At 42.1% G+C, this 62,072-nt stretch overlaps 2 protein-coding genes and 1 pseudogene across 4 annotated transcripts; 1 reads left to right on the top strand and 2 right to left on the bottom strand.

Moving 5' to 3' along the window:
• Positions 1–1,450: 1,450 nt before the first annotated feature.
• On the bottom strand, positions 1,451–2,358 carry POLD4 (polymerase delta 4). The gene is made up of 2 exons (XM_088965468.1): positions 2,105–2,358; positions 1,451–1,794 (listed from the first exon to the last, which is right to left on the bottom strand). Exons 1-2 carry the CDS (start codon positions 2,277–2,279, stop codon positions 1,595–1,597), a joined length of 375 nt encoding a protein of 124 aa, XP_088821594.1. The 5' UTR covers positions 2,280–2,358; the 3' UTR covers positions 1,451–1,594.
• Positions 2,359–15,831: 13,473 nt separating this feature from the next.
• LOC148873618 (RNA polymerase sigma factor sigA-like) lies at positions 15,832–24,526 on the bottom strand. 3 transcript variants are annotated; one of them, XM_088978941.1, is made up of 12 exons: positions 24,211–24,495; positions 23,565–24,102; positions 22,744–22,797; positions 21,111–21,953; positions 19,121–19,319; positions 18,911–19,003; positions 18,051–18,179; positions 17,810–17,863; positions 17,636–17,713; positions 17,472–17,534; positions 16,575–16,687; positions 15,832–16,199 (listed from the first exon to the last, which is right to left on the bottom strand). In XM_088978941.1, the coding sequence occupies exons 4-12, from the start codon at positions 21,821–21,823 to the stop codon at positions 16,091–16,093; spliced, it is 1,551 nt and encodes a 516-aa protein (XP_088835067.1). In that variant the 5' UTR covers positions 21,824–21,953; positions 22,744–22,797; positions 23,565–24,102; positions 24,211–24,495; the 3' UTR covers positions 15,832–16,090. The 3 variants fall into 3 exon arrangements, with proteins under 3 accessions (XP_088835067.1, XP_088834985.1, XP_088834899.1); XM_088978859.1 differs by lacking the exon at positions 23,565–24,102 and having other exon boundaries at positions 22,744–22,869; positions 24,211–24,489; XM_088978773.1 differs by lacking the exons at positions 22,744–22,797; positions 23,565–24,102 and having other exon boundaries at positions 24,211–24,526.
• A 34,203-nt stretch (positions 24,527–58,729) lies between these two features.
• LOC148873617 (granule-bound starch synthase 2, chloroplastic/amyloplastic pseudogene) lies at positions 58,730–59,755 on the top strand (annotated as a pseudogene).
• Positions 59,756–62,072: the final 2,317 nt, after the last annotated feature.

The raw sequence follows: 62,072 nt of genomic DNA, 5'->3' as shown, positions 1-62,072 counted from the left end.
GAATCAATCAGAACTTTACACAAGATAGTGGAAATTTATATGGTGGAAAGATCTAGGGATGAATATGATTAAAATCAATTTTGATGACTTTGATACAACAATGGTGGATGTACAATTGGCTTAAAGAAATGAAGAGAAACATATTTTGAAACCCAGGCTCTGTTTAGTTCTGTGGATGCTTATTGGAAAAACATCACCACATCAGTGCCACTTAGGCATTCACATTTATTGTGCATGAAACCACTGTTTGGTTTCAACGTTTATCAAATAAACATTAAAATACAGAAATGCTTGGATTAGCATAAGGCATTGGGAGAAATTTCAAATGTTTAAAGTAACGATTTTCAATTAAACGTTTATCTGAGAAACACCACATCTATAAGCGCCGACAGAACTGAACACATATTAAGAAGACATCAATTGGCATAACCACCATCAACATAGCAGGGAATTGAGCTGCTTTATCGGAAAAAAAAATGGCAACAAATCCAAAGATAAAGAAAAGATAACCGAAGGTGTCTCAAGATTGATTCTAATACCATTTTAAACATGGCTAATCCATTACAGTGGTCAAGTATCAGCTGGACAGTCTGAAAAAGTGACTATGCCAACACTATACATGTACAAGCAGATTATACATATGCATCTCAAGTACCAAAATACAAGAGGTTATTATGAATCTCATAGTGCATTTTGTCACATTTGGCTTCCAAAAAAAAAAAAAACAAGAAAAAGATTAAAAAAACCACAGAGTGCTGTCACCTTATCTTTCCTGTACAACATTCTCATATTGGACCATCCAACAACACCAACATGTGGCTTGTATATATTTAGAGAAATCAAAATTTCACTAGAATTCTATCATTACAAATTTATTTTGCTCGTAGAAGCAATTTTACATAATTTTTAAATACTTGAAAACTTTAAACTTGAGACATTAACCTCATTAATCTAGCTCCTCTATGGGTCAATAAAAAAAAGTAAAGCAGAACATAGCAATTAAGGCTCAAATAGTCTTAGGTCTTACCATATGGACATTTGTTGCAGCCATTCCAGTGCCATGCATCATAATTGAGGCTACAAATACTCAAGCTACACAAGATTCATCCTCAACGAAAGAACAAAAATGTTGAATAGTATCCTTGTCATAGATTCTTCTTGAACCCTTATGTGACAAGATGCCAATCAAAGAGCACAAAACACAGTACCAGGCAACAAAAAAAAGCCATCATGAGCCATCGTCTTATGCATCTACATGACTTGCATCAAAATAGCCAAATTGCAAAGTTTCCCTTAAGAAATCCACAACATTAGAAGGTTGTTTGCTTTAGCACTTTAAATTAATCCGGTTGTGTCTCTATTCATAAATCCATATTGAAACCCATGATCACATAATGCAAGAAAAAATAAATAAAATCGACCATAGCTACATAATCGTCAATCAAGAATCTACAACAGAAAACAATTCCGTATTCTATATATAGATGAAATACTTCAAAGTAGCCCACAAAATATTATTTCACGGAGTACAAAAGAGTACAGCCAGTGGCTGTACATTTCCACTAGAACCATGTTCAATACAAGTTCTGATTTACTAAACTCGGCCATCCCACAGACAATCCACCCCGGTTTTACCTCCTCTCAGGAGACTCTCCACCTCTTTGGGTGGATTCAGACCTAGACTATTAGCACGCTCCCATCGATCCAATCTACTCATCCCAAGGCACGGTCCATACGCCATGTTCAGGTCGAATTGCCTCAGAACCTCCTCATCTTCACCAAACTCATCTAAAACTAAAAAAGACCAACACCAAGAAATACAAGTCAGCATTCGTCATGTCATATATCAATCCTGGAACCCTCCAGAACAATTAGATAACCTTACTGTTCAGAAAAAAAGTAACATATAAATGGGAGGACTAATTCATGGGTTTTATTTCCAAATCCCCAATCTTACAAAGGATGAAGAGTGACCAAAACCCTAATTTATTTTTCTCTTTCACCTTCATCAATCATTTGATTATAAACCCAAAATACAGGTGCAGATAGTAACAAATATAGAGGCATAGAGAGAAAGAGATAGAGAAAACAGAGAAAAGAAGACCTTTGAGATCGGGTGAACCATGAGCGATGAGGACTGTAGGTTGGGCAAGATCAGAACCCAAGCTGGAAGAAATGGCGGGTGATTTGTTGGTGGGTTTGGATTTGGGCTTCGAGGGAGATTTTCCGATGCCGCTCTTCTTCTGCTTGTAGTAGTTTTTCATGCTTCCCGTTGCCATTCTATCCTTTCTTCTTCTTCTTCTTCCGCTTCCGCTGCTGCTGAGAGATTTCAAATTTTGAAATTGCTGGGTGAGGAGAGGGGTGTCCCTACCTCTTTATATATGTGTCCTCTCCATCAGTTCGGAACTTCGGGTTATGTGTCCGGTGTTTTCTTCCACGTTTTACCCCTCTAAGTTTCTATATTCCTTGTTATGTCCTCGTAAATTTAACAGATGGGTATGCAGATGGTGTATTTTGGGCGGGCCCAATTCAAGCCCGATCCGACCCAATCCACAATTTTACACAGGCTGGGCTTATCAGTCCTCGGGCCGGACCTGGACCCAAAATTTCAGGCTATTAAATCTTTTGGGCTGGGCTCGGGCCTAGCCCTTACAAGCCAAGCCCAGAAGATTTTTCTACATAAATATCCATACATACATATACGATATCAATTTTTGGTGTGGGTTAATTAATCAATCCAAGCCCAACTCAAGTGCATCAAGTTTTAGTGCCGATTGGGGTAGGGCTGAATAATTCAGGCTTGACCTTGAGGCTCAGGCCGGATTTGGGCTTTAGGCCCAATTTTTAAGGTTGGGCTTGGGTTGAATTAAAACCCGGCTCAGTCTGCCCGACTTGCACCCCTAGTGGGACATACAGAGAAATTCAGACCCATAAATGGTGGGACTTCTGCTTCAAAGTTCAAATAGAAGTAGAACTGTTGTTTGCTGATATTATTCACAAATTTAAAAAGCAGAAAGGAAAGCGAAGAGGGGATGCTTTAAAACTGGACATGGCCAAGGCTTTTGATCTTATGAGGTGAAAGTTTATAGTAGAAGTAAATTAGGAAAAGAATGGGTTCCCGGATCAGTGGTTTGTTTTTTATTGAACGAGGTCTTAGACAAGGAGGCCCTTTCTCTCCTTTTCTTCTTATAATTGGCATGCAACTTCTCTTGGCTCTAATTGAAGAAGAGGAGATTCAAGGACATGTTGAAGGCATCAAATTCACAATTAAAAAACAGTAAGCATGTTACTCATCTCCTTTTTGCTAATGACTGTCTAGGTTTTTTCTAAATTAGATACCAATTCTCTCTTGAAGTTTGAACTTCTCTCAGGCCAACAGATAAACTACCACAAAATCTGGTGTCGTATTTAGTAAAAATACCCACAGAGTGCACCAAAAATTGCTTTGTAGCTAGGCTTCTAAATATGAAAATCATGAATTGCCATTTCAAATACTTGGGCTGATAAAAATGTAAGAGTACTTCTTACAAAGAGTTGATTGAGGAGGTAGAGCATAGACTGGACACTTGGCAAGCCAAAACCTTCTCACCAAGTTAGGAGAACGACTTTCATCAAGGTTGTTGCTTAAAGATTCCCAAACTACATTGTGATGACAAATTTGCGACCCAAGCAAGTTCTTTCTCATTTGGACTGCAACTTCTCGTGGAAAGGATGTTAATGGCAGACGCGATGAATATAATTAATAAATCACTAGATCTTTGCAAAGCAAATTTTGAAACTTCTCAAAGGGATAGATTAGATTTCGACTCAACAACTACAGGCTAAATATTTAAAAAAAAAAAAGTTGTAAGTTGAAATCCACAGATATATTCTTGGTGGTGAATGAAAATTGATTCTGATCGAAGCTGAAAAATGATGTAGAGGGTTGGCTGTTGGTGTTGGAAGCAGGTGGGTTGCGGCACTAGAATTGATGCTCTCCACGATCCATGGAAACCATGGACGACAAACAATCGACCCTCTCTCTCAACAATCAACACTACTGTTGATGCCCGGTTTGACCGAGGGCAATTAAGTAATTTCACTCCCAAGCTTTGAAGGAAAGTCGAATGCTTTGAGGTTCCAGAGGAGATGAGCCAAGGCCGAGGGTTGAAGGCCGAGGTGAATCGTTCCTTCGAATGCTATAGAAGTCGAGGGCTAGTACTGAGAAGGGTGATCGAGGGAGGACAAGATATTGTTCCCACAATAGTGAATCTACAAGGGAGAAGGTGTCAGAGGCCTCGGGTGATAACCCGAGGCTAGGACTCCGACGATCAAGTTAGTATGTGCACGAGGTAAGTAATGAGTCTGGAACCGAGGGGTCCAGACAAGGTCTCAGATAGGGCTAAGTCCTTAGAGGAGAGAGCACTAGAGATCACAAAGGTTCCGAATCCTTTACCTTGTGGGGGGTGCCTTGCATTTATAGTAGGAGCTGCCAAGGGGTAGTTGGGCTCGGATGGTCCTGATGCGAGCCATATGAGGGTCTGGCAAGATGTTCTGCCAGAGCCACACAACACCCTGTGACTGGGTCCGCCTGGTCTGCATCAGGTAACCATGAGTGTCCTCATGGTAAGCCTATGTGGGCGTCCTCCATTCGACACATATCAGCCTTGAACAGGCCAGCCAAATGTGCCTACATCACTTGCCCTCTGCTCCCGAGGTCGAGGTGGGGGTTCGGAAAGGGCCTTGGCTTCAACCGAAGGGAGTGTCAATGTTGGTAGGTGCCATCTAGCTTGTTTAGCGAGGTGTACCCTATAGTGGCGTCGCCTTCGTCTTGCTTCTGCTTCGGTCTGATTTCAAATCGTGGAAGAGAGGTGAACTTATGGATGCCTCGGCTTTGGGTAGGGAGACCGAGGTGGAGGGGGTCTGGCTAAGCCGAGCATGTGCCTTATATTCACGCGGTGACAATTTGGGGTTGTGCATGGTAGATGATTCACTGGCTAGCGCACCGAAGTCGTGCACGATATGGGTCCGGCATGAGGAGAGCCTTCCGTAGGGGGGACGGGCGCTCTGGGTAAACCAGTCTATGCGTCCATCAAGTCTGTGCACTCGAACCGGTGGGTTGTGGTGAACGGACCCGTCAGTTCGCTTGGCATCGTTTCGACTTCCCGAGGTTGAGCGCCGGTTCACTAGGCGTCGTCTCGTTTCCCCGAGGCTAGGCATGCGCTGGTTTATTAGGCGTTGTTTTGTTTCCCCGAGGCTGGGTTTTGAGTGTCACACCGCAGATGGTCAGTGGAGGCGAAGGCCTCACGATCATTGGATCCAGCGAGATCTAAGCTGTTCATTTTTCTATAAATAGGGACTTGGCAATTTTTCTCCGTCATTTGTCTCTAGGCGCCCTTGCTATCGAGTGAACTCTACTCCCAAACCTTCAATCCTTTGACACACCTTGTCTTCACTCTTCTCTCCTTCATTTTTTAGGTAACTCTCAAACCATGTCTTTCTTAGATTCTGGCCCTGAGTGCTATGAACTTCTGGATTGTTCGGAAGGGATCTCTCTTCGGACTCCTTCCCCCCTATCTCCCTTAGGTCCATTGGCCGTCATCCCCCTTCAGCGAGAGGTGATGGTGCTGAGGGAGAGGGTAGCCTTTGGGGGTGTCGAGGTGATGACCCTCCCTGTGAGAGTACCACATCCATGACACCAAGGGAGGCAGAGGGGTCCCCCAAGCCGAGGGGGAGCAGATCCCAGAAACCGTCCAAAGCGCTGCCCGAAGGGTGGTGATGGCAGATATCCCACATTTGGAGTTCGACAGCACTCTAGACATGAACCAAGTGTAGGCCCTAGCTAGGAGGTTTCACATACCTCGGTCTTACCAGCTTAGGGTTCCTGACCTCGGTGGCCGGCTATGGACCCCTATGGATGGGGAAATTTGTATATACCAACATTTTTTAGAGTTCGGCCTTAGGTTCCCTCTTCACCTTTTGATCTCCGAGCTACTAGAGTGCTATGGCATCACAATCAGCCAACTCATCCCCAATTTCGTTAGGACCCTCGTAGCCATGCTAGTGTGGGTTCGGCTTCGGGACATGGAGTTGACCCCAAAGATATTATGTGCCATGTATTTGTTGAGGAAGCATTCTTCCGAACCTAACATGTACTACCTACAGCCACGGAGGGGGAGACCGATTGATAACCCCACGTCTTTCCACAACTAGATGGGCAAAATTTTCTTCATCTCCTACCCTAAAGGTTAGTCGTTCAGGTCGAAGTGGGGAGTGGCCTGTACAACGATTAAGAAGTGTCCACCTTTGCTTCAAGACAAGGAGGCCACTGTTGTAGTGCACCTGATCATGTTGGGGACGGTCAAGGCCAAGCCCTTGGTGGAGGAGGAGATCCCCCTAGTGTTTGCAGGGCTCAACCTTGCCCCCCTCGATAAGAGAGTTTTTGTAGCTTTTTACATGTTCCCCTTGTCTTCGTATAGTGTACTAACTCATGGTCTTTCTTTTGTAGGGGTACCAATGGATGCCAAAAAGTTGCTACTTGAGAGTGCCCGCACTAAGCAAAAGGCCTAGGCGGGGAAGAAGACAAGAGGGTAGACGTCGAGGAGGCCTGCCGAGAATGAGCTCGTGAGGGACGAGCGGGCATCAGCCCCCACCAAGGGGGTTACTCAGCAACAAATCCTTGCTAAGGGGGAAACTCAACAAGTCCCTACCAAGGGGAAGAGGTTGGTAGGTGGCTGATAACTCTGTATTTTGATGCCTTAAGGGCATCATTTCAGGGGTATTTTAAGCCTTAGAATAGTCAAAATGTGCCCTTTTCCCAGTTAAATTCAATATTGTGATCTCTGAGGGTCCCTGTGCAAATCTTGGGGAAAACTGGGGAAGTTTCAGGGCTAAAATGCAGTTTTTGGGAAGCTAGTGTGAATTCTGGCTAAGAGATGGGGTGTTTCTGTGAAAAACTGAGCACAGGAGGGCGCCTCCTATCTGCCAAACCAAGATAGGTGCCCCTCCTACTGTATTATCATACTCCCCTCTCCTTAGCAAACCCTAGGGCGCCTCCCCACACATATTTCACCTTTAACAAACCCTAGTCGCCTTAGGCTATCAAATCTCCACCCTCCACTCTCTCCTAACCTCTAATCTCAACCATCCAAGCCTTAGCAACCCTTCATACCCTTAGATCTCTCCCTCTACAACATCCTAGCCTTACACCTCACTCCTTAAACCTCAACCAATCACCTTAGGGCGCCACATCACACCAACCAATCGCATTTCTTCATTTTGGACGCCCAAATCTTAGCCCTACATAATATTGGATGCCCTCTGCTTCTCTTCTCAGCCTTAGGATCAGCTTAGAACAATCCTAACCCTCCATTCTCAACCCTAGGGCACCCATATCTCTGCAAAGACCTAGTTGCCGCCCCTCTCATTCTCTCTAATCCCAGTTTTGTCCACCCTTCTCTATAAAAAGGACCCCAAGGGCCCTAGAGAAGGGGTTGGTCAATTCACCCATTTCACAAGGCTAAAGTTTCTTGAGGAGTTCAAGAGTTGTAGAAGGGAAGGACGCCTAGATTTTGTCAGGAGGGGTTCCTACAAGTAGTCCAGCCAAACTGCAACTACTGCCACTGGATTTGATCAACCATCCCTTTCGTTTTCTTTATTTTCTTTTATATTATTTTTATTCTAGCAATCTTTTAGATTTAATTTCGATTGGATTCTGCCCCCAAGTTAGACAGAAGGCTGTTCTTGAGAAGTTCAAGGATAGAGGAAGAGGAAAATGCCCATGCAAGAGGAGGGATTCCTGCTTGCAGTTCATCTAGCCACTACTGTCGCCTCTGGATCCGGATCCCAACTAGTTTCCCATAGTTTTAGATTTACTTTTTACTCGTATTTTTATTTTCCGTTCTTTAATTTCTAATTTTTATTTTATTTATGCAATTTATTATCAAATTTAATTTTTGTCTTCCTTTCTGCAGATCTGAAATTCAGCTAGGTAAGATGGAAGGCCCAGCTCAAGGAGTTCGAGGGTCAAAGGATAGATCCAAAGACTGTTACCTCTGACTGAGTTGCAGATTTTTCATTTAGTTTTTTTATTTCTATTATTTGTTTATTTTTCTGCAATTTTTACTTTCATCATTGTTAGAATTTTATTTTAATGGATTCTAGTTCAGTTAATTAAATTTTGTGTTGATATAATATCAAATATTGTTATTTTGTCTGGATTGAAGTACATAACAATTTTTCCCTTGCTTCCTTGTGGATACGACCCTTTTCTCACCACTAACTGCGTTTTGTAGTTATTTTGAGAATCAAAAAATTTATAAATATTGAAACTGGTGTTTCAAAGTGGTTAACAACACGCTTCCAGACACACCAGTGGCCCTTGCATTTTTGAGGCCGAAGGGCATCACTTTGTAATAGTAAGTTCCATGCTCGGTGATGAATGAGGTCTTCTCCTCGTCTTTTGGGTGCATCTTTATTTGGTTGTATCTGGAGAAGGCATCCATGAATCTGAGTAGCTTGTACCCTACAGTGGCATCGACGATGTGGTCTATCATCGACAAAGGAAAACTGTCCTTAGGACAGGCTCGGTTAAGGTCTGTGAAGTCGATACAGATCCACCATTTCCTATTAGCTTTCTTTACCAAAACCACATTTGACAACCAATTAGGGTAGTATACCGCTCGGATGAAGCCGACGTCGAGTAGCTTGCCAACTTCCTCTCCTATGGCCTTCTAACGCTCTGGTGCAAAGTTCCTCTTCTTTTGCTGAACTAGCCTAGGGCTTGGGTCCACGCTCAGCTTTGAGTGATGATTGAGGGGTCAATTCCGGGCATGTCAGTGGTGGACCAAGCAAAGACGTCGGCATTGGTTTTGAGGAAACTTACCAGTTCGGATAGGCTCGCTGGTTCCTCTTTGAGGTTGAAGCCCTCTAGAGGTAGTGCTTCCTCGTTCTTGCCCTTTAGTGCTACCACATAGCACTGGCGGGCTGCTTGTTGGTCCCCACGAACAACTCCGATGCCATGCTCGATGGGAAACTTGAGGGCGAGGTGATATGAGGAGGTGGCTACCCTGAGTGCGTAAAGGGTTGGTTTCCCCATGATTGCATTGTAGGGTGAGTCGATCCTTACGACCAGGAACTCATTCATCCTCATCACCTACTAAGGCCCGGTCCCTACCATGACAGGTAGGGTAATTTTTCCTTCCGGAATAACCACGTTACCGGAGAAGCTGACCAGTGGGATGTTGGTTGGTTGGAGGCGCTCAGGCACGATCTTCATCTTCTAGAAGGATTCGTAGAAGAGGATGTCATTTGAGGAGCTAGTGTTGATGAGGATTCTCTTAACTACGAAGTTTGCAATGATGGCCGAGATCACCAAAGCGTCATCATGGGGGACTCTGACCCCCTTCAAGTCCTTGTCCATGAAGGAGAGGGTTTCCTGCTGCTTTGATTTCTTGGGGGCAGGCATGTGGATGCTCAACTACTTGGCGTAGGCCTTATGGGATGAGGCCGAGGCGCCATCCGAGGCCGTGCCCCCAGCGATGACGTCAATGACGCCAACTATCTATTGGTGCTATTGCTGGGAGGATAAGGCACCGGGTTCGCCACCCACGAACTACTTAAGGTGCCCTTGTTGGATGAGGGACTCTATCTCATTCTTTAGATCATAATAGTCCTCTGTGTCGTGGCCGGTGCCGTGGTGGTACTTGCAATATTTTTTGGGATTTCCCCTTTTGGGGTTCCTCTTCATCTTCTTAGGCCACTTCATGAACTTCTTTTCCCCGATCTGCATCAGTATCTGCCTCCAAGTGGAGTTGAGTGGCATGCATTGTTGTAGGATGGGGCTGAGGCTGGTGGTTTCTTGTGGTCCTTTTTGTTGTTGTTGTGATGGTGGTTGCCTCCGCCCTTCCTCTTCTTCTTAGGGGGCCCATTGTGGCGCTCGGCCTCCCTCTCTTGGTGGTCCTCGTCCTAAGCCTCTTCGGCCGCAATGTATTATTGGGCCTTTTTAAGGAATTCTAGCTTCGTCTTCGGCGATGTCTTGGCGACCGAGCACTTTAGGGCCAAATTAGGAAGGAGGCCATTGATGGCAGCATGCATGGAGACCATCGGGTCAAGGTCATGGACCTCAAGCTCTTCCTTCTTGAAGCGGTCGATGTAGGACCACAAACTCTCTTCCTGCTTCTGCTTGATAGACATTAGCGAGATGACACTCTTCTAGCATCGCTGTCAGCTGATGAAGTAAGCAAGGAATAGGTTGGCGAACTGCTCCCACAAGCTGATTGACCAAGGTGGGAGGCTTGAAAACCAATGACGAGCGGCTCCCTTGAAAGTGGCCTGGAAAGTCCGGCACGTCTAGGCATCGAAATACCCATAAAGTATCATGAGCGCTCTAAAACTCTCCAGGTGGCCGTCGGGGTCCGAGCTCCTGTCATACATCTCCAGTGTGGGATCTTTGAAGTGTTGGGGGAGAGGCTCGGATATGATGTCCGGGGTGAAGGCATCCATCCTCCCTATCAGATTACTCTGGTCAGCCGAGGAGTTAGCTCGACTCTTTCGAACTTGGCGGAGCTCATCTTTAATGGCTCTGAGCTCGACTTGGAGTTTCATAATCCGAGGGCCAGCTAGGGCTTTCCACTCGTGTCTATCCTCACAGACATGGTGAGGGTCGACACGAACTCCGGAATGCTTTGAGGCAGGACCGTGCGCCTCCCATTTGGCACGACGATTGTTTAGGATGCCACGAAGGTCTGAGACCGGCGCAGGAGAGGCGTGGTGTCAGCCCTTGGCCCTTGAGTGGGCGCTACGACGGCCAAGGTGCCCTCCCTCGTCTCGAGGGTTCTTCCTCCAGTGGAAGTGGTGTTGCTCAGAAGGTTGGCGGCTGTCTTCGGACTGCATCAGCTCCTCCTCCCTTCGGCTGGGAGGTCTCTCATTCCTACATGGTGGGCTGGCGAGTCGGATACTGCTAGACTCGGTGGGCTTGATCCATTGGGGGTCGGCTAGGCCGAGTGCTGTGGGCGACGTGCTCACGTCAGCCCTGGTGATCTGATACCCCGATGGGGCGGTCACCTCGGGAGGGACCTCCTGCCTGGGGGTAGGCTTGTTCCATGCATTGCATGAGGTATTCCAGGCGGTTGAGGACGGCTTGAAACTGTTCATTCGTGACCAGGTTCTAGGGGTTCCTGGCTCTTTGTACCATGGTGTTTGAAGCTTTAGGAGAACTTGAGTTTGTAGTATTTTGGGGGATCATCTTAGCAAGGTTTCCCATAGACGGTGCCAATTGTTGATTCCCGGTTTGATCGAGGGTAACAAAGTAATTTCACTCCCAAGCTTCAAAGGAAGGCCGAAGGCTTTGAGGATCCAGAGGAGATGAGTCGAGGCCAAGGACTAGAGGCCGAGGCGAATCGTTCCTTCGGATACTGTAGAAGCCGAGGGCTAATACTAAGAAGGGTGTCCGAGGGAGGACGAGATGTTGTTCCCACAGTAGTGAATCTGCAAGGGAGAAGGTGTCAGAGGCCTCGGGTGATAACCCGAGGTGAGGACCCCGACAATCATGTTAGTATGTGCACGAGGTAAGTAATGAGTCTGGAACCAAGGGGTCCAGACGAGGTCTCAGATAGCACTAAGTCCTTAGAGGAGAGAGCATTAGAGAACACAAAGGTTTTGAATCCCTTACCTTGTGAGGGGGTGCCTTGAATTTATACCCGGAGCTGCCAAGGGGTAGTTGGGCTCAGATGGTCCAGATTTGAGCCATACGAGGACCTGACAAGATGTTTTGCTAGAGCCACACAACACCCTGTGACTGGGTCCGCCTGGTCCGCATTAGGTAACCCTGAGCATTCTCATGGTAAGCCTATGTGGGCGTCCTCCATTCGACATGTGTCAGCCTTGTACAGGCCAGCCGAATGCGCCTACATCAACTACTTTTTCCTATCATGCTCAGGCTTCCAACTTATTGGTATGTGGTCTTATGCTTCAAAATGGGTGTTGGACTTGTGACCAAAGAAACCAAGTGTCTATTTTTGAAAGTTGGACATGCTTCCAACTTTTTCCTATCATGATGAAAGAAATGCAATGGTATCAAAGAAACCAAGAGTGCAAACATATCAAGATCTACTTACTACTTACAAGGATCCTTGCTATCCTATCAAGTATATTGGATGAACGAAATGCAGTTATATTTCGGGGTGCATGGTTCGATTCAGTGCGATTTAGAGAAAATCTCAGACCAAATTAGTAAATTACGGTTTGAAAAATTCTCAAAGCAAATCAAACCATTTTGACATAGAAATCAACCCGTTTTATTACTGTTTGGTGTGGTTTCTAACAAAGTTGGGCTTAACCCAAATAGAAAGTCCAAATTACACCCTTAAAAATTAAAAATTTAAATATTTTATTTTTTATTTTATTATAAAATAAAAAGTTTGTAATATATTTATAATTTTATACATTCGGCTTATATATATACATTATTTACTTATAAAACCAAACGGAACCGCAAGCCACAATTTAAGAAAATATGAAACCAAACCAAACTAAACCACAAATTCGGTTTGGTTCTTTCAATTTGCGGTTTGAACCAAACAATGAATACCCCTCATTATATTTAAAGGAAACTCTTGACATTTTTGTTAGAGACGACCAACAGAAAGCATTTGAGTAACCAACAGAAAATTCAGTTGGAAAGATGATCAACAGTGTGGATAACCTCCTATATATTATTTATTTGGATCCTTCTTGTATTAGGGGGTGTATGATGTATCCTTGATGTTTTAGGGGTTCCACCTCTTGAAAAAACAAAAAAAAAGAAACAAAAATTATGAAATCATTTCTTTCTCACTTGTGCTTTGAAAGAACATTTGGGTCTTTTTTTTTCACAAAAATGCATAGGGTGCAAAACAAGTTGACACATGAAATTTATTTTGTTACACATGATAAAACAATATGGCAAATCCAAACACTTATGTATGCTCTTAATCTCAAAAGCTTGTTTAAAAAACAATATCTACCAAACTACAAAATCACATAGTAAAAGCACGAAACATACTTCATGCTTTTGTACTCTGAAAACACAAAAACAGAAGCTTATCTCAAGCATAACCATAGTTTCTGTGATTGACTATCAAGTATCTTATTGTCTAATTAAATATATGGAATATAACTAAGAAAATAATACTAATTGCTTGAAATGATTGCTAGCGGAAAATCTTAATATTCCATTAGAACTTGAGAGTCTTCACCTAAAAAAAAAAAAAAATTAGGCCTTAGGAGATACAAGATTTCAAGTTGAGGCGTTGGAATTAGGATTAGGATTTAGGAATGAACTTTTCTTCTCTTTTTACCAATTCTTTTGCTTGGAAACTACTTTAAAAACCATATATATGTTTGAAAAATATGGGGGTAAATACCAAACCCCTCCCCCACAAATAATTTGGGGTGTCTAGTATTTTTTTATACATAAGGTGTATCTCTATATGTCTTTTAAATTTGTCTTTTTGATACATTTAGCATTGCCAATACTTTGAACCTTGTTTTCTAACAGTTACTTCTGATTATTATTAACTGCTAACACTTACAACCATTATGATTATACATTGTTCATTTGTTTTTAGCTACAAGCTATCGTACAACAATGATTTGATCCCATTGATCATCAAACCTTAATTTTGTTGCATTTTGTATTGAATCTTCAAGAAAGCTGAGCTTCAGATTTGAGAAAGATTTTAAGATTGTTCCAAACTAGATGTTTTAAGCTATACCCAATTCACCCGCTTCTTAGACCATCAATCCCAACCGGTGAAGCATTAACTGCTTTGAGAGAGAAAGGAGCTAGTGGGCAGAGATTTAGAGCAGAGTGTGAGTGTAAGAGCAAGAGTTTGAGTGTGTATAGTTGCCTTTAAGGGAGCATTCTTTTTTTGGATTTTGAGAGGGGGGAAAGTTGGTCAATGGGATTTTGGTTCCCATTGACCAAGAATCCCATGTTCTTTTTTCAGATTTATGTGGGGACTAGGGAAAGTTTATTTTCCTGGTACCACTTATCCAGGTAAGTGATACCCATCCCCTAGGGGGAAGTTGCCAACACTTGAATGGGACAAAAATGCCCTTTTTAATTATGGATTTTTATGGCTAAAATGGTCATTGCCTTATTTTCATGATAAATAAAAGAACATGGGTAAATGCACTTACCCGGGTAAGTATTTCCTAGGAAAAATTTAGCTAATTAACTACATTTACCCGGATAAATAACTTACCGAAAAGCAAACGAAGTCTAAATAGATTACAGAGTCAGTTAAAAGCGCATCTGAAATATTCGAAGGTAACAAGCCTCAATCACCCAATACTTGGGGGGTATTCCCGCACAATCATCACATTGACCCTTATCCCGTTCCCCAAGAAACGGGAGGAACCAGGCTTACCATTGCTAGGTGGGCAACGTGTCATAGTGCTTTCTGGGAACGTCAAGTGACTCGAACGGATTATGGGAGACATGCCATGTAGATTAGTATCTTCGAGGCCAGATAGCTCATCAAGTCATCAGTTGCCCAAGTCGAACTGGGAGCTCGGGCACATCTAAAAGATGTGCGTAGGGCTAGGAACAACGCTCATTCAAAATCAATCCCCGAGTTGGTCAATTGATAAAAAGACATGATAACATGGCATCCTCACATGTGCTAGAAAATCTTTTAGTTAAGGGATACAATCCAATAAATTGTAGAATAGAATGTTGGGAGAATAATGACCAATCAGCCCAGATCAGAATTTTATAGCCCCATAGTACAGGGGGAATGCATCCTGACCGTGAATTGATGCCAAATTCACGGGCAGGATGTGATTTATAGGGGGAGAGGGCTAGTAGTAGGGGGGGGGCTGGAATTCAGAATTCTGCATCGGGTGTTTCCGTATTCCGTAGAATCTTCCAAAAGAAGTTTTCAACAGAATCAGACATCAGAGAAGTAACAAACTCCAAGAAAATCTCTCAGATCCTTGAGATTCTTCTCTCGGCTTCACATCTGAAATTGAAATCAGAATCGAAATCCCCCAGGACCAGAATCAGAATGGTCTATTCCCATAGTCTGTTTGGTTTAGATATGAATCAGAATAGGAATTGGAATCAGCTGGAATAGAATTTCTTTTCAAAGGGAGGGGGAGGGAATGGCCATCCCTCAAATGGGGGAATGCCATTCCATCAGGAATGAAAATGGGATTCCAATTTTGCCTAACCAAACAGATGGAATGAGAATGGCCCATTCCGTTTTTTATTCCAGACCCTATTCCTGTGAACCAAATGGGCCCTCAGATGGATCAGGCTTGAGACTTGATCTTAAACCTCTTAGATCACCCCACATCCTTCAGGTCATTTCCGGCCAACCTTATCCCGTGGGCTTACACAATGAAAAGCCATCCATAATCTGAGAATGGGAACATTCATCAATTAATAGGTCAACATTTAGATGGTCCATGGTTCAAAATTTGCTAACTTAGACAAAGACAATTGCTTGTCAGATGATATATAATGCTAGGATAATTTAGCGATGTCATATTTTAAGCTTTATTAATAATAATTTTAAGAATAAGAAGGGGGCCATTGCTTCGTGTAATGGAAAAACCTTGGATAATTGAATTGACAAATGTGAGAATGTTATTTGAGTCTGGTTCTAGACCACTTAATTGGATCGGAAGTTAAATAACAATTTTGCAAGAACCAGAATTAGATCATGATGTCAACATATATTTGGTTGTTATTAGAATAACCGAGGTACTTTAATTCACTGTCTCTAGTTTCAATTTGTATCATACTTTGTCCATTCAAGCAGAACACTTTGCAGTACAGAATGCAGGCTTCTTTCAAAACCATGATTGAGGAAAAATGAAATATATATTTCTAGAATTCTTTTCCTTCTATGGTACATACATAGAATTTTTTTGTTCCATGTTACAAAGTTCTTAATCAGTGTATTTCATCTCATATTTCAGGAATTTTCAAGTCTTAATCTCTGTCTACCCTCACATTTTCCTCTATTTTTATGTACTGTGGATGATAAAAATATTTTGAAGATAAAATTTTTATATACACGTAGAAAGTCATTTAGTAATGTCTATAGTGATATTTACCAACTCAATGTTTCACCAACATGGCATCCAACCTTTTCTTTCTTGCCGCATGTTTCAGTTTCTCCAAGGCAACAAGCCCAACTTGCCGAACTCGTTCTCTTGATAACCCAATCCTGAAGATAAACATTGTAAAATAAGTAGCAGTACATAACTCCAGTGACAGAAAAATTATAATATAGCTAGTTATATGAGCTACTCTTTCTAGAATGTATATAGTTTTGGCAGGAACCTAGGTGACTAATGTGCACTGGTACACAGTTACCATTCACAATTGGTAAGCCAGATAAAGATAATTATTTCAACCTGGTCCAAAAACCAAATGACTGGGATATGCTTGGCTTCAATAGAGTACATCCAAGAAACATTGCTAATGAGCTTGACACACTTGACATTTGTACAGAATCAAAAGCATGGTTGTTCTTCAAAAGGTTGCATAAAGTGAAACTACTGTTAAAAAAATTTAGTAATATGATTTTTTTAGTGCTCACCGTCTACTTATGTCCTCCCATGTGAGGCATTCTTCATCCAAACCATAATAAAGACGTATTATATCTCTCTCCCGTTCCCTAAGTGTTGTATTGAGGAGATTGTTAACTTCATCCTGAAAATGGATTATTTGAGAGTTAACATTTTGGTGATTTATGTGAAAGTAATACCTGAAATATTAGAATGAAAGGAAAGATAGAATAGGCACCAAAACATTAGATAGTCGGAAATTTTCAACTAGTGTGAAAGGTCTGTCTCAACATTTCATGGTTTCATTTTCTACATCCATATGGAGAAGACTGGTTTTCCAAATCAAATCACATAGAAATTTTCAGTAGAGCTAAGGCAAATGTAAGCTATGGCCAGGTCCATTTACTTAACATGCATAGAAGCACATAAGAAACAGTAACAAGGTGGAATCATTTCACAGGTTACATAAAAGAGATTTCCTTGGTAAAAAAGGGACGAAGAAAGAACTCTATGTCCAATGTTCGTTAGCACAAAGAGAAAAAATATTCTATAGGAAAATGTCCGATAAGTATCAATGATATTGCTGCCATGGAGTGGTTTTGTGTAAGGTAAAGGATTTGAGAGAATAACAGGAATAGACGGTGCAATGCAATTGTGCATTAAAAGTAAGACCTAATTCCAAATAACTGGAAAATGCTGGATAATGTAGATTGAAAGAAACAAATTGTTACAATCATCCAAATGGCATGGAATGCATAACAAGTAGGGGTGTGTTGGATAGCATGTGCTAACAGCTCCTGTATGAAATAAACAATAAAACTTCCTACCTATGGTATCATATTTAAAGTTTCTACAATTGTCCCATTTTATGATTTAAATTCTTTACCTTTACTTAGTCCCCTCTCCCCTCAAAAAAGAATTATCTTTACCTTAAGTGACCATTCATCCACTCCATGCCATGGGTTGTTCTCAATACGATTATCAGCAATATACTGTAAATTGAGAAGATTCAAGTCAACAAAAAACAGCATGAGTATGCAACTTTAAACAGAGTCTTATGCTTGGGCGATTTAATCAGTAAGGATAAACCTACACTATGAAGAGTTTCCCCTGGAAGGCCATTTAGAGAAGGAAAGGCCTCTCTGTCAAGTGAAATGACCTTATTGACTGCCTGCAATATAGTTTTTATTGTAAAAGCAGGATCATGAGATTAACAATCTGGACATAATTTTGTGGTAACAAGGATAAATCTTGGAATATTTAGTACCTCTGTGGCATTCCTAACTTTCTTCTGGGACATATTCAAGCATTCTGCAATTCTCTGGAAATGAGAATAGTTTGTGTCAAACTCAGAGATAAGCAAAAAACAATAACACATTAGTTGATATAAAAACAGAATGATTCCATGCACCATATTTCACAATTGAAGTGCTAGAATTACCTATTACTAGTATCCCGCAAACAGAAATGTGCCAATTAAATCAATAGAAGAATAAAAGATCACTTACATCTATTGAAGGAGTTATCCCTTTTTCTTCCAACCTGATTTTTGCATTCCGAATTAAGCTTAACCTTTCATGCATATGTGAGGGCAATCTTAGGGTTCTGGAATTCTCAACCAATGCTCTTGAGACACCCTGAAAACGAACAGAAGCATATGCTGCTGTAAGCTTACTAGAACAACTGAATATGGCAACAATCTGGAAGTATATGTTGCAACTTGGGCATGCCTGGGTTGAGAATTCGTTAAATTTTAAAATGGCCAGGACTGAGGGTGTAGGCCTGATGATATGAAGAATCTACAAATTGGGTATCCAAGTTCCACCCCTATGTGAAAGTACTCCTCAATAAACAAAGTCTTAATTTAGATACCAAAACTAATGCACTTTAGAAATTATAAAGTACTGTCGAACTTGCATTTCATGCTTTAGAATGTTTAGACTCATAATATATAAATGGGACCAAACAGGAATAAGCCCAACTGCACATATTTTTCTCCTTTTTCTACGTTAAAAAACAATGATGATTTGAATCAGGGTGCCTTATGTTAGCCATGTATGGTTAACTAACAAAGAGTTGGATCAATAATGGATTACTAAACAGCACTCAGATGGCCCTCCATAGATGCTATCAATATGCCTATATTCTGAAAGTGGCACCAAAGGTTTACAAACAAATCTATTCCTCAAGGCAACTATGAAATACAAGGCAATAGAGAGGCACGTTGTTGCCTAGGTGTTTAGGCAGGTGCCTAGGTATTGCCAAGAGTACAAATTAAAAGTTCATATATTTTTCCATGTTGGAAGATGTTTCTAGTTTCATATGTTATCAGATAGAAAAACACAATGAAGAATAAACTTAATTTCACCTGACGTATCCACCAATAAACATAAGTTGAGATTTTGCAGCCCTTGGAAGAATCAAATTTCTCAATCCCACGGAGTAACCCAATCAAACCACCCTATATGACAATAGAAGTTGGTTCATAAGAAGACGACTTCAAATATCTGATTACAGCTAAAAAGGTTAGCAGGAAACAAAATATATTAAAAGGAAGAGCCAGAGAGGAAGGTATTACTTGTACAAGGTCAGCCATTTCAGCCCCCATGTTATCATACTTATGAGCAATAGACATGACTAAACGAACATTACTCATTGCTATCTTCTCCCTTGCCAAAGAACATTCGATCATTTTCATTTGTAATTCAGCACGTGATATCCTCAAGGATGTAGCAAGTTGCTCATCAGAAGGCTCACATCCTAATCGTTCCTTTAATCTGGAATTCCCAATATTATGTTAGATATTTCATAGGAAAAAATCAATTATAAACTAAATACTTTACAATGATCATCCATTTATGAATCTGAACAATGAATTAAAACAATCATGACCACACTACATCATGTTGAAGCACAAAACCTATTATCACCAATTCAATTCAGATAGATGAACCACAATCAGAACCAAATTTTTTGGAGATTCTGTAAAGTTTTCTTTTCATAATTGTTTTTTAATAGAAAATATATTGATAAACCTGAAAGAAAAACAAAAGAAGATTTCGTGTGCAGTCACAGCACAGCCTTCTAGCCTGAATATGGACCTAGATTTCGTTTTTTAATTGCTTCCAAGGGTCTTTAACCGACCTCAGTATGCACAACAATGGGGACCTAAAGTTAAGCCTAATAGTGGGCAATCAATGGTGATGAACACGGACCTATTCAGGACCATGGCCAATGGTCTTTGAGTTTTCATATTAGTTGTTGATATCACTACCATGGGGTACCATATGAATACTAACGCACTTGGATTCATTATATGGAAGCAACAGTTGGGCGGAAACTTACCATATGAGAAAGGGTAACATATAAAGCCCTTTCAAGCCTACAAGAACCCTTGAACAATCGTACTTAGAAAGGGGGGGGGGGGGGAACTCTAAAGTCTAAGCTACATGTAAGATTCCTGGCTCTTTCAAAGTCTTATCTAGGTGGTTCATCTAAGGAACTCGTGTGTTTGTGTGTGTGTAACCATTGTTGCCAGGGCGATGCCTAGGCGATAAAGCTTCCTTAAAATTAAGAGGTGCAAAGGGCATTATAAAAACCAATTTTCAACTTAAGAGCAATAAAATGGTTTTTATTTCCTCCTCTTTTTTCTCTTTTTAATCCTCTACAATTATTCTTCTCTTTCTTTCTAATTGTGACTAGAGGGGCCATTACTTGGTGCTACCAGGCTGTCAAGTATGAGAACCCAGGTTTGAGTTTGAGAGCAGCCACTTTGTGCACTAAAATACCAAATGTTAGGACCATATCTAATCCACCCCTCTAAAACAGCCCAGATAGCTGGGACTGACATTGGGTAATGGCAAGGCCTTTCTAATTGCCACTAGAATAAGGATTTTAGCATTCAAAATAACAAGGGATTTGTCCCCTTCGTATGTTTGTTTTCTTACATTCTTTGATTTAGCACACACATACATTCTCTCTCTATATCTCCCTCTTGTATTAACAAAGAGACATCCATCCTGTAGTTTTTCATAGGCTAACACAAATTAGTTCTAATTTTAATGTTTGATACTGTCATGTTAGATTACCACTAATGTTTTCTAGATGCAAAACTGACTAGGAAAATAAAATAATTCATAAAAAAAGGAAACTGAATTTAAACCAACCAGATATTTTATATAAGAAAAATCATTGCCTAGGCAGGGCCTACCCACCTAAGAAACAAGGGGCTCTGCTCTTGCCCATCCTCAATTTAGCATCTTGATAACTATGTGTTTGACTAGAACTAGAACTTGGGCATCATGTTCATTTAATTAAAATATCAAGATTTTATGGAATTCTGGAATTTAATTCAAGGAATTTTCTTTTCAAGTAATTTAAAGGCAATGATATATGCAAATTATATTTTCCTAACAAAGAAATTAACCTGCCAAATATTTTTTTCCACATGATAGGAAACTATCCTCATACTGAAGAACAAGGAACAAAAGCTCAATAGAAAATTTAAGTTGCAAAAGCAATGTAATAGGTTAGAATAATGCAATTCTTCTCCAGAGACATGCAGATACCTCATTTTGTGTTCCTCTAAAGAAATACCCACTTTGATTTTCTTTGATAATTGTACAACTTCACTGTGGGTCAGCAATTCTTCACTTATCACACCCTTCACATAACCCTTTAAGCGACTCTGCAGAAGCTCTTCACTGACCATGGAGCCAAGATGCCTCCTTCTGGTTGTTTGTATCATAGAAGAATCTGTGTTCAGATATTTCTTCCTTGTATTTGTTCTCCGTTGTCGAGCAGAAACACCTGAGCGAGTGACCTGTATCTTCTTCCATGTTTCTTCTTTTGGTGCACCTTTTCTCATAGATTTCTCGAAAGAAAGGTTCCACTGCTTCTCCAGTAAAGACTTCTGCAACAAGAGGAGAGCCTCTAAAGAATAATCAAGATCAGAGTTCCCTTCCTCTAAATGATCAGATGTCTGAAGCCACATATCTTCTGTTGAAGTGGAGAAAGTATCTAAATGTTCTTTAAGAGCCTTAATAGACTGGTTGTGTCTGTTTGATGCAAAATCATGGTCAAAATTGGATGACTTCTTTGCAATAACCACACTCTTGGACGGAGCTGTCTGATATTGTGCTAATCCATGATCATAGACAGAGGCAAGTCTGTCTGTGACATCAGAATAATAGAAAGTCGAACTCAAAAGTCTCCTCCCTGCATTAAGCCCAATAACTGCAGCTGTAGCCATTGAAGAGCTTCTTAGTGTATGAATTACCATCACACTCTATGAAGCTTTCTGGGCTTGATCCATGTCATTCAACTGTCAGGTTATACAAAAGTTACTTCAAACCTGAATGAAATAGTTTTTGTTTTCCTGGGAGGTCTCCTGGAACACTTATCTGGAATTTCTGGTATAGAAAGAGAAAAGGGTCATTAGGATACTTCTTGAATACCTTGTCAAATTATAAACCAAAGTGCTTTGTATGCAAGGTAAATTATTTAGGCTCTGTTTGGAAAATTAGAATTTAAGTGCTTTGAGTATTTGATAAGAATGGTTTTTAAAAACATTATAATCTAAAGTGAAAACACTTTTAAGTCCCAAAGTACAAAACCTAAAATTAGGGCTTTGTGCTTTTGGGCTTTAAAAGCAAAAACCCTGAAGCTTAACCAACCACAACCTTAATCATCAAAAACTCTAGTATGGATGCTTGTTTTCACCTGTCACTTATGAGTTTCTTCAAGAACTTCTCATCAGAAAAAAACTAGATATATATCATGTCTTCCTACCTAGCAACTAATAGGAAAAAAAAAAAAAGAAAGATGGTAGCAGCCTAAGCTATAAGGAATACGTGGATTATTAAGAAAAATATTTCTATAGGTAGCCTAAGCTATAAGGCATTTATGAAAGGCAAATGTAATTAATGACCATCCTGCAACCATATGAAATTTGGAAGCATGGTCTTCTCAAATTACTCTATGGAAAGATGATTGGATTATTTAAAGAAAAGTAAATCATTTTGCTGTTTTATTCACTTCCAAAACATATATCTGCTAATAAGTGTTGAACATTTTTCCAAAATAAGTGCAATATGTTTCAGTGTAAGTCAGCAAAGACATGGTTATATCATTAACTGGAGACTTTATCAGCAAGTTAGTAATAAATCTCCAGCTTTGTAGACTTTATCTTTCAATTTTTACCTTTACTTGGGTTAGCTAAAACCTAGGCTTCATCTTCGAATTCCTTCGATGGAACTGAACACCAATATGTAAAAGGATTAAAAATCCTTACATGACTTGAATGCCATTAATCTGGTTTCTGAAGCACTGAAAGACATGCATGTATTGATATGAATTCTGAAGGAATTAAAGGTAAGAATCACCAAGAAGGTAAAACACGAACCAGAAAAATAACGTCCAACTAGATAATGACTACTTAGAAACAAAGAAGCATAAAAACAAAGTAATTCTCTATAACATTGATATAATAAAAGGCCAAAGCATACCGAAGTGGGCTTTCTTTATGGGAAAACATAAACAATCTGGTAAGCTGCGGAAAACCCAAGTTGTATGTGATGAAGAAACAACACAACCTACTAAATTGTTGCTCTTTTGGGGAACATATCTTTTACTATGGTGAGGTCTCAGCACAAAAATGTATAGAATGAATGTAAAGGATGTTATAGAAAAGGGAAGAAAGGAGGCAAAGAAAAGAAAAAGGAAACACCTAATGCATTACATACAAGTCAGCACCCTATTTCTTCCTCTTCACATGTGATAAATAGCTCAATAATCAAGGAGAAATAAAAAATATAAAGTAAAAGGAATGCATTCTCTTGCATCATAGTAGCACTTTTCTAAATATAAATAAAAGAATCATCAAATCCATGCCTTGTCTACTAAAGTTTATCTAAGATAGAGAGCATAAGCAAAATACAGACATCTATCAGACCACCCAAAACTCATCAACAGTATCCAAAAATAAAAAGCAAGTGAGGTCCACTTATGTCAAATTAGCATACGATGTAAAAACTCTTTCTTCTCTTTGTCAAAGCATGTGTGGGTTCCTGATATTGAATATCTCGGTAGCAACCTCGGCTAGTAGGATATCCGGGGAAGATGGGTTTTTAACCCACCCAGGTCTGTAGGCTCAAAATTTCTGCAAGAAATCCGTTTTGATTGGAATCTAGCACGTCCCCAACAGCTACGGTTCCCATATCAACTAATACAAACATTTCTATTTGGGATGAATTGCCGATTGATTTCTACGGCATAAGACTATCAAAATTGATGATGGAAAACCTGCCACTTAAATCTACTACAATTTTTTCTTCAAAACCAAATTCTTAATTAGTTCAGATATTTCACTCTGAACTCCAAATCAATCCAAAAGCAATGGAAACAATAAAAACGGAAGAAATCAATGAACCAAAAGCAACAAACTACCAAAACTAGAAAAGCCTGGGTTTGATCTCCAGCTTGGAATTTCTACACAACATTTTCCAACAGATTACAACAAATTCTTCAAAACGATAGGCGCAACGATATTCCAAACAAAAACTGACGAAAACAGGGTAAAAATTAGTAGAAATCCATAGTCAAGAAGAACGAGAAACAGATAATCAATAATGGGTGCACGAAATCTATCGAAATGGGTTGATGGCCTACCTTGAGATGGGGAGATTTGTAGTTGAGAGTAGAGCAGCGTTGTTGCAGAGGCTTGTTGGGAATAGGAACTTGGGAAGGCGGTGAAAACTAAAGACGAAATAGGAAAATTTTCAAGAAAATCTCGTTATTTTGATCTGGAATTTTAAGTTTCAACGGTTTGTTTTGTTTCTGGATATTGGAGAAAGAGATTTTATTGGGTGGAAGGGATATTGGGTCCCGCGTTTTGTGGTGCACAGCGCGCCATCCCGGTCACTGACTCACTGGTGGGAGTCGCGACACACGATCCCGAGAGAAAAAGGTCGGAGCTTGGGAGATTACATTTACAGTGCTTGATGCGAGCTGTTATGGTAGCGAGTCATCCACGCGTCAGTTGATTAAGTGACAGTGGCTGTCGTTGGTTGGATCCACCGTACGGTTCCAGATTTGACGTGGTCCGTTAAAAGTGGATCTGGGCTCTGGGTGGGGGTTGGACCCGGTTTCAAGGATTGTCTCATGTCTCCAGATTGCGATTTTTGTGGTACAATCACACCACAAATCAGGAATGTTGTGTCAATCCAGTTGGTCTAAGTGTCCGTTAGTACAGGTGGGTCCCATGGAATGTTCCACAGGTGTGGCCTATGTACGAGAACGAGGACTTTTCGTGTCGAGAGTCAAGACTCAAGAGAAGTGAATTTTACTACAAAACCTTTGAGATGCATTGCCTCAGCCCTCAGTCGGTTACAGGTTGAGAGGGCTGAAGCTTTGATTAAGCCGCTTTCATCAGAAAGTTGATTTCTCAGCTCGTATTTTTGGCTTTCCTGTTTTTCACCAAGCATGTCTTCATTGCTTTCCATGTGGGGGCTACCTTGCAACACCGAAAGCAGTTGAATGAAAGCCCTATGTGCCTGTTTGGGAGGGCTGAAGCACAACGACTTCTGCCTTTCTATGTCATGTTGGTGAAAAAAAAATAAGGAGAGCCCAAATCAGTTGTAAGTCATGTTGGTGAAAAAAATACGGAGAGCCCAAATCAGTTGTAAGTCATGTTGGAATCAGCAATTAATTCAACCATTATTTGTTTTTCAAGATAAAAGAAAATGAACTCAAGAGACAAGATGATTATATGGGTTTCGATATTGAAGAAGAATCCTATGAGTTTGAAATTTTGAGAGTTTTAACCATGGGATTCCTTGGTTTGAATTGTTTGATGGGTAACAACTTCACCAAGGTTGGTTTTGATTTCAACCTGATCACCTCTTTGGCATTAAAATATATATAAAAAAAATCTTTGAAAGCCTAAGGCCAAGTTTGAGAGTGCATATTTGAAAAATAAGTATTGTTTATTGAACAAGTGGTTAACAAGTAGTTTATAACATTGATTTGTTTAGGGATATTTGGTGACTGGTCTTCCAAGCGAAAAAAAAAAAAATAGTTGGTTCTATAAGACACTTCAATTTTCTACTTGAGAAGGTTGATTTTTCGGTTAACATGTATATATTAAAAATAATGTCACAATGGGCATTTTAATCATTTTAGTTTTATAGATTTTTGGATTGCAATCCTCCTCAGAAATCAAATTTTCAGCCCCTCCTAGTCTATAGTAACCCCCCTATAAATGGCATCCTGCCCATAAATTTGACATCAATCCACGGGCAAGAATCATTCCACCCCTAGTCTACTAGTAGCTCCACCTAGGGGTGGACTGAATGGTAAAAATCCTTTTATTTTGTCAAATTAAATAGGTGCACTTTTGAAATTTAAAATGAACTTTGATATTATATGTATAAGGGTTGTGTGGGCTCAACCTAGGCCTAGATCGACCAGACTTGCAATTTTACATAGGCCGAGCTTGGATTTTGTGTCCTCAGGCTGGGCTTGGGCCCAAAAGTTTGGATTTTTCTATTTTACAGGCTGTGCCTAGCCCTAGGGCCTAGACCTTAGATAACTCAAGCCTGGCCTGATTATATACATATTACACATGTAGAAGCATATTTGCATATATGCATACACACGCACATATATTTATGCCAAATTTTAATTAGTATTGATTGATTGGCCAACCTAAGTGAATGGGTGCGCAACTTGGGCGAGCCCAACCCAGCCCACAATTTTACATGGGCTGGGCTTAAATTTTTGGTCCTCGGGTTGGGCCTAGGACCAAAAGTTCTGGCTTTCAATTTTTCGGGTGGGGCTTGGGCGTAGCCCTTAGAAGTCTGAATCCGGCCCAAACTTATCCCAACCCAAGCAGCCCAACCCAATTAGATACATGTATATGTACATTAGTAGACACATATCTCATGCATACATGTATATATACATAATTTTTAATTATATATATATATATATATATATGTATATATGTATCTATTAACCATTAACTTTGGACTTGGGCCGAACTCAGACTTTAGGCCTAATTCTTAGGATTGGGCCTAAGTTGAGCTAAAACCCGGTTCAATCCGTCTGAATTGAAGCCCTACCTAAATGCATCAAATTTCAATGTGAACTGGACTTGGCTTGAATAGATCGGACATAACCCAAGATCGAGTCGAATTCTTAGGGTGCTTGGGTTGAACTTAAACCTGTCCCAAAAATAAAATAAGAATGGCAACCTACTGTATGAGGTTTTTATAACCGGAGGCCGGAGCTACAGTGGTCAAAAAGTTATTCGGTGCACCATAGTTTGACCCCTAAAATGGGTGGATTTTAGAACACTAGTCAAGGCCTTAAAATTGGAAGGATAGGAGGTGTTTGGTTACCTAGCAAGGAAATCAAAGTGAGAACACCATGCTTGTATAATAACTAGCTTAGCCAGTCTAAGCATTCATTCAATCAATGCAATAACAATTAACATTATTTCCTTGTGCAAAACCAGCCAGAAGAACTACAGACAAGGCTTTCACAGTGGAATCAGCTTCCTTAATTGTTCATATCACACTTCCTCACACACTGACACACACATACACTAACAGGGTATTGAGTGTTGAGACACCACTCCAATCCAATGACCTATGTGAGTGGCACTTTAGTTTTGAGGCTTGGCTTCAGTCTCTGCGTCAGGCGCCTCGCCGAGGTACGAGCAGCAACGTCGGCAGCCCCCTCCATAGTACCCACGCCCACCACAACAACCGTACCGGCAGTAGCCTCCTCTGTAATAACCGCCGTGGCCAGGGTATCCACCATGTCCTCCATGTCCAGGGTATCCACCATGTCCTCCATGTCCAGGGTATCCACCATATCCTCCACGTCCAGGGTACCCTCCACCTCCTGGGTATCCGCCATACGTGGCTTTATCAACTCCTCCGTTTGTTTCCGTTGCCATCTCTGCGCGTACACGTAAAGATCAAGGAGAACTTTACAAAGTTAGAAGAAAATTATATTTTATGCTTAATTAGCTTAGTAGATCGAACAACAGCCACACCCATGAACATGAACATTGAGCAACGTATAAAATGAAAAAACAAAGAAAGAAGCGAGAACTTAAACATACGTGTTTTTTCTTCTTTCGTGGTTTCAGACGCTGCCACCTCCCAGGAGATGACAAGAACAACTACCAGGCCCAAAAGTAAAACAACCTTGGAACTCATTTTCGCTCAACAGGAAGGAAGAAAAGAAAGAAACTATTTCAACAAGGATGAGGAAACTTGTTTCATATCTGATGCCAATTTATAGATCCCCAGAGGCTCAGTAACCATTAATGCATATATGACCCGGCGCCCATGCTTTAGTTGGTTGTTGGCTCTTGAGTTTGTTCCATCTTATCTTTCTATTGACTTATGAAAATGCAGTACAGTCATACGTACTCATCATACCCATGTCGGTAGACCTTACTAATTACTATAGTAGCTAGTGGTGGATATCAGATTCTCTGAATATGGGGAACATGTCAAGTTACAAAGCCCTGGCGGACAAACTTTTCTAATGCCTAATTGTCAGACTATATATTAATTAACCCATTGATCATCAATCAGCCTCTCTCTCTCTCATTAATGGACTAAAGAGTAGACACTGAAGGGATCGATAGCTTAGATATGGCTGAATTAGTTCATTGACCCCACTCCAGGTAAGACGGCACCAGGGGAAAACATGGGTGAATTAATTGCTTCAGCTGCCACATGGCAAAACCGGTAGCATGATTGCAAAACTATACTCAGAAAAAGGATTTTCTATATACCACAACCAAACTGAAATACTGAATTATGAAACTGGTTTGTTCAGACTGGTTCAACTATCAACCTATCCCTACAACAAAGAGATCAAAGAAGCTATTAGCACTGGAGGCTAAAAGGAAAAGAGAAAAGAAAGTGCCAGTTGAAAAACCATTGAATATTTAATTGAATCCAATGTACAGTTACCTCCACTGGACAACCCTACTATGGTTCAAACTATGGTTCAATGGGTTTGAATATGGTTCTGTTGGTACACAACCAACATGAATGCTATACAAGGCAGCAACCAAAATGGGTTTTTAAATATTGGGTTCAAAACTTGAAATCTGTCCATCCATATAATGTAATGACATGTGTTATGCATGTGTACAAATAAAGATAGATAAAAGTAAATATATATGTAGGGTTAGACGGTTGAGTTTGGACTGAAGCAAAATTATTGAACTGTAGGGCTGCAAATGTATCAGATCAAACTGGATATAGATCCAAATTTGATTCATTTATATTTCCATTCAAATCAAAATTGGATTGCAATTAGATATTAAATAACATTAACAAATTAAACTCAAAATGGTAAAACTTATGTATTAATTGTTAATAAATGAACTAAAAATAACTTTAATACTATATATCATGAACCTATGACTCTTTAGTGAAAACATAACATCCAAGCTACTTTGCCACAAAAAAAAAAAAAAAGAGAATAAAAAACAAACTAATTTTACTGATAATTATAATATAAATGTTAAGTACATACAAGGTTAAAAAATATCACTTTCTAATGAAAATCTTTCTTTTTTTACTTTTTTTTTATTTGATCACAATTTATTATCATTTAAAACTAATAAAATCACCTAACTCTTGTAATTTAGAGTACCGGTGGCCCTGAAAAATGGATGAATATCAATACTTTTGAAGGAAAAATTACTCTACCAAAAAGACATGATACCAGAAGGGCTTTGACCAATTAATAGACACACGAATTGAATCAGACCATATTAAATTCAATAGGGATGGATCTATATTCAATCCAATTACAGTTAGATCAGTTTTTTTTTTCGTAAGGTATAGACATTGAATTTGAACCACTATAAATGGATAGGATAGAAAAGAAAACTATGTTATAGTTTGAATTTGATCAAATAGGTACCATTTGAAAAGAGACCAAACAACCAAATGAAAGTCCAGGGTAATTGATGATCTTATGTTGAGCTTTGGAGCCACCATTATTTCTTCTACATGTAGCAGAAACACTAATCCTTTTCTTTTAGGTAGAAGTAAAAGAAATATTAATTGAGTGGATCATTTGTAAGTCCGGAATTTGAGAGGGAAGATGGACAAAGTAGGATCCTCAAGGGTTATTGACAGGGGTGCAACTAAGGTTGGTTCGAGTTATCATTTTATACAGCTTCCGATTCAGGCCTTTCGACTGGGTATTTTGACAAAAGTCAAATCCAAACCTGCCCAAAATTACAGCCTTATTAATGAATGCACTATAAGGTTACTATTACAAATGTTGTGAGGACGAAATCCGATCTCCACTATTTTAGCTATACACATTTGAAAAAATCTCTCTTCACAAGTCAAACCATTAAATTTATTGGAAGTAAGGAAGTAATAAATCTCTGTCTGAGCACAAGTCAAAGCATTAAATTAATTCCAAAGGAGAAGAAATAACTATAGTAAGCAACATCATTTTCAGAACTAGCTTCTCCAAAGTCCAAACCAACACCAAGTTGGGAGTTGGGAGTTAAGCAGCAGGTCAGAGCCCAGATGGGCTACGGAACCCATCAAGAGTCAACACACTATTACGTTCCGTATGCATAAGGTACGGTCCCTTGTGGCTGTGGACTTCATACACTGAACACTATAAGCCCATGAGGTTTGATATTAATTGTAAGGGAGAATAGAACTTATCGATTTGACATTGACCAAACCACTATAAGCCCAAATGCAAATCTCTCCCTTGCAAACTCAGCCCAATCTATTACAACTTAAACAATCTTGATGCGAAGCCAAGGAATGCCCAGTAGTTCATCTCTCAACCTGACATGGATATTTATTTTTCTATTTATGGTGTATATTGATGGAGGGTGATTTATCCCGACCTCGTAGCTCAGGTACACGTGGGCATGACCTTTCTCAAACAGTGACTCAGCATGACAACGCAACGGACGTGAGTATAACTCGGAGGGGAAGTCCCACCGAGTTTAGCACGACAAATCGGTAAGTAAACTACTCGCCGAAAGCCGCCTTATCCGCACCTCCTCCCCGGGGTTAAGGCACTTCGGGGGGTCCCGAGTTCGGGGCACCCTGACCCCTTTTGAGACCCGAGCTCCTCCCAATGGACCTCGGGCCACTCCCAAGCAAGAACACACCGATTCTTCTTCGGACGCCCCGAGGCACAAAGACCTCGGGTCGGCTAGCTCAGCATAACCGGCTACAGGCAGCCCGTCACTCAAAGGACAGCCCAGCTCAGGGTAATTTGCAGGAGAACAGTTCGGTATACCATAGGAGGGCTTCCTGCCCGATCGCCGTAACCGACAAACCTGCGAGCAGCAGGCATGTTCCCTTGCCGCGCCTGCCACCTTTAGAAAGGCGTCCAACACTTGACAGACACGTACCCTGCACGACAACCCCGCGCGTGCCACCTCAACTCTGCCTGTAACGGCTGTGGCAGACTAACAGTGGCGGTTATACCTGCCCTATCAGAAGTCAGAATGCCTGAAGCAACGGAATTCAGTTATAAGGAGCTTATTCTCAAGGAACAAGGTATCTTGAATGACTAGCGCAACCTGCACTCTTAGTTTTCGTTCTCCTTCAGCTTCTTGCACACAATACTAACTTAAGTTTTTTATAATATCTTGTGATTTCATTTTTTCTTGAATGTTTAAATTTATGTTGATCTACATTTCTTATATTCAAAATAACAGTTTTTTGTGTTATTAGTAGATTTATGGAAATTTCATGAAGCTATTTTGAGAAAATATAAATTAACAAAAAATTTGAAAATATAATTTTTCTCTGCCTATAAAGGCTAAATATGTTTAGATCTATGGAATTATTTATCATATCCATAAAGTAATTGGAAATTTCTTCTTTAATATATATTTTTTGATTTTTTATTTTTAGAATTATAAAATAAATAATAATTAATTATATTTTATCATTTGATCACAACAACTAAATATATTATAATTTTATGGATGATCTATATCATATCCACAGACCAATTAAAATTTCTTCTTTCATATTTTATTTTATTTTTATATTTTTAAAATTAAAAAATAATTAATTAATTAATTATATTTTATCATTTGATCACAATGATTGAATATATTATAATTTTATGGATGATCTATCATATCCACAAAGCAATTGAAAATTCTTCTTTAATAAATATTTTTGAATATATTATATAATGTTTATTTGTTTTTTATAATTTTTGGAATTAAATAATAAATAATAGTTATTTAAATAATAAATAATGATTATTTAAATAATAAATAATGATTAATTATATTTTTACTTAGAGGTTGTGCCAATGCATGTTTTATGGTTGGATAGGAGATTTAGGTTTTTTCCATCCCATAAAACATTAAAACTTAAGAATTATAATTTATAAATTATAGTTAAGCATAGGATTTTTATTGAAATTGTAATTAGCTACATTATATTTCTTCATGAAAACATTAAAATAAATAAATTTAATGTATATACACTTCATTGAGGTCTTATATTTAGTGTTATTGATATATTTTTATGATTTATTAAAGTATTTATAGTGTTTCCAAGCATATCTTAGTTTTTCTCCGATACACATGTGTATCCAAGGTGTATCCTCATACATCTCTTAAAATTGCCTTTCCGATACACATGGCGTTTCCAATACTTTGAACCTTGCCAACAAGTAAGAGTTTTTTTGACTATAAGAAAAAATCAACTAACTCATGGTGGGAAAAGTGTTTTGAACCTTAGAAAGGATTTTCAAGAAGTTGTGTGTTGGAAAGTTGTAAAGAACTCTAAACTACTAGCTCTCAAGGAACCTTGGATCCCCCACACTCTAAATAACATTCCAAAACTCAAACCTGAGGTTCACACTAGTAGCAACCTACATGATCTTACAGTGTGTGATTTAATCACTGAAGAGGATAGTTGGAATAGGCCCTTATTGCAGGAACTCTTCAAAGAGAATACAGTAAATGGCATTATGAGCATTCCCCTACAAATTGGGAGTTTAGGTGACAATCTATTGTGGAAAGGCACTAAGGATGGTTCTTTCTCAGTCAAATGGACAAGAATCTGGACTCTTCCAATCATATACAGGTGCCAAATTTTTTATTGGAAATTTCTATTAGGAGTAGTTAGAACTAAAACAACGTTTTGGGGTTTAAAAGCAAAGGATGATCCTATCTGCACTTTTGGTAAAAGAAGCCCTGAAACACAAGCGCATTTTTTTGGAATGCGCCTTTACCAAGGCAGTCTGGTTTCACTCACAGCTTGGGCTTAATCCTGAAGATTTTCTGAACTCAAATTACTCTGATCTTCTTGAATGGTAGGATAAGAATCAGACAGTAAATAAACAGATTAAGAAAATTTATTTCGTTAAGGCTGTAGCACTTGTAAGAAGCATATGGGATGAAAGGAACTTGACAGCTTTCAGAGGAAAAATTCCAGATCCTCTGGATGTTTGCACTCGAGCTGAGGCTTTCTTAACAACAACTGCAATAATGGAGCCCTTAGTTCAAAACAGGGGAAACCAGCAGGGAGATGTTGATTGCTCTATATTAGAGTATATCTTGTATACCCAGTTGTGTATATCCTTAGGACACCATCCTTAGGATAACAATTATCTCTAGGATAATTGTTGATTGTTATTTAGGACTCTGTTTAAGATAGAGTTTCCTCTTTCTAGAACTCTTCTATTATAAATACAGTTCAAGGCCAATGGTCAATTCACTGCACCCAAACATTATTTGTGTTCTTTGATTTTAACTTGGTATCAGAGCTCTGCCGATCCCATAGCTTCCAGCGGCTTCAGTTCTACATCACAACAATCAATAAGCGCGTCAGCCTCCAGCAACACAGGAGGTTCGAATTCAGTTCCCCATAGTGGGATTCATTATCTTCCTATCAAGCTCACCAATGACATCTACCTGCTCTAGAAGGCGCAATTTCTACCAGTTCTCTACACCAACAGACTGATGGGGTACATAGATGGTTCTATCATTGCACCTCCTCAGAATATACCAGATCCGACATATGGAAGTCGGATGATTCTCAATCCAGCACATATTGAGTGGATTAAGAAAGATCAACTAGTTTTATCCTGGATCATTGCATCGCTCACGGAGAACGTGTTCGCTCAAGTTGTAGGACATCGATCTTCCCGTGACATTTGAAACACTCTAGCTAAATCCTTTACAAATTACTCATGATCCAGGCTGATGCAATACAGAAGACAACTTCAAAGTCTCAAAAAAGGAGGTATGTCTATTTCTGAATATGTCCGAAAAGCTAAATCCATAGCCAAAAGCCTCGCAACTGTCACAGAACTGGTAAAGATGAGTCATTTGATTCTTTATATACTGGTTGGATTATGATCCAAATATGAATATGTTGTTACTACCATTACTAATAGGTTCGATATAGAGGACCTTGATATTGATGATGTTTTAGACATTCTTCTTGGCCATGAGGGCTGATTAAAACAGAATGCTACCACAGTTGATTCACCCCCTATGGCCAATATGGCCAATTTTAAAAATAATAATCAGTATTCCCATTCCGGGAACACCCGCGGGAGAGGCAAGAAACGCGATTCTTCAGAAAACCGCATGAATAATGGCGGTAGAGGACGTGGAAATACAATTATCTGACAACTGTGCAATAAGACGAGACATGGGGTGATTAAATGTCGCCAATGATATGATCTCAACTACAAGAATGAGGAGGCAGAACCAGCAACTTACAACAGCAATACTGCTCCCTCTCAGTCTGCATTCGATCCAACTTGGTACACGGACAGTGGTGTAACACATCACATGACACCTTATGTCGACAACCTGCAAACTCGATCTAAATATGGTGGGTCAAATCAAGTCAAAGTTGGTAACGGTTCAAGATTGGAAATTAAGAATATTGGTTCTTCAATTCTGCATACTTTACTCATCAGTTTTCTTTAAATAATATTTTTTATGTACCGAAGCTCTCCAAAAATCTGTTATCTATTCAGAAATTTGCTCGGAATAACAAATTACATTTTGAATTTCATGGTGATTATTTTCTTGTAAAGGATTATACGGGGAACATCCTGTTACGAGGAACCAGTAGAGATGGGTTGTATCAGTTTCCGGGTGAGGTGATCAATACAAATCAGTCTTCTGCATTGATTGGCGAAAATGCTTATGTTGATGATTGGCACAAAAATCTTGGGCATCCAACCATGCGAATTGTGAACCAAGTTGTCACTCAATTTGGTCTACCTTGAAGGTCAACTTTGTTTCAACTCTAATTTACTTTGTGAGTCGTGTGAAGTCAATAAGAGTCATAGGTTACCTCTTCCCTTGTCTTCTTCAGTTGTTTCTCATCCACTAGATTTGATATTTTCAGATGTATGGGGACTAGCCCCAATCTTATCTAAGCCAGGGTTTCGATATTATGTAATTTTCATTGATGCTTATAGTAGATTTTCTTGGTTATTTCCTTTGCAACAGAAATAAGATGCTTTTGATGTATTTTTATCCTTTAAGCGTCATGTTGAAAATTTATTTAATATCAAAATCAAGGCTATGCTGATTGGGGTGGAGAATATCGAAAACTTTCTTCTTACCTGGACTCTGTTGGCATTGCTCATCGACTTGCCTGTCCTTACACACATGAACATAATGGTTGTGCTGAACGGAAACATCGTCATGTCATTGAAGTAACCCTGTCTCTACTGGCTTACTCTTTATATGAAGTTCTGTTAATCTCCCCTCCAGATTATAGGTTCCTCAAAATTTTTGTTTGTGCTTGCTATCCACTACTTCATTCGTACAATCGGCATGAGTTCGCTTTTTGTTCCCAAAAATGCATATTTCTTTGCTACAACGACAAATACAAAGGGTATCACTGTCTGCACCATGAAACTAGGAAAGAATACATCTCCAGACATGTTATCTTTGATGAGCACCATTTCCTGGGATACTTAGTGATTGCTCCCACCGAATCGGTTCAGCCAACTGGAGTTTATCTTCAACCACCACCTGCACCTCCAACTGTGCCTCCGGCTTCCATTACAGATTCCCCAGCTTCCGACTCACGTCTTGATACAGGATAATTCAGATCTTCCACTGCCAACTGACTGCCCTCACCATTTGGAAGCTTCCTCCACAGGTATGTCTTCTCCGGAAGTCGGACCTCGTGAGAAACGTCCTATGCAGGACATTCTTGCTATAACAGTCTTAGTTGCTTCTCAACATTCTTGCCAGCATCCTATGGTCACTCATTCCATGGATGGATCTCTTCCTCCCCGTTCTCATCTCACGACTAAGTATCCCTTACCACAAGCACTATTAGTTTAGTCCCGAGGTGATACTACGGAACCCTCTGGTTATTCACAAGCAATAAAATCTACTCATTGGCGTGATGCCATGACTAAGGAATTTAATACACTTGTTTCTAATGGTACTTGGTGTTACATAGTGTATGCCCTTAACCCCGATCAAATTGATGTACTTATTGTCATTTACTGTAAATGAATAAAGTGCATAATTGATTCGTGTTATTATGGTGTATTTCGGTGTAATACCCTTAAACTGGACACTTATGAGACCCGTGTTAGTTTAGAATCTTCACAACCGTTGGATAAGATTTGGAGAGATTTATCCTGCCAAGGCTAACACTAATGTACCGCCAAGTTGGTTGGGGTGGCTTGTCTCAGTTGTTAGGGTGAGACCTGAGGTACATGCAGTGTGGGTTTGCTTTAAACCTTGAACCAGACCAAATTCCAATATTGCCCTAGATGTTGGAGATAGATGGGAAAAACTGAAATGCTACACCTGAACCCTACACTCGATTATGGTACTGTACTGGGTGTCAGATTGTGCTGTCTTTGATATGCCAATTAGTGAGATCCTTTATCAAGTCAAAACTTGGGTATGTTGAGGCAGTCTGAGAATTTGCCTGAGTGGGTGATCATAGTGACAGGATCAGCCCCTTTGTCAGACAAAGTGAATGATCGGGGAATGCATTCTCCCTGATGGAAACCTAAAGTACCGATAGTGGATTTTAAATGTGTTTGAAATTTGTTTTACAAAATATATTTATATAAATATATACTTATATGCTATGGTTTCACATAATATTTGGAAAAGGTTTTAATTCCTGGGATCCATGTGAGTAGAGAGTGCAACACTGTACCTTGCAGCCAAGGGAGAGGTCCTCTCTTGTCGGGCAGTGTATGATCATTAAGGGTTGAGAGGTTAAGTGTAAAGCCATTGAGGGTAATACCCGATGGGCTAATCTTGCATCTGCCCACCGTCCTTGGGTTTTCACAAAATGACTCGACCCAAGGACCATGTAGTGTAAATGTTGGGCCCATTAAGAACCCATGGTGATGGACTCAAGGGTTTACTGTGACCTACAGTGAATTCGGCTAGGCCTTGTAACAAAGGCTGGGCTGAATCCATGTGGATAATGTGTAGATCAATGCTAGGGTCCAACGTCATACAAAGAGAACCAAACTAGCGAGCACATAATGGATTAAGTAAGCAATATGACTTAATGGGCCTAAAGCCCATTTTGAACTGGGCTTAAATGGTTTAATTAAAATGGGCCATTCTGGGTTATAATCTGACTGGGATTACTAGTTGGATAAGATAAGTCTTATCAACTTGAGTCCAGATCTAAATACAAGATTGAGATTAGGAAATCTCATTCCTAATCAAATTAGGAAGCTGATCCTGAAAGGATTATAAATAGGGGGTGAATTCCACAGAAGGAACACAATTCTCTCTGTAGTCTTTTCTCTCCCTTAGTTCTTGGTGCCATCCCAATTCGATCTCCACCTACTAGAGTGATCAAGAAGTGTTCTTGATATTGTTTCTTGGTGAAGAAACAATCAACAGTCGTGCTCACACCACCCTACTCGATTCTTGGTGAAAAATCCCAAGTTCTTGCTAAAGAACCATTCTTGTTGATCCTCCCTCAACATACGTTGTGTCATCTTCAATGGAAGCGGATTTGGTATCCTCTTTGAGCGTGAACACCTACGTTGGGAGTTTCTTTTAATTCCGTATCAGGTATTTCCCTCTCCCTCTTTTGGTTTCAGATCTGGCCCAATTTTGTTTCAAGAGCGAACCTTAAAAATGCAGTTTTCTAAATTAGGGAATACGTTTCCCGGATGGGAGAGAGAAAATTTTTGAAATTTTGCCCTACCTTCTTACAAGTTTTGGCCATCCATATGATGGATCTCCCATCCCTTCACTTGGAGTCTTGTTCTCTACTCGTCTGACATGAATGTGGTTGGGAGCAAATGGGTCTATAAATTAAAACGGAAGGTAGATGGTACTATTGACAGATACAAGGCACGATTGGTAGCACAGGGTTTTACTCAAATCCCCAGGGTTAACTTTACAACTACTTTTAGCCCGGTTGTAAGACCCATAACCATCTATACCATTCTCTCTCTTGCTGTGATGAATCAGTGGTGTATACGTGAGATTGATTTTGATAATGCTTTCTTGAATGGGGTACTTCGTGAAGATATCTATATCAAACAGCCCAAGGGGTTTGAAGATCCCTCCAGGCCGACCCATGTGTGCAAATTGCACAAAGCTCTTTGTGGACTTCAACAGGCACCACGGGCTTGGTATTCTTGTTTCACTCACCAGTTAGCACAAATGGGCTTTAGAGCCTCTACAACTGATACTTCTCTCTTTGTGTTCTGTTCCAAGAATGTTACTCTTTATCTGCTTATTTATGTGGATGATGCCTTACTTATTGGGAACTCCCAAAGTGCTATCCATAGCTGCATTGAAGAGCTCTCTCGTCATTTCTCTCTTAAGGATTTGGGTCCCGCTACCTTCTTCCTTTGTATTCAGCTTATTCGGCATTCTAATGGGGTTCTTCTCAGTCAGCGCCAATACATCACTGATTTGCTGCATCGGTCTCACATGGATGTTGCAAAACTATTTCCTCTCCTATGGCGGTTCATCCCAAGCTCACTCGACATGATGGTTCTCCTCTTGCCGATCCTACCGAGTATCGGAGTATTGTTGGGGCTCCTTAGTATGTGGCAATCACCCGTCTGAACATCTCGTTTGCAGTAAGCAAAGTTTCTCAGTTCCTACAGGCTCCTACTGATGATCACTGGGCAGCTGTGAAACGCATCTTGCGTTACCTCAAACATACCACTATGTATGGTCTGAACGTCTCACGAACATCCTCTACCTCTCTTACTCTTCATGCATTTTCCGATGCGGACTGAGCAGGGTGTCCAGATGATCGCAAATCCACTGGAGGCTTTTCTATCTATTTAGGCCCTAAAATAATTGCTTGGAGCTCCCGCAAACAAGCAATGGTTGCCCTTTCTAGCACCGAGTCTGAATTTTGTGCTTGTGCCACATCTGCCACTGAGGTGCTTTGGTGCCACCTATCTTGTTGCCAACCCTGTGTTCCGTGCTCGGACTCGACATGTTGAGGTTGACTTTCATTTTCTCTGGGATCTGGTTCTTGCACAATGGCTTACTGTCCGTTTTATCTCTTCCAAAGATCATGTTGCTGACATTATCACCAAGCCTCTCGCCGGTGATCACTTCCGCTTCTTGAGAGACAAACTCCATGTTTATGATGAGAATGGAGCTTGAGGGGGCATATTAGAGTATATCTTGTATACCTAGTTGTGTATATCCTTAGGACTCCATCCTTAGGATAACAATTACCCTTAGAGAATTAGGATAATTGTTCTAAGACTCTATCTAATATAGAGTTTCCTGACTCTTCTATTATAAATACAGTTCAAGGCCAATGACCAATTCACTGCACCCAAACATTATTTGTGTTATTTGATTTTAACTCTCTATAGTTGAGGTTCCTTTGATATTCATACTCACTTGGTGTCGTCAGGTGTCCTCCCGGTTTCTCACCTCCTGGTTTCCTCTTTTGACTAAAAAGAAGAATTAAAATTCTTAGACTTCAAATTTTAAATTATTTACACATTGTTTAATATTATAGCCTCAACCTAACCTCCCCCATTTGATGAATATGGATTTCAAGATTGGTCGCATCAGTCTCTTAAAGTGGCAGAAATAAGATAAGTAGATAGTTATGTTGGAACACAAGTGAAAGTGGGAAGCAGTCTATCAGCATTTATTGTAAGAAACCTAAAAACTAATTAATATTACTCCCATGGGCAAAGCCACTGGTAGTGGTTTTACAAGGCTTTCACAGTGGATATCAGCATGAGTACTGAATTATTACATCGCAGATCAGATCGATGCATGGGATCCATACATGATACATGCTTCCTTATTCATACATATCAAACTTCGTCGTCACACATACACTAACAGGGTATTGAGTGTTGAGACACCACTCCAATCCAATGACCTATGTGAGTGACACTTCAGTTTTGAGGCTTGGCTTCAGCCTCAGCGTCAGGCGCCTCGCCGAGGTAGGAGCAGCAACGTCGGCAGCCACCTCCATAGTAACCCCGGCCACCACAACAACCGTATCGGCAGTAGCCTCCTCCGTAACCACCGCGACCGGGGTACGGGTACCCACCGTAACCCCGTCCAGGGTATCCACCATATCCTCCACGTCCAGGGTATCCGCCATACTTGGCTTCATCAACTCCGTTTGCCTCCGTTGCCTTCTCTGCGTACGTAAAGTTCAAGGAGAATTTTACAAAGTTAGAAGAAATTTATTATATTTTATGCTTAATTAGCTTAGCAGAACAACGGCCACACCCATGAACACATGAACATGAACATTGAACGACGTATAAAATGACAAAACAAAGAAAGTAGCGAGAACATACGTGTTGTTTCTTCTTTCGTGGTTTCAGACAAGTCTCTAGCTGCCACCTCCCAGGAGATGAGAAGAACAACTATCAGGCCCAAAAGTAAAACAGCCTTGGAATTCATTTTCCTCACTCAAATTAAAACCACTCACTCAACAGGAAGGAATAAAAGCAAGAAACTATTTCAACAAGGATGCATGAGGAAACTTGTTTCATCTGATGCCAATTTATAGATCCCCAGAGGCTCAGTAACCATTAATGTATATACGACCCGGCCCCACGGTTTAGTTGGCTGTTGGCTCTTGAGTTTGTTCGATCTTTTCTTTCTATTGACTTCTGAAAATGCAGTGCAGTCAGACCCATGTCGGTAGACCTTACTAATTACTATAGTATAGCTAGTGGTGGATATCAGATTCTTTGAATATGGGGGAACATGTCAAGTTACAAAGCCCTGGCGGACAAGCTTTTCTAATGCCTAATTGTCAGACTATATATTAACCCACTCATCACATTCAACCGACGATCAATTATAAGATGTCGAAGAAAATGAAAGTCAACTTCGACAAGCCAAGTGCGAGCACGAAAAACAGGATTGACAGTAAAATAGGTAGAACCAGTGTGGTCACACCAAATAGTAGGAGTTTCAGAAAGAGTGACACCAAGATCTTGAAGGAGAGAGGTTATCCAAAGAACCTTAGTAGCCGTGGTGGCACAAGCACGGAATTCAGACTTTGTGCTAGAGCGAGCAACTGTAGCTTGTTTGTGAAAACTCTAAGCAACTAAGTTGGGACCCAGATAGACAGCAAATTCCCATGTAGATCTTCGATTATCTAGACAACCGGCCCAATCAGCATCAGAATACGCATGAAGGGAGAGAAAAGAGGAAGAATCCCGAGATAAGTTCAAAACATGCATGACAGTGTGTTCATCAGTGGGAAACTGAAGAAACTGGGAGGCTTTGCTTACGACAAAGGAGATGTCCAGACGAGTGATGGCCACATACTGGAGGGCACCGGCAATACTTCTATACTCTGTAGGATCCTTAAGAGGACGACCGCTGTATTGAGAGAGCTTAGGGTGAACAGCCATAGGAGACGAGATGGGTTTAGCAGATCACATGTGAGCACATTGAAGAAGATCAGTGATGTACCGTTGCTGACTGAGAAGTACTCCATGAGGATGCCGAATGAACTCAATGCCGAGAAAGAATGTGGCAGGTCCCAGATCCTTGAGAGAGAAATGTCGAGAGACTCCATAATTAATGCAATTGTGGATGGCATTCTTAGAGTTCCCGATAAACAAGACATCATCCACATATATGAGCAGATAAAGTGTGACGGTTTTGGAGCAGTATACAAATAAGGAGGTATCAGCTGTAGAAGCCCAAAAACCCATCTGGATTAGTTGGCAAATTAGACGAGCGTACAAGGCCCAAGGTGCTTGGCGAAGCCCATATAGGGCTTTGTGTAATTTATAGACATGAGTCGGTTTGGAGGGATCTTCGAAACCCTTAGCTTGCTTTGCATATATTTCCTCGTGAAGTTCCCTATTAAGAAAGGCATTGTCAAAATAAATTTGATGAATACACCACTGTTTGGGAGACCGCAAGAGAAAGGATAGTGCGGATTTCCTCGTGACGTTCCCTGTTAAGAAAGGCATTGTCAAAATAAATTTGATGAATACACCACTGTTTGGGAGACCACAAGAGAAAGGATAGTGCAGATGGTTACTGGTTTCACAACTGGGCTAAAAGTAGTAGTAAAGTCAACCCCGGGAATTTGAGTGAAACCCTGCGTAACCAAACGGGCCTTGCACCTATTAATGGTTCCATCAGCCTTCTGTTTTACCTTATAGACCCATTTGGTTCCTACCACGTGCATGTGAGAGGAGTATGGGACATGACTCCAAGTACCATTGGTGACAAGAGCATTGAACTCCTTTATCATAGCCTCATGCCAGTGAGCAGATTTTATGGCTTTGGAATAGCTGGACGGTTCTGCATTATCATTTCGTGGTTGATCCAATAACGACTGTGGTAAGGGATACCTAGTAGTGAGATGAGAACGAGGAGGGAGAGAGCTGTCCATAGACTGAGTAACCATGGTGTGTTGGTGAGAAACTACAGAATGCTGAAGTGTGATATGATCCGTATTATTAAGAATGTCTTGAAGAGGACGGGTTCCACGTGGTTCGACATCAGGGGAGGTGGAACTAGTTGGAGAAGTCGATGAATCGATAGGACTATTAGGAGGAAAGGAACTAGCAGTAGAATCATTCTGTGGTAAAGATGAGGGAACCGGTGATGCAGGTGCATTAGGAGCAGTGGGAGACACGATAGGGGTCTGTAAATAAACACCGGTTGACTCAACCGGATCTGATGAAGTAACCATAGGAAGCCCGGGAAAATGATGTTCATCAAATATAACATGTCATGAGATATATTCTCGCTCAGTCGCAAGATGCACACACACACCGATAACCTTTGTGTTTGTCACTGTAGCCAAGGAAGATACATTACTGAGAGCGATAGTCAAACTTGTGTCGATTATATGGGCGCAACAATGGGTAGAAAGCACACCCAAAAATTTTAAGAAACCAATAATTTGGAGAACCAAACAAAACATCATAGGGAGATTTGTGCCAGAGAGTGTTGGGTGGAAGCCGATTAATTAAGTATACAACTATAAGAGCGTCATCTACCCAGAAGGAAAAAGGGGAGCGACGAGGAGGCTAATAGAGACAAAGTTGCTTCGATGACGTGGTGATGTTTCCACTCAGTGCTTCCATTTTGTTCATGTGTGTGAGGACATACAAGCTGGTGAGTGATGCCAACAGAGTCCAAGTAAGTAGAGAGCTTCCAATATTCTCCACCCCAATCAGATTGCAAGGCCTTGATTTTGGTATTAAATAAAATTTCAACGTGACGCTTAAAAGACAAAAATACATCAAAGACATCTAACTTCCGTTGCAACGAAAACAACCAAGAAAACTTGCTATAAGCATCAATGAAAACATAATATCGAAACCTCGCATTGGATAAAATTGAAGATGGTCCCCACACATCTGAAAAAACCAAATCTAATGGATTGGAAATATCTGTAGGAGAAGGGGGGAGAGATAACCTATGACTCTTGCTTACTTGACACGACTCACATACTAAATTATGGATGAAATTAAATTGACCTTCATATGGTAATTTGAACTGGGACACAACTTGCCTCACAACTCGCATAGCCAGATGTCCAAGCCGTTTGTGCCAATCACTGATAGAAGCCTGTTCACCAGCTAAAGCAGAAGGCTGATTCGTACTAGTCATGCTTCTTGGAAATTGATAGAGACCATCTCTGCTAGCTCCGCGCAGCAGGATGTTCCCCATATAATCCTTCACAAGAAAATAGTCACCATGAAATCCAAAAAATAAGTTGTTATCACAAGCAAACTTGTGAACAGATAGCAAATTTTTAGATAATTCTGGCACATGAAAAATATTCTTTAAAGCAAACTAATTAGTAACAGTGCTAATAACTGAAGAATCAATATTCTTAATTGCCAAACTTGAACTGTTCCCAACTTCAACTTGATCGGTTCCTCCATACTCAAACCAAACCTGTAGATTATCAACGTTAGGTGTCATGTGATGCATGTAACCACTATTTGGATACCAAGTTGGGTCGAACGATGATTGAGAGGGAGCAATACTACTATTGTAGGCAACTGGTTTTGTCTCTTCATTCTTGTAATTCAGATCATAGCGCTGACAACATTTCACAACTCCATGTCCCGGTTTATGCAAAGTTGACAAACAATTTGATTGTTGCATTCTCTACCTCCATTATTTGTGTGGTTGTCAGAAGAACCACGTCACTGCCTTTGTCGCGGTTGCTCACAGGAGTAGTTTATTGATTATTGTTCTGATTTTTGTTCTTAAAATTAGCAATATTAGCTGCAGGGGGTGTGGAATCGATAGAAATAGCATTATGTTCTACCTAGCCCTCGTGGCCAAGAAGAATGCCTAAAACATCATCAACATCAAGGTCCTCTATATTGGATATATTAGTAATAGTAGTCACAACAGATTCATATTCAGCTCCTAATCTAGCAAGTATATAGAGAATTAAATCACTCATGTTAATGGGTTCAACAATAGCGAAAAGGCATTCAACTATAGACCTAGCTTACTAAACATATTCAAAAATAGTCATACCTCATTTCTTGAGATTCTAAAGTTGTCTTCTACACTGAAGCAATCTAGAGAGGGAATAATTAGCAAAAGAATTAGTGAGGGCATTCCAAACATCGCGAGACAACCGATGTCCTACTACTTGTGCAAATATGTTCTCCATGAGAGATGCAATAATCCAAGATAGTACCAGTTGATCTTTCTCAAACCAATCCGAATACGCTAGATTGAGAATCATCTGATTGCCATCGATTGGATCTGGTGTATACTGTGGCGGTGCAACAATTGATTCGTCTACATACCCCATCAACCGGTTAGTGTAGAGGATCGACAACAATTGGGCTTTCCAGAGGAGGTAATTATCATTGCTAAGATTAAAGGGAAGATAGTGTAAGCCACTAGACTGAGTTGAATTCGAACTTGATGTGTTGTTGGTGGTGGAGACACCTATTGAGTGCTGAGACTCAAAGTTGAAGCTGCTAGAAGCCATGGGAATCATAGATATGCTCTGATACCAGGATAGAGTCAAAGATCTCAAAGAATAATTGGGCACTATCAGAAGATCACCGGCCTTGATCATATTTATAATGAGTGGAACTACATATTGATAAAGTTTTACAAAGATAACAATTAGGAGATTACATCTCATTAGGATAACAATTATCCTATGGACCAGAGGATAATTGTTATCCCAAGGATAGAATCCTAAGAATAAAGATCTAGCCAAACTAGGAGATAAAGATAGAGGTGATTTATCACCAATAACCAATCAGCCTCTCTCTCTCTTTCATTAATGGACTAATATGAAAGATATAAGAAATCTTCCTTTACTTTATAAATAGAGTTGTATGCCATATATGATTTATGAATGTAATGCTTTGTTTTTAATCAAAGATAGGAAGGAAATTGTTGTAACAGGGTAATAAATACTAAAGGACACATGGCGTGCATGATATCTAAGATATAGGAAATCTTCCTTTACTTTATAAATAGAGTAGAAGATTTATGGATATTTTTATTTTTGTGTTTTGTGTGCAAAAATTCTATTTCTATTTCACTAGCCTATCGGTCACACATTTTTTTTGATAAATGATTGAATTTTATCAAAAAAGGCTTTAATAAGATCTTTATTAAAATGGCTTTGGAAGATGGCATTTGCTTCTAACCTCTAAACCAGATCTTTATTGTCTTTCATGCATGTGAAGACCAGCCCATGATACCCCACTCCCACCTGTAACGAATCACACCCCCACCATACCCTAATTCTTTGCCACTACCATCTATTACTCCATGACCAGTTCTTAATAAAGCTCAATTCTTGCTTGTCTCTCTCCTATAACTAACTAAGGCTCTGTTCACTTTTCGGTAAGTTATTTATTCAGGTAAATGCATTTACCCATGTATGTGTTTTTCAAGAAAGACTTACCCGGGTAAATGCATTTACCCATTTTCTTTTATTTTTCATGTAAATAAGGCAATGGAAATTTTAACCATAAAAACCCAATATTAAAAGGGACATTTTTGTCCCATTCAAGTGCTAGCAACTTTCTCCCCAAGTGGGAAAATTGTTTACCCACCTAAGAGATGGGTATCACTTACCCAGGTAAGTGATATCCAGGAAAATAAACTTTCCCTAATCCCCACAAAAATCTGAAAAAAAAAAACATCGAATTCTTGGTCAATGGGAATCAAAATCTCATTGATCAACTTTCTCCCTCTCAAAATCCAGAAAAAGAGCATCCCCTAAGAGTATCATTCCATACCTGAATGTAGAGAACAACAACTTTATGATCTTCAAATTCATAGATAGGTGATCCAACACCACCAGTAGTCAGGTTTCTCTGGTCAAACATATGAACAGAATTATTAGTTGACCTAAAAAGATAAATACTGGCAAAAGAAAATAAGTTGCCCCTAAAAAACAGAATATCCCCATCCATGAAAGTAGGAAGTCCAAGATAGCACAGATTGTTAAACAAGCATGTACACATTTGTTGGCATTTCACAAAATCCTATTGGAAAACCTCACAAGAAGATCCAGATTGTGTGCATACCCAGTTAGAATAAGGTTTTCATCATGAGGATTCCAATCAACTCAATGCAGACCAGCATTATGAACTTGCTCGACTTGCCACCAAGGCAAACAACAACCAACAAAATATAATCACAAAAGGCCAAGTTTCTACCAGATAAGAAAAAAATGCTCATAAAAAGCATATGTATTTTTGAACCAATTAACAGAAAGAATGGCATATAAATGGGCCAAGCCCATTCAAAACATAAAATATTAATAGGTAACCTATAGCCAACACAACAGATCATGGCCATTTCATTGTTAAGTATATTGTTTACATTCTTATTGCACAATGACAATTCATTGCAGCCAGCTTACCCATAAAATAGTGTTTGTTTTATCAATGCATTATTAAACATGAATTTTAAATGCAAAATACAACCACCCATTTGCATCGAACTGAATGTATAGGTAAATATAAGGAAGCAACTTACAAGACCCATAAGTATGTTTAGCTCCCAAAATACTATCCTAAAAGTCATTTAAAACCACCAAAGTACCCACCATGTGACCATGGGAGATGAAGAGGAAGCAATTTTTTGTAAAGCTAAAGCAGAAGTATATGTTAGGAAGCAATTTTATATAATCATCACCCAAGTTCCATTAATGTCTAGGTAAGTGTTTGGCATCGATGTTGTGTAAGCACCGTTTTTGGAAACGGTGCTGCCACATAGGTTGTTTTCTAGAAAAACAACACTAGTTTTTTTTTGGTACCATTGTTGTAGAACTATTTTTAGCATTGGTCATATTATCCAACGTCACGTCCAAGATAGTGCCACATCATTGCACCACTGGCGACCACACTTTCCCGATTTCCAAGGTGTGGCCTGAAGCAATGTTTTTTCTGGATTTTTGAAGTGAAGATGACGAACCAGATTGGATATAATATTATGATACTCTTATGTTCCTATCTCAATGGCTCAAGCTTTTTTCCATATGGCGATCTTCAGCTCAATAGTGCATTCTTACAAGCAAAAACTAAGAATAAAAAAGGAAATGTTATGAAAGCCATACCAAAAAATCAATGCAAAAGAAAAGAGTGAAAGGGAAGGAACCGTTGTTTCCTTGACAAGATACAAGGGTAGGGGGACTACTTCAGAGAGAGCGTGTATCTATGTTCTCGGCGGCTAGAGAGAGTTAGGGTGGAGCCCCTGTTCTAGGGAGCCATTGTTCTTGATGCCATGGCCACATAGAAGAAAGAGTGAATGTGGGGACATAGCCATTGTTTTCAATAAGAGAAGGAGCCCTTGTCTCTGTCTCAGAAAAGAAGGGGAAGAAGCAGGCAAGGTGAATAGGCAAAAGAGAGCTCCTGTTTAGTCCAAGAATAAGAATAAAACAAGGGAAAAAAACATACCTACATGGTTGTGTATTTTTCAGACCCTTTGTTGATCGATTATCTGTCTTAACTCAAAACTTCAAGCAGTCAGAAAATTTCTAAGAAAGATGTGATTTCAAACCTTACTACTAAAATATCACAGGTATTATTACTTCAGTAATCTTCCCTCAAATTGCTAATTGTTTCTTCTACAAGAAAACCAACAAAAATAATGAACAGGGTAATGTTTGAGAAAAGCCTCATAGTTGAAACTTGAAAGAAAAATGGACCACTAGAAAAAAAAAAACACATACTTCGTTTGATCATTAAAACCCTATTTTAATGTTTAAAAAAGATAGAATCCCTATTTTAACCTTATTTTAGCATCAAGTTAGAAGCAAAAATAAATAAAAAATAAAGATAGATACATGAACTAAAATCGAATCCCTCAAGAAGAAGAAGAAAATAGATTAGTGGAGCCCCTGAATATAGCATTCGGTTGATTGTGATGAAGAAGAAATGCAATGCCAAGTCGAGAAACCACCCTGCCCCTTTTAAACCAAAAAACACAACCTCTTTGAGAAGACCGAAATGAGAGGGAATTCAAAAATCATGATAGTAGCTGATGAGGGCGGATTTGGCCCTCCAATGACATTATGATACCTCACACCTCATGTCAATTAAGTGCTGACTTAACCATCGGAGTGACCTCGCTAGGTAAACAACCCCGGGTTCTCTGATTCAGTTCTCGCAAGTCCTTCAGCTCCCGCCGTCTACAAAGTAGCAGATCATCTCCTCTAGGGAGCAGCCGGGTTGCACCACACTAGGGAGCTCCACTTCAACCCCTGAGTCACAGGCCACTAGGGAGCAGACCAACTGACGAGGTACTTAGCCAAAAAATTGATACGTGACCAGAAATCGTTATACCAATTGGCGCTGTCTGTGGGAAAGCTACAAAAAGCTAAGTTCTCATCCTACAAAAAGCTAAGTCCTCACTTTCTATAAATTGAAGCTCTTGCTTTACAGTTTCCCTTTTTTTTTATGAACTCAAAGACTCTACAGGGAGCTAACAAACTAAGTAGCTCTAAGGCGGCCACCTGGCGTGGCCTAGCGCGGCCTGGCACGGCCTGGCAGCCAGGCACATGTGCCAACTTGGTGCGGGTGCCAAATTGGCGGCCTGGCCTAGGCGGGAACTGACAAACTGATAAAAGACTTCCTTACAGCTTAAGACCCAGTCGCCTCTTCGGCATGGGCAAATTCTAGGAGTGGACTACGAGTCACTCCCAAAGCCTAAGGGCTACAATACTGCTTAAGACCTAGTCGCCTCTTCGGCATAGGCAAAGTCTAGGAGTGAACTACGAGTCGCTCCCAAAGCCTAAGAGCTACCATACTGCAGAAGACCCAGCCGCCTCGTCGGCATGGGCAAAGCCAATGAGAGTTGACTACAAGTCGCTCCCAGAGCCTAAGGGCTAAAATACTGAACTAATAGAGACCTCGGCACCTTACGAGCAGCTCGCTTTCAAGCAGCTCCCAAAGCCTAAGAAACTGAATCAGCACTTACGAGCTTGTCGAATTATGGGCCAAAAGGAGAAATCTACTCCCTTCGCCGAGTTACTTTAAGCTCGGGAGTGGGGGGAAAATGATGAGGGCGGATTTGGCCCACCAATGACATTATGACACCTGACACCTCATGCCAACTAAGTGTTGACTTAGCCATCGGAGTGACCTCGCAGGGTAAACACCCCCAGATTCTTTGATTCAGTTCTCGCATGTCCCTCAGCTCCCGCCGTCTACAAAAGAGCAGATCATCTCCTCTAGGGAGCAACTGAGTTGCACCACACTAGGGAGCTCCACTTCAGCCCCTGAGTCACAAGCCACTAGAGAGCAGACCAACTGATGAGGTACTTGGCCAAAAAACTGATACGTGACCAGAAATCGTTACATCAATAGCAATCCAAGGAGAACCTCTTATAGTATCAAGCTTCAATAAAAACATAAAGGGGAGAGATAGGGAGATAGGGAAGATATCTCTACTTTCCTAAGTCATTGAGGGAGAGAGAGAAGATAGGGAAGGGGAACACGAGGGAAAAAGAAAAGAGAGTCTCAAAAGCGAGAAGTTTCCCAAAGTAGAGAGAGACTGAGAAAGTGAGTGACTTGCATGGCATGTTTTTATTCAGGACTCACAACGGGGCGAATGGGAAGAAGGATGAAAGGGGAGGCTTACAACACTCTTCAACCTTCAAACTTAGCATCTGTAAACTCCTTCAGCCTACACCTATGTTCCTTCCACCTTAATCAACACTAACCTCTGCAACTTCCTATCCATGGACTCCACACACCCAGACCTATAAATCTTCCAATCGTTGGGTAGCCATTTTCAAGGTTCTCACTATATTCCCACTTCCCATCTTGACTGCGGTTACATGTATCAAGTACTGTGTCGCATGTGAATGGAGAATATAAGCAAAGCATGAAGCCTAAAGGGCAAGGAGGTTATTTCACATACAGACAACATACATGTGTACATAGGGCTAGAAAAACACTTTATAGAAGCAGTCATGGTAACATTGGCCAACAAATTCCATCTTTTGAACCATTGGAAGAAGCAATTCAAGTTTCAGATGTCAATCTTAAAGGGATAATATTCCCTCACCAAAAGGTAGATGAAGAAACCCTCCAAAAATATGTAAAGGACTTATGGTGCATTAACTCTTCAGTGCATGTCAAGTTTATAGATGGGGGCAATATAGTGTACATCTTTGAACATCCAGCTAACAAAGACAATGCCTTAAATAATGGCCCTTGGTTCTATAAATCAAGTTAGTTGGATCCATATGGAGGAATGGACCGAATCGGCCACCGGAATGGTAGAGAAAATTTGGACATAAAGTATGGCTCCAAATTCACATGGTTCCCCGAGGCATGGTAAAGGAATTCATGATTTGCTTCCTAGCCAGCAATGCAGGTCAGGTACTCCCAACCCAACAAAAAATCTGAACAGGTCACCTATATAGAGGAATATGTGCTCGGAAAAAAATCATAGTCGATCTCAGAGCTCCTTTGTACACCAGATGTTTTACCATTTACGTAGGAAAACTAGTCTGGCTTAGGTATTGTTATGAACAGTTGCCACAAACCTGTGCCAACTGCGGTTTAGTAGGACATCTCTGGACCAACTGCAAGTATAAGGAAGCATCCATCACCAACTTTAAGTTGTTCTTGGAGAAGAGAACAATAAACCATACAGGCAAGAGCAACCCTACAACATTCCGGTTTACACTCCAAATGACCCACCCAAAGAAGCTTGTAGGATAAGACACGGTGATCATGGGTCGGATGAAGACACATAAACAGTGATGTATTGAAGCACCAACAAGTGATCATGGGTCGGAGCCATCAACGAGTTAACTCAGCAACAAGCTGATTTGGTCACTCAGTTGAACACAACCACTTTACATGTTGGGACACTGGCTTATAACTCCATGCCACGTACCAACTGATGCAGCGCGATCCGGGCACTCCTACTTGGTGGACGCCTGACTCCTAATTGGCGACGGACGGTACCTGAGAAGAGGAAGGCGGAGGATTCCCGGGGAGATCGTCCGGTGGGAATACTCCGATGCTTAAGTTAGAACTCTAAGAGCTGTATGAAATGCAAAGAGAGCTAAGAGTGCAGATAGCGCAAGATTCAGTTCAATTACCTCCGCCCCTTGTAAATCGGGGTCCTTAAATACTAGTTGTTCTATCAAATCGGGCGTAACCGCCACTGACCCTCTGTTACAGTCGTTATTCGCCAGGGCTGCACAGGTAACCGTTGTAGGGTACTGGCCCAATCGGATGAGAGACGTGACCCGGGAAGGACAGACACGTCGCCGCCTGTCGAGAGACGTGGGCGCAACCCTCTGGGTTGGCAGGTACTGTGCCGTCAGTCAGGAGATGTGGGTGTAGTCTGACGGGTACGGTCTTGTCAGATAAGAAGATTCCTGAGGACACCGCATCGCTTAATAGCGAGCTACCTTGTAGCGAGCTGCTGGGGCGTCCCGAGGTGATTCTGCTTGAGGCCTTTGAGGCGGCCTTACCAAAGGGTTGGAGCGAGCTAATTGTCCAAGCTCGCGAGCTGAAATAGCATGGAGTGTTCATCGTCTAGAACACTAGTGAGCTCGAGCTCGCTTTGTAGCGAGCTGGCCCGCGAGGGTTTTAGCGAGCTCGTTACACCGGGTTGTAACCAGGCTGTCATGTTGAGCTGTTTCTTATGTTGAGTCATGTCCACGTGTCGCCTGCTTAGGAGGTCGGGTCAATTCACCCTCCAACAATTGCCCCCCACTCCTCGGGCTAAGGGTCTCACTCTTTGCACGGGGAGTTCATGAAGTGATGGGGGGATTTGACTCGTGGTTCAAACTGGGTTGACATACTGCATTAAATACACTCACAGACGTCATGTGATTATTGGGCGCCAAAAAGTGTGCCAAGCGGCTGTCAGTTTCGGAAAACGTGCAGCCAGCACCACTTCAGCCCTGGAAGACGTGCAACCAGATCGATTGCGAGCCGTCGAATTTGCCTTAATCTGAACTGTTGGCCCATGGGCACTGTGGCTATAAAATAGGAGGGCCCTAGGCTTCATTTCCCTTATGCCAACTTGCCTTGCCTTTGGATTTGAGGTTGCACCCTTGCCTAGTTGCTCAAGCTCCCACCATTCGGGATTCAAATTCTCTCGATGGCTGGTCTGGAAGAAGTTATCCGGGCTCAACCTTGAAGGCATAACGATGAAGGGTCTAGCCCTAGAGACGGTGGACATGGCGGAGGAGGAGGAGCCCAACTTTCTGGAGGATGACGAGGACATGGAGGCGGCGGAACCTTGAGGCCGGTTGCTACTCTTTTTTCTTCTGATTCTAGAATGGTTGTTCCCGGGTGTCTGGACCCGGTTCTATGTATTTCTTTCTTTTTTGGATGAACTGTCTCGGGCTGTTACGCCCTGCTATTGTTTTTTGTTTGTTTGTTTTTGTTGTTTTTTTTTTTTGAACTAGAAATGAAGTATTCTCATTTTTGCTTCTAAGTGCTATGCTCTTTGCTTTCTGCCGAAGCGACTTTATCACTCGAGCTGTTAGAGCTACATACCCGAAATAGGGTCTTTCGGTAAATGCTACCCCGAACTGTTCCCCAATACATGGGGTAGTTTTATAATGTTAGAGTTAAATCCCCTTAACGGGTTCAACTTGTGTATCGAAACGAGCCACGCATCAGAGGGTTCACTCGAACTGCCCGCGCCTTCGGTATTAATACTTAGCCTATGCCGATGAAGCGGCTACGTCTTATATGGTGCTGAGGTCTTTGTTAGCTTGGCATTTTAGCTCTTAGGCCGGGGGAGTGACTTAGAGTCCACTCTCCTAGAGTTCGCCCATGCCATAGAGGCGACTAGGTCTTATGGTGTCGAGGTCTTTGTTAGCTTGGCATTTTGGCCCTTAGGCTCTGGGAGTGACTCGTGGTCTACTCAGTAATTTATAGGTAATATTGCCTTAAGTTGACAATATTCCATGCCCGAGGTACTTGTTTACCTTCTAGGGTTTCAAGCTCGTATGTTCCTTCCCTGAGCACCCACTTTACTCGGTAGGGTCCTTCCCAATTTGACCCGAGCTTACAAACACCGGGCTCAGGCACCATAACTTTACGAAGAACCAGGTCGCCGACGCGGAGGTTCCGCTTCTTGACCCTAGCATTATAGTACCGAGCTACTCTCTGATGGTAGGCCACGGTCCTAATATATGCTTGGTCCCGTACTTCGTCAAGTAGGTCGAGGTTGGTGCGTAGCTCATCTTCATTTGCCTTGTCATCATACGCTTCTAGACATAGCGAGGGAACCTCGATCTCGGTTGGGATGACTTTTTTAGTGTCGTAGGTGAGGTTGAAGGGGTCTCGCCTGTAGCGGTCTTCAATGTGGTCCGATAAGCCCATAGAACACTGGGTAGCTCGTCTGCCCAAAGTCCTTTAACTCAGTACAGTGTGCCTTCAATCCGCGGAGGACAGCTCTGTTCATGACTTCCGCTTGGCCGTTTGCTTGAGGGTGTGCCACTGAGGTAAAGTTCTATTGAATTCCCATGTCTTGGCACTAGTTCTAGAATTTAATGTCCTTGAACTACTTACCATTGTCAGATATCAGTACTCGAGGTAACCCGAAGCAGCACACTATATTTTTCCAAAAGAAGTTCTGCACGTTCCGAGTTGTGATCATTACGAGGGGTTCAACTTCTACCCACTTAGTGAAATAATCAACTGCCACCACTAAGAACCTTCTTTGTCCTGTCGCTAGCGAGAATGATCTGAGTACATCGATCCCCCACTGTGCGAAAGGCTACGGGCTGGTGTGGTACTTCAGGTCGGCGGTAGGTTGGTGGTGGATATTGGCGTGCTTCTGGCACTTGTCACACTTTTCTGACAAGCTCGATCGCATCTGCCTTCATTGTTGGCCAGTAGTACCCCTGTCGTAGCTCTTTCTGGGCGAGAGCTCTGCCCCCCAAGTGTCCACCGCACAAGTCCTTATGAGTATCGCGGAGAACAAGCTCGCCTCAGAAGGTCGCAAGCAGCGCAGGTAGGGGAGCGTGTACGACCTCCGGTACAGCCGCAGGGAGGGTCCCATGCAACCTGACGCTTCACCCTTCTGGCGGCATTACGGTCCGCAGGGAGGGACTCATGCAATAGGAAGCTCACGAGCGGATCGATCCAGCTTGGCTCTACTTGCATGACAGGAGCGGCCTCCTCTGCCCCCCCGAGAATGCTGGGCCGAGGTAGGTTCTCTATGTACACGGTTCTCATGGTATTATCACTGGTGCTGGCTAATCGGGACAGGGCGTCGGCCTCAACATTCTCCGATATCGGGATTTGCTTGATGAAGTGTGACTGGAAGTTGAGAAGAGCCTCCCTTACTTTGGCTAAGTAGGCGATCATGGTTGGTTCGCGTGCTTCGTATTCGCCTGTGACTTGGTTGACCACGAGCTGGGAATCACTGCAAATGACGATATGCTTGGCTTTCACTTCCTTGGCTAGAGCCAGCCCAGCTATTAACGCCTCGTACTTCGCTTCATTGTTGGATGCTGCGAACTCGAAGCGTAGTGTGTACTCTAGTTTTGTACCGCATGGGCCGTACAGAACGATTCCGGCTCCGCTGCCCTGCTGGTTTGACGAGCCATCTACGTGAAGGATTCAAGGCTCCTCATCCCAGTTCATGCTCGGCCTAACTAGGAGAGATGCCGCACTGGTTGCTACTTCACGGTGCTCGAGCTCAACTGGCCTGGGAACTTCGGGCTCGCCCAAGTTGGGGGCCTCGTGTTCGACCGGCCTGGGGACTTCGGAGCTGAAAGTGCATTCCGCGATGAAGTCTGCTAAGACTTGGGCCTTGATAGCAGTTCAAGGCTTGTATTGGTGGTCATACTCGCTGAGCTCAATGACCCACTTCGTCAGCCTACTAGAGACCTCGGGCTTGAGTAGAACTTGCCTCAAAAGTTTGTTGGTAAGGACGATGACAGTGTGAGCTTGGAAGTATGGACAAAGCTTCCGTGTTGCAAAAACTAGTGCATAGGCCAGCTTTTCTATCTTTGGATATCTCGTCTCTGCTCCCTACAACACTTTACTAACATAGTAGATAGGTCATTAGACCCGATCTACCTCTTTTATCAGTACCGAGCTGACCATCTCGTCACTTGCCGAGAGGTATAGCTCTAAAACATCGCCCTCCTCGGGCCGGGTTAAGACCGACATACTAGCGAGGTACTTTTTGAGCTCGTCAAACGCGAGCTGGCACTCTTTTGTCCATTCAAAGCCTTTGCTTTTAATTGCCTTGAAGAAAGGCAGGCAGCGATCTACCGACTTGGACATGAAGCGACTCAGAGAAGCTATTCGGCCATTCATCCTCTGAACAGGTTGGCCTCAATGCCACGCCGGTTGACGATATACTCTAGGAACTTACCCGAGGTGACACCAAAGACACACTTGCTCGTCTACATAACATTCTATTTTTCTGCCAATCAATGGCTCAAATAATTTATTTACAAGTCTCTGAAAGGTTGCCCCGGCATTTTTTAATCCAAAGGGCATGACCTTGTAACAGTACAGGCCGAGCTTGGTTATGAAGGCAATCATTTCTTCGTTAGCTAGGTTCATCCTGATCTAGTTGAAGCCCGAATAGGCATCTAGGAAACTCAGCAAATCATGCCCTAAGGTCGCGTCCACCAGATGGTCGATCCTGGGGAGTGGGAAGCAGTCCTTTGGGCAAGCTCGGTTCATGTCGGTATAATCAACGCACATGCACCATTTACCGTTGGCCTTCTTTACCAGAACGGGGTTGGCCACCCAGCTTGGGTAATGGACTGCCCTCCATTTCTCTAGGGCTAAGTTGCGTTTCTTCTATCTAACGGGCCTAACTACAGGATCAGTATTAAGCTTGTGAGTTATGAGGCTAGGGTTTATGCCGGGCATCTCTGCCGCAGACCATGCAAAAACATCTAAATTTTCAAGTAAGAAGCTTACCAGTTGGGATCGCAGAGGCTCCTCAATGGAAGCACTGATCTGGAGTGTCCGAGCTGGGTCCTCCGTCGATGCCGGGATGGAGAGAGTCTCTTCCGTGGGTGCAGCTCGCTCCTCGCATTGCTCCGTAGGTTGCTCCAGCTCAAGGTCGTCGGCCACCTTGGCTTTCCCTTTGAGGGTGGCGATGTAGCATTTGCGAGACTCAAGCTGGTCACCTCGCGCTATCCCAATTCCAAAGTCCGTGGAGAACTTCATTACCAAATAGTAAGTGGAGGCCACTACACGTGGAGCATGGGTGATCGGCCGTCCTACTATGGCATTGTACGGGGAGGGGGTTGCGACCACTAAGAAGTCGTGGTTGAGCCTCACTATGCTAGGCCAGGTGCCGACTTCCACAGGTACTATAATCCTTCCCAGGGGCCTGACTTCCTCTCCGCTGAAGCCTACTAGGGGAGTATTTGTGGGCTTCAGGTCGCTTTCTTGGAGCCAGATTTTGTCAAATGCTGCTTTGAAAAGGATATCTATCGAGCTGCTAGAGTCGACGAGGACACGCCTGACTTCAAAGTCATTAATCTTTACCTTTATAACGAGCGCATCATCATGGGGGTAGTGGACCCCGCGCGCATCATCCTCTTTGAAGAAGATCGGGTCTTCCGTCCTTGGCCGCTTCGGGGGATTCTACTCATCCCTGGTGACCTCGCGAGCTGATGCCCGAGCTGCAGCTGAGGTACAGCCCGCAACGACCGAACCTCCGACAATCACATGGATAGTCCCCCGAACTGGTCTCTCTTCAGGGGGCTGCCTCTGCGGTTGTTCTGCCTGCCTGCTGGATTCGGGAACATCTCTACTCTGCTCCCCCTGCCGACCTTCTTTATTATTATTATTATTATTTTTCACAAAATTTCTTAAGTATCCGTGACGGATGAGCTCCTCTATCTCGTCGTGGAGGTTTTTACAATTTTCGGTGCTATGACCGTGGTCTTTATGGAAATTACAATACAAATTCTTATTTCTTACACTAGGATCTGCCTTCAGCCGAGGTGGCCACTTCACATACGGGGCGTCCTTGATCGCCATAAGGATCTCGGCCCGCTTCACATTCAAGGGGGTGTAGTCCGTTCTTTCGGCTGGCGGAGCTCGAAAAGGCTGACTCGGCCTTGCCCCCCAAGCTGTATCTTTCTTCTTCTTACCATCCCCTTGAATCAAGGACTCGCCTTCCCTTACATTTTTTCTGGTTGAACTCCTCCTCCGTCCCTATAAACCGATCCGCGAGCTTGAGGAACTCGATCACAATCTTGGGCTGATTAACAACCACGTGCCACTTGAATTCTTTGTGGGTAATGCCTCGCTTGGCCGCAGTGAGCTGAACTGCGGGGTCCAAGTCGGGTATTTGCAAACAAGCATCATTGAACCGCTTGATATAACTCCGAATGGACTCCCCTTCCTTCTTGACTATGCCAAGGAAACTCTCCTGAGTTATCAGGCACCTCTTGCTGGTGACGAAATGAGAAGTGAAGACTTGCACGAACTGTGCCCAACTTTTTATTGATCCGGGCACGAGATTCTGGTACCATGTGCGGGTCACTCCTGTTATGGTCACACCACCCAACAGCGCATTGTAGCACAGTCATAGGCAGCAGCGGGCCACCCAGCAGCACGCACCGCCCGGCAGCGTGCAACAAGCACTAAGCAGTAGTACGCTCCGCACGACAGCAGCAGGCACCGCACGACAGCACAACGCTCCTCACGGCAACAGCACTGCGAGACACACGCACCGCCTGGCAGCAGCAGTAGGGCGAGGCCCACACGACAGCTCATCAGGGTGGGCCCACACTTATCTTACCACATCAACTCTGCCCGCCAACTTGCCACCAGCTACACCATTCCTTATCCCTTATCCCTTATCTTATCTTATCTTAAGTAAGAGTTGTGTTACTATTAGGAATAGGTAATTAGGAATTTGAGTTTAAGTTGGATTACCTTAGCCTAGCCGAATCCAACAAGGAATTTCCTTTTGTAAATCTCCTATTTAAAGAGATACGAGTTGAAATAAAGCATTCAGTTTTCCCAATCAAGAAAGAGAGTGAGGAGAGTTCGGGTGGTCTCTTGGACAAATCACCCATTAGGAGAGCTCGGGTGATCTCTTGGACAAATCACTCACACGATTGCCACAATAGGGTCTGTACGCAAGGGCAAGGGCAAGGGAAGACAAGAGTTTCTCCCGGTGAACCGACCCGTGACGAGATCCTACCCGTGGGCCCATAACATTCTGGTATCAGAGCCGGTCATCATGGGAGATCTGCAACAGCTATCATCCAGGGTCCACGAACTGGAGCATAGGCTCGTAGAAACCAGCAGGGAGGTTCATAAGGTCAAAGACGACGTCCGGGAGATGCGACGCCTGCTGGAAGCATTCCTCTCCAACAAAGAAAGGAGTTCTAAGGGAATCGCCAACACAAATAGTCGTCGTCCGAACTGGGCAGAGGCATCTAGCGAACAGCAGATCGCTGCCCCTACAGCCGTAGTTATTACCAAGGATCAGCGCACGGAGGATGAGACTGTAAAGTCTCCTCCTTTGGCCGGGGACAATGTCACGAACATTATATTGGTACCTACAGAATGTGCTCCTTTGTCGAAGACAGGTGGACTTGGCAATGTTGCTAGGGCTTTACCGAAGGCTTTGGCTCGACGTGAACATAGAGTTATGATTGTAGCACCACGGTATGGTAACTATGTAGAAGCCCAAGAAACAGGAGTGCACAAAAGATATAAGGTGGATGGGCGGGATATGGAGGTAACTTTCTTTCAAGCTTATATTGATGGCATAGATTTTGTGTTCATGGACAGCCCTATGTTTCGCAACATTGAGAAAAATATATATGAGGGAGGCCGAGGGGATATTTTAAAATGCATAGTTCACTTCTGTAAGGATGCTCTTAAGGTTCTCTTCTGTAAGTATACCCGGTGCGCTCCTGTGATCCACAACATAGCACACCAGGGTCATGGTCCAGTACGCGATTTTCATTATGTGGAGCTCCTACAAAACTACATACATGACCCAGGAGGTGGGGAAAACTTCAATATCCTTGCAGCTGACCTGGAAGCAGCAGATCGAGTAGTCACTGTAAGCCATGGTTACGCCTGGGGGCTGAAAACTAAAGAAGGAGGCTGGGGTCTGCATCAAATAATAAATGAGTGTGATGGGAAGCGGAAGGGCATCGTGAAGGGGATTGATGCAAAAGAATGGAACCAACTTTATGCACTGAGCTATGGGACAGCCCCTTGTTGTTCATACTGTTGGTGGACTGAGAAATAGTGTGCAGTCGTTGGATCCATTCGCAGAGTTCCAAACCACGTATCCGGAATTCGAGCTTGAGGACAAGCTCGTAGTCTGGGAGGGGTGTGATGTTATGGACACACCACCCGGCAGCGCCGCACAGCCGCCCGACAACGCACCGCCTGGCAGCGCGCAACACGCACTGCCCGGCAACGCACACAGCGGCACGCACCGCCCGACAACGCGCAGCACGCACCGCCTGGCAGCACGCAGCATGCACCGCCCGACAACGCACAGCATGGCAGCAGCACTAGGCAGCAGCACGCTCCGCACGGCAGCAGCAAGCATCGCATGACAGCAGCACTGCGAGACACGTGCACCCTCCGGCAGCAGCAGTAGGGCGGGGCCCACATGATAGCTCATCAGGGTGGGCCCACACTTATCTTACCACATCAGCTCTGCCCGCCAACTCGCCGCCAGCTACACCATTCCTTATTCCTTATCCCTTATCTTATCTTATCTTAAGTAAGAGTTGTGTTACTATTAGGAGTAGGTAATTAGGAGTTTGAGTTTAAGTTGGATTACCTTAGCCTAGCTGAATCCAACAAGGAATTTCCTTTTGTAAATCTCCTATTTAAGGAGCTACGAGTTGAAATAAAGCATTCAGTTTTCCCAGTCAAGAAAGAGAGTGAGGAGAGCTCGGGTGGTCTCTTGGACAAATCACCCATTAGGAGAGTTCGGGTGATCTCTTGGACAAATCGCCCACACGATTGCCACAATAGGGTCTGTACGCAAGGGAAAGGGCAAGAGAAGATAGGAGTCTCTCCCGGTGGACCGACCCGTGATGAGATCCTACGTGCGGGCCCATAACAACTTCTTTGAAGGTGGTGGAGAAAGCCACGCACATACAGGATTCTCAGGCCCTTGCCAGGTGCATCTGGGACTGGAAGGCATCAACATGGTCATTCAAATCGAAGGATCCGTCATACTTATCCAAGGGAGGAAGCTTGAAGTCTTTTTGCATAGGAACAACAAGAAGTTCTGAAGACAGGGGGGAAGAAACTGAAAGGAGAGGAGTAGCTTTTACTTCACCTGAGCTTATCTCCTCCTTACCCTTGAGCTCAGGCAAGTCGCGAGTGGCAGTTCGACGATCTCATCAGCGCCTCCGCTGCTGCTTCGCAGGCTCGGCATTGGTGCTGCTTGCTTCAGTATTACCAAGCTCGATGGGCCCAGGGAGGGGCTCGGATTGCTGATGATAGCTGTGAATCAAAGGGCCTTGCTTGTAATCCGCGGCTAGGACCTCAAACTGGTTTTCGGCGAGCGAGAGCTTGAACTGAGAGTGCTGAGGCGATGCGGGCCTGACTGGCTGGGAGGCCCCCAACCTGCATGCAGGCTGCGAGGCGGGGGTGACTGGTCTCTCCTTCCTGCCGTGGGACGAGGCTTGGCTTTTGGAAGGATTCTGGGTTTGAGAGGCCTCTCCCCGGCGAGGATGTTCGCTCTGACGAGGGGCTTGGCTTGCTGCGTGGCCGGATGCTGAGGGGGAAGCAGCTGCTGGGCCTGAGGCAGTGGAGGGAACTGCTGTTGATACTGGTACTGAGAAACTTGATGCAGCACTTGCTACTGATAGAGTTGAAACTGCTAGAAGTGTTGCATTTGAGCTTGCATAACTTGCATGCACTGCACCAGGTCTTCAAGCTGGTTTTGGTTGGTCACTGGGGGAACAACAGAAGGTTCAGTGAAGGTTGTTCCAACCGTGGAAGGGAGCGGAGCGTTCACAGGTGTCACTGTCTGAGGCACATTCAGGCTGGGAACTCCGTCCACAGAGAGGGGGACGGTGAACTGTCCAATGCAGACAGTGGGGAGCTGAGGTCGCTCCCCAGAAGTGTTATGGTCGGCACCTCGACCGACATTGCTAGAGGAAGCCATGGATGCTGAAGTCTTACTAAAAGTTGTAGAGTTTGGAGGAAGGCTTTTTGAAGCGATGGACGGTACCTGAGAAGAGGAAGGCAGAGGATTCCCGAGGAGCTCGTCCAGTGAGAATACTCCGGTGCTTAAGTTAGAACTGAGAGCTGTAGGAAATGCAAAGAGAGCTGAGAGTGCAGATAGCGCTAGATCAGTTCAATTACCTCCGCCCCTTGGAAATTGGGGTCCTTAAATACTGGCTGTTTTGTCAAGTCGGGTGTAACCGCCAATGGCCCTCTGTCGCAACTGTTATTCACCAGGGCTGCGCAGGTAACCGTTGCAGGGTACTGGTCCAATCGGATGAGAGATGTGACTTGGGAAGGACAGACACATCGCCGCCTGTCGAGAGACGAGGGTGCAGCCCGCTGGGTTGGTAGGTATTGCGCCATCAGTC

The sequence above is a fragment of the Nelumbo lutea genome, chromosome 1 (assembly GCF_056320005.1).
Source record: "Nelumbo lutea isolate HS-2025 chromosome 1, American lotus-T2T, whole genome shotgun sequence".
Classification (NCBI taxonomy): domain Eukaryota; kingdom Viridiplantae; phylum Streptophyta; class Magnoliopsida; order Proteales; family Nelumbonaceae; genus Nelumbo; species Nelumbo lutea.
The sequence above is the reverse complement of the archived record's forward strand: the minus strand, read 5'-3'. Positions and strand labels throughout refer to the sequence as shown.

Coding starts and splice junctions, on each gene's coding strand:
- POLD4 (XM_088965468.1), bottom strand. CDS start 2,279: ATGGCAACGGGAAGCATGAAAAACTACTACAAGCAGAAGAAGAGCGGC. Junction 1,795..2,104: donor TGGTTCACCCGATCTCAAAG/GTCTTCTTTTCT, acceptor GGTCTTTTTTAG/TTTTAGATGAGTTTGGTGAA.
- LOC148873618 (XM_088978773.1), bottom strand. CDS start 21,823: ATGGTAATTCATACACTAAGAAGCTCTTCAATGGCTACAGCTGCAGTT. Junction 19,320..21,110: donor TTAGAGGAACACAAAATGAG/GTATCTGCATGT, acceptor TGGGAATTCCAG/ATTAAAGGAACGATTAGGAT. Junction 17,535..17,635: donor CAGGGGAAACTCTTCATAGT/GTAGGTTTATCC, acceptor CTCAATTTACAG/TATATTGCTGATAATCGTAT.